We start from the raw sequence: 72,089 nt of genomic DNA on the forward strand, positions 1-72,089 counted from the left end.
CTCTCTACTTCTTCCTGGATAATGGCATTCCTTTCTGGTGCAAATTTCCTCCTTTTTTGATGGATTGGTTTGATAGACCTGTCAATGCCAAGTTTGTGAGTAATAATATCCTTAGATATACCTGTCATATCTTCATGTTTCCAAGCAAAGGTAGATTTTCTTCTTTTGAGGAAGGATATTAAGTCTTCTTTCATCTTGCCAAGGATCCCTGATCCGATATAGACTTTTAATTCAGGATCACTAGGATCCAAGAGGATTTCGTCCACATCTTGTTCCTTTGCCTCCAAGACATTCCTCGGAGGATACTGTAATTGCTATTGCTCCCTTGGCTTCGAGGTTGGCTTCATGGATGAGGTATAACAATCCTTAGCCTCCTGCTGATCACTGTCGATCTTGATTATTCCCCATGGGCTAGGGAGCTTCACACATTGATGGTAGGTAGATGGGACTGCTTTCATATCATGTATCCAAGGCCTGCCAAGGATAACGTTGCAACAAGATAAACAGTCAATAACACAAAATGTTTGGTAATTATGTAATCCTTCCACGTAGATTGGGAGTTTGATGTCCCCCAAAGTTTTCTTCGTTTCTCCACTGAATCCTACAAGCACGGAGGATCTTGGTGTGATGTCTGATTCTGGGATTCCCATTTTCTTCAGGACATCAAGCTGGATAATGTTCACTGAGCTTCCTCCATCGATAAGGATCCTGCGGACAAAATGGTTAGAGATAAAGAGAGTGATAACTAAACTATCATGGTGAGGATCTTGAATGTTAATGCGATCATCCTCATCAAATGTTATCATCTTCCCTTCTGAGACACTTGAGGTTCTAATAGGCCTTTCTCCATTATCCATTTTTGATTCTTTTGCATGTCTTTTGGCCGCCGAGAAGGATGTACCACAGATGTCTGATCCTCCGGAAATAAAGTTGATCACTTGTGCATTTGCCGGAGGTGCTGGAGCCTTCTCAGGGATCCTTTCAGGATCCTGAGTCCTTTGCTTTTTTCTTCCCAATAATTCTTTTAGGTGCCCCTTGCTTAACAGATATCCAATCTCTTTCCTTAAAGCTATGCATTCTTCAGTTAGATGCCCGAAATCCTCATGGTATGCACACCATTTTGACTTGTCTTTAGTCCCGGATGGTTTATCGTTCTTCCTGGGCCACCTAGCTTTTTCACCTAGATTCTGCATTGCAAGGATTAGTTCATGATTATCAACGGAAAAACAGTATTCTGAGATTGGAGGATAATCTTCATCATCCTCTTCTTGGTCAACAGCATGCACATTCTGGTTCTCATTTCTATGGTAGGATTTGAATTTGTTGTTCTTGAAGGAGGATCCTTGCTTCTCCTGTTTTGAGGATCCTACTTGTCTCTCCTGGATCCTCTTGTCATCCTCTAGCCGGATGAACCTGAGTGCTCGAGTTCTTACTTCATCTAGATTCCTGCATGGTGTCATAACAAGATCATCATAGAATAATGAATCCTTAAGCAGTCCCATTTTGAAGGCTTCAACAGCCGTAGCCATATCCAAGTTGGGAATGTCCAAGGATTCTTTACTAAATTTAGTTATATAATCCCTTAATGATTCATTATGATTTTGAGTTATCCTGTACAAATCACTAGTTAATTTTTCAAATTTTCTGCTACAAGAGAATTGGTTATTGAATAAATTAACTAAATTAGCAAATGAAGTAATAGAGTAGGGGGGAAGACTTAGCAGCCACTTAAGAGCTGATCCAGTAAGAGTGGATCCAAATCCTTTACATAGGCATGCTTCCTTCAACTTTTCTGGGATAGGATTGATCTCCATCCTCTCCCTGTATTGTGCTATATGCTCCTCTGGATCCGTTGTGCCATCATACAGTTTCATGGTAGGGATATGGAACCTTTTGGGTACCTCTGCATCACAAATTGGTGGTGCAAAGCGAGATACCTTGTGGCTTCCATCTGCAATCTCTGGGATAGGCTTGACTACCCCTGGAACACTTGAAATCATATCTTTTAGCTTCTGCAACTCCCTGGCCATAGCATGATTGGTACCTGTATCCTGCATGAATCCATGGTTAGTGGTAGGATAATTATTTAAAGTGTTACCTCCCATTGGGTTCAAGTTAGGGAACCCATATTGCTGGGATTCTGGAACAACGGAGGGACCAGTGGAAGCAATGGTCTGCATTGGAATGAAGTCCCCTTGATGGACATCTAGACTTCCTGTTTGCAAACTTTTTAGGGATCCTGGTATCTGGAAGGATCCTGGTGTCTGGGATGATCCTGGAACGAAGGAGGATCCTTGAACCTGGGATGATCCTGGAACAAAGGAGGATCCTTGGCCCTGGAATGATCCTGGAACAAAGGAGGATCCTTGGCCCTGGAATGATCCTGGAACAAAGTAGGATCCTTGAAACTGCTGTGCCCCCGGATAGGCTCCCGGATTCATGAAGGATCCTAAATGCTGGGGGTAGGATCCTGCCGGCTGGAAGTGTGAGCCTAATGCCTGAGTCATTGCTGTCGATCCGTGGTGCAATCCTCTTGATTCTCCCATGATTTGCACGTCTGGAATTCCTAATGGCTGAGAAGTAATCATTGGAGTATCAAAGCTCAAGGATTTGGGCATTAATGGAGAATGATCCTCTGCCGTTTTCTTCTGTCTTTTGAGATCTCCAATTTCCCTGAGGATCCTTTCATTAGTTTCATCCTGCCGCTGCATACGATCCTTCATCTGCAAAACCAAAGTAAATACATCACTAGTACTGGGAATATAAGAATTCATAGCAGAAGGAGATGGAGTTTTAGAAGTGGTAGGAGTTTGTCTCTTCTCAGCATTCTTCTGGGATCCTGCCGGTGGTGGAGGCAGAATGTTCTGGGACGAGGTGACTGCAGACATTGCCGTGGACATGTTTTTCAATGATGAAGCCATGTAATTCTTTGAAATGATTTCGAACAAAGAGGTTTTCTTATGAATGAAGCACCAATTGCCCCACGGTGGGCGCCAAACTGTTTTGGTCAAAAATCACACAAGGATAATGTAACCAAACTTTATGTAAACGGGGTATGATGCTTGGTTAATTATGAAAGTAAAGGATCACTTCTGTGGTAAAGATGCAAAGACACAATGATTTATACGAGGAAAAAGCCCTTGATCAATGTATGATCTCCGGCATAAAAAACCTCGGGTGATGGCAACTACCGATCACCAACTTCAATATAAGAACAAAATGGTTACAACTTTGGATGATAATGAGCTGAGTACAAGGATCACTATTGTTTCGAGTGTCTAAGTGTGTGAGAGTTGCGTTGTATGTCGTGTGTCTTCTTCCAAATGACGGAGAGTGGTATTTATACAAGTGTAGGTGACCTATTTTAGGTAAAAGGACTAATTATCAGCTCATTACCCCTTTAGAAATAAAAGACAATCTAGCCTAAATTGCCGCCCATAAATCAAGCCATGTTTCCATATCCTGTGCAACGTCTATCTCCGATTAAGCTCTTGCCATAATTGTGAAGACGCGTCCCTTGATCATGATGCTTAGAGCGTATCCTGCTAGATATTCCTGCAAAAATAACATTGCATTAAGCGAAGATGATCGTTAGTATGAGGATCCTATAATGTCCCATGATCCTGATCCTGAAGTCCTGCTGAGGATCACTATCTGCCAAAGAAACAAGGATCACTGGTTAGGATCACGTGTAAGGATCACCTATAATAAAAATCCAGCCCTAACAATGATTATCAACGGAAAAACAATATTCTGAGATTGGAGGATAATCTTCATCATCCTCTTCTTGGTCAACAGCATGCACATTCTGGTTCTCATTTCTATGGTAGGATTTGAATTTGTTGTTCTTGAAGGAGGATCCTTGCTTCTCCTGTTTTGAGGATCCTACTTTTCTCTCCTGGATCCTCTTGTCATCCTCTAGCCGGATGAACCTGAGTGCCCGAGTTCTTACTTCATCTAGATTCCTGCATGGTGTCATAACAAGATCATCATAGAATAATGAATCCTTAAGCAGTCCCATTTTGAAGGCTTCAACAGCCGTAGCCATATCCAAGTTGGGAATGTCCAAGGATTCTTTACTAAATTTAGTTATATAATCCCTTAATGATTCATTACGACTTTGAGTTACCCTATATAAATCACTGGTTAATCTTTCAAATTTTCTACTACAAGAGAATTGGTTATTGAATAAATTAACTAAATTAGCAAATGAAGTAATAGAGTAAGGGGGAAGACTTAGCAGCCATTTAAGAGCTGATCCAGTAAGAGTGGATCCAAATCCTTTACATAGGCATGCTTCCTTTAGCTTTTCCGGGATTGGATTGATCTCCATCCTTTCCCTGTATTGTGCTATGTGCTCCTCAGGATCCGTTGTACCATCGTACAGCTTCATAGTAGGGATATGGAACCTTTTGGGTCCCTCTGCATCACAAATTGGTGGTGCAAAGCGAGATACCTTATGGCTTCCATCTGCGATCTCTGGGATAGGCTTGACTACCCCTGGAACACTTGAGATCATATCTTTTAGCTTCTGCAACTCCCTGGCCATAGCATGATTGATACCTGTATCCTGCATGAATCCATGGTTAGTGGTAAGGTAATTATTTAAAGTGTTACCTCCTATTGGGTTCAAGTTAGTGAATCCATATTGCTGGGATTCTGGAATAACGGAGGGACCAGTGGAAGCAATGGTCTGCATTGGAATGAAGTCCCCTTGATGGACATCTAGACTTCCTGTTTGCAAACTCTTTAGGGATCCTGGCATCTAGGAGGATCCTGGTATCTGGAAGGATCCTGGTATCTGAGATGATCCTGGAACGAAGGAGGATCCTTGAACCTGGGATGATCCTGGAACGAAGGAGGATCCTTGAACCTGGGATGATCCTGGAACAAAGTAGGATCCTTGAAACTGCTGCGCTCCCGGGTAGGCTCCTGATTTCATGAAGGATCCCATATGCTGGGGATAGGATCCTGCCTGCTGAAAGTGTGAGCCTGATGTCTGAGTCATTGCTGTTGATCCGAGGTGCAATCCTCTTGATTCTCCCATAATTTGCACGTTTGGAATTTCCGATGGCTGAGAAGTGATCATTGGAGTATCAAAGCTCAAGGATTTGGGCATCAGTGGGGAATGATCCTCTGCCGTTCTCCTTTGTCTTTTGAGATCTCCAATTTCCCTGAGGATCCTTTCATTAGTTTCATCCTGCCGCTGCATACGATCCTTCATCTGCAAAATCAAAGTAAATACATCACTAGTACTGGGAATATAAGAATTCATAGCAGAAGAAGATGGGGGTTTAGAGTTAGTAGGAGTTTGTCTCTTCTCAGCATTCTTCTGGGATCCTGCCGGTGGAGGAGGCAGAGTGTTCTGAGACGAGGTGACTGCAGACATCGCCGTGGACATGTTTTTCAATGATGAAGCCATGTAATTCTTTGAAATGATTTCGAACAGAAAGTTTTCTTATGAATGAAGCACCAATTGCCCCACGGTGGGCGCCAAACTGTTTTGGTCAAAAATCACACAAGGATAATGCAACCAAACTTTATGTAAATGGGGTATGATGCTTGGTTTGTAGAAAAAGTAAAGGATCACTTCAATGTGAAATATGCAAAGACACAATGATTTATACGAGGAAAAAGCCCTTGATCAATGTATGATCTCCGGCATAAAAAACCTCAGGTGATGGCAACTACCGATCACCAAACTTCAATATAAGAAAAATAGTTACAACTTTTGGATGATAATGAGCTGAGTACAAGGATCACTATAGTTTCGAGTGTCTAAGCGTGTGCGAGTTGTGTTGTGTGTTCTTCCGAATGGGGAAGAGTGTTATATATACAAGTGTAGGTGACCTATTTTAGGTAAAAAGACTAATAATCAGCTCATTACCCCTTTAGAAATAAAAGTAAATCTAGCCTAAATTATCGCCCTGAAATCATGCCAAGTTTCCATATCCTTCACAACGTCCATCTCCGATTAAGCACATGCCATAGTTGTAAAGACGTGTCCTTTAATTGTGATGCTTAAGAGCGGATCCTGCTAGATGTCCTGCAAAACAACATTAAATTCAACGAAAGCAACTGTTAGCATGAGGATCCTATGATGGTCCGTGATCCTGATCCTGGAACTCTGCTGAGGATCACTATCTGCCAAAGAAACAAGGATCACTGGTTAGGATCACATGTGAGGATCATGTATTGTAAAAATCCAGCCCTAACAAAGAGGATAAATAAAGGATAACGAAACAAGGTAAGCCAGAAAGATTAAAGTTATTTTATTAACAAAGGATCTTAAACCCTTTCAAAAAAGTTGTCAAAATTGCCAACCCACGTTTCTACCAGCAAAACGTGGCCCGTCCACATGGGTTGGCAAAGGGTGTCCATTGTCTATGCGGTCATAGCAGGTGCAGGTAATTAAAAGCGGCAGGATCACAAAGGCTTCATCCCCCAAACAGAGGATCCCTCCACCATTTGCGATCCTACCTATGTTTCAAAGGATCCATGATCCTTAACCCTAAAAACTATTGTTTAAGTTACAGACCATAAATTGTTTCAAAACATCAACAACCACAAAAACCACTACCAAACTTAAAAAATTGGGCTCCGGCCTAGTCTCGAAATATCCATCATCGCCCAATCCTGCAGCTCAAACCTTTGCTGCTCCATCTCCACCCTGATCCTTGCCAGCCTCACCACCTTCCAGCATTGGGATCTCCTCAGCTTCGTCCTCGTCCTCCAGCTCTGCCAATCTTGCCTTCCAACCCTCCACGTCCCATGAGCTTTTATCAAAGGCAGGATCCTGAGCCTCCACAGCCATCTACAGTTGTATCTTATACATAGCTATTGCGGCAGAAACCTTGGCATCCTGGGTGATCTCCTGCTTCTCACCATCCATGTTGACCAGCATTTGAGCAGCTTCATCCTTTGTAGCCCGGAGTTCCTTCTCAAGATCAGCTATCTTGAGATCCTTCAACACGCCCATTTGTTGGAGGTCGGCGATTTGGCGATCCTGATCCTCGACGTGGCCAAGGTAGGTTTCTATTTCAGCAAGTCTCTGCAGAAAGGGAAAAAGGTAAGTTCAGGACCAGGTGATCCTCAAAGAAGCAGGATATACAGGCAGGATATCAAAGCAGGGTATTCAAGCAGGATAACTGACAGGGGCAATGATCCTTACTTCATTAACATAATCAAGAAACTGCTGGCGGAGCAGGGGAAATCCTTGAAGATCCTCAAAAGCCTTTCTCTTTTTTCCCTTACCCCTAAGAGGAGCTTTAGGGGCTGAAGCAGAGGGACTAGCAGCAAGGGTCTTCTTCCTTGTGGATTTGACATTGGCAAGCTCGTCAATACCAAACTTGGAGGCAGACTTGACAGATTTCACAGCGCCTACACAATCAAAACAAGATAAGTACCCTAACTAATTTAAAATCTTACATAGAACTGCTTTTTAAATAAAGATACTTACTTGACATAGTGGCAGATGCGGAGGATACTTCCTGTGAATCCTGGGTAGCAACTTGAAAACTTCTGGTCTTAGGATCAAGCTTTTTGAAGGCTAGAACTCTCTCTCTTGCAGCAGGAGTTAACTTGAGATGAGCAATAGATATGGCTGCACAAAAAACAGAATATTAGTAATCCTCGCCTTAAGGAACAAGTCTGATAGTGATCCTTCCAGGATCCTCTATCCTACCATGAGTAGCCCACTCCTTGGGCAGATCCTCCCCATTAGGGATGGTATCCCTCCTAACAAAGAAGAATCGCCGCTTCCAGTTCGTATCATTTTTGGTAACCTTAAGAACAGGGTGATCCTCCCCAGCTTTCCGTTTCAACAAATATCGACAGGATCCAAACGTTGTGAGATCATACATCTCAGCCAGCTCTGCCATTCCTAAATCAATCCCTTCTTGCTCAATGATCCTTTCCAGGGTATATAAAACCCTCCAGATCATTGGCATGGCTTGAATATAAGACATGCCGGTCAGAGAAAAGAAAGATTGGGTGAAAGTTGGAAAAGGATATGAATATCCTATGGTGAACGGAGTTACAGGAAAGGCCACCCATGTGTCAGAGATAAAATCGCTTAAAGCGGTGGAAGTGAATGACTTGAAGATAGCATCCGCTGGAAAACAGTGACGGATCCTATCGACGTGAGCATCGGTGAAGCAGCATCTCTCAGTAGGAGAGTCTTTAATGATCCCTTGGCTTTTCGGGGGGCTGCTCTTCTTGTGATCCTTGTGAGGGGAATTTCGGAGCAACATACTAACAGAAGAATGTAAACAGAGGAGCAGAAAAACAGAGTAAAAGAAGGAAGAAAGAAAAGAGGAGAATACCTGATCGATCTTCGGACGAGATTATAAAGGGAGTATATCTTGAATTTAAATGCAAATTGATCCTAACTCTATCTCCTATTTATAATCATGATCTGCAGGGTTGTCACTTCAATGACGTAAGGGTTGCAACGGCTAGTCCGATTATAACGGCTAGTTATCCGAGTCGCCCGTTGCAGATAAGATCAAAGCAAAATATAACTCGTTAATTTACAATAAACTCCTTATATTTTGGGGGCAATTGTTAGGGCTGGATTTTTATAATACATGATCCTTACATGTGATCCTAACCAGTGATCCTTGTTTCTTTGGCAGATAGTGATCCTCAGCAGAGTTCCAGGATCAGGATCACGGACCATCATAGGATCCTCATGCTAACAGTTGCTTTCATTAACTTTAATGTTGTTTTGCAGGAATGACTAGCAGGATCCGCTCTTAGCATCACAATCAAGGGACGCGTCTTTACAATTTTGGCACACGCTCAATCAGAGATGAACGTTGCAAAGGATATGGAAACTTGGCATGATTTAAGGGCGACAATTTAGGCTAGATTTACTTTTATTTCTAAAGGGGTAATGAGCTGATTATTAGTCTTTTTACCTAAAATAGGCCACCTACACTTGTATATATAAATACTCTTCCCCATTCGGAAGACACACAACACAATTCTCACACGCTTAGACACACATTACGGTAGTGATCCTTGTACTCAGCTCATTATCATCCGGATGTAACCATATTTTGATATATTGAAGTTGGTGATCGGTAGTTGCCATCACCCGAGGTTTTTTATGCCGGAGATCATACATTGATCAAGGGCTTTTTCCTCGTATAAATCATTGTGTCTTTGCATATTTCATACTGAAGTGATCCTTTACTTTTTCAATAAACCAAGCATCATTCCCCATTTACTTAGAGTTTGGTTGCATTATCCTTGTATGATTTTTGACCAAAACACTTACTATCCTGATCCTCAACGTGGCCAACGTAGTTCTCAATCTCAGCGAATTTCTGCAAAGAAGACAAAGGATAATTTAGGATCAGGTGATCCTCAAACAAGCAGGATCTACAAGCAGGGACAGTGATCCTTACCTTACTGAAGTAGTCAAGGAATTGTTGGCTGATCAAGGGCAGACCTTGCAGGTCCTCAGCTTCGGAGGCCTTTCTCTTCTTGCCTCCCTTTCCTTTGAGGGGTGCCTTGGGGATTGAAGCAGTCGGGCTGGCAGGAGTCTTTCTCTGGAGGATCTGACAGTGGTAAGATCAGTGACACTGAACTTTAAAGCAGATTTGGTGGATTTTCCAGCACCTACACAACCAAAACAAGATAAGTATCTTAATTTCACTTGTATTTCATTATTTATTTGAATTTTTAAGCAAAGATACTTACTTGACATCGTGACAGAACCTGAGGATACTTCCTGAGAATCTTGGGTGGTTGTCTTGAAAGATCTTGTTTCAGGATCAAGCCTCTTGAACGCGGCGAATCTCTCTTTAGCAGCAGGAGTCAGTCTAAGATGTGAAACGGAGATAGCTGCACAACAAGAAAGCAAAAGAATGTCAGTGATTCTTATATTAAAGGATAAGTTCTCTGGTGATCCTTCTCAGGATCCTCCATCCTACCATGGGTAGCCCACTTCTTGGGTAGATCCTTCCCATCAGGGATAGAATCTCTCTTGACAAAAAAGAAACGCCGCTTCCAGTTGGTATCATTTTTGGTAGCTTTGAAGATCGGGTGTTCCTCACCAGGTTTATGTTTGAACAGATAACGATGGGAACCAAAGGTAGTGAGATCATACAATTCTCCCAGTTCTGCCATGCCTAAGTCTATCCCCTCCTGCTCGATGATCCTTTCAAGGGTATACAAAACCCTCCAGATCATCGGCATGGCTTGGATATAAGATATGCCGGTTAGGGAAAAGAAAGATTGGGTGAAAGCTGGAAAGGGATATGTGTAGCCTATGGTGAACGGGGTAACAGGAAACGCAACCCAGTTATCAGAAATATGATCACTGAGGGCGTTGGGATCAAACGATTTAAACACAGTGTTCGCCGGGAAGCAGTAGCGGATCCTATCAATTTGCGGATCGGAGAAGCAACATCGTTCCTTTATGGAATCTTCGATGATTCCCTAGCTCTTTAGCGGACTGTTCTTCGTGTGATCCTTAGATGGGGAGTTTCGGGGCAACATTTGGACGGAATAATGAAAAGAGAAGGAAAACAGAGCAAAAGAAGGAAAAAGATGAATACCTGTTTATCTTCGGAATGCAGTTATAAAGGGAGTAACTCTGAAATTTAAATGCAGACGATCCTATCTATATCTTCTATTTATAATCATGATTCTGCAGGGATGTCACTTCTGTGATGTCATAGTTGCAACGGATAGTTCTACATCAACGACTATATATCCGTTAGTTAGTTACGGATAAGATCAAGACAACATAACTCGTTCATTTTACATATTACTCCTTATATTTTGGGGGCAATTGTTAGGGGAGGATTTTCTAACAATTAGTGATCCTTACTTGTTATCCTAATAGTGATCCTTACTTCTGTGACAGATGGTGATCCTCAGAAGAGCTTCAGGATCAGGATCATGGATCACCCTAAGGATCCTCATACTAACGATTGGCTGTTTATGTTTCGTATTGTTTTGCAGGAGTAATAAGCTTGACTTGGTCTTGGAAACGGTACTATGGAATATTCCACGGGTATTTCGCACACGTTTGAATGGAAATGGACGTTGTGGAGAACGTGGGAGCATGGCACAAAAGTCGGACAGTTTGTTAGCTTAGTTAGCTTTTATTTTTAAAGGGGTGATGAGCTATTTTTAGAACATTTAGCCACTTTCAGCTACATACACTCTCGTACAACTGCACTCTTGAAGCTTTCAGCAAACACTTAACAGTTTTCACACACTTTTACACAATTAACCATAGTGATCCTTGTACCTAGCTCGTCACTATCTGAAGTTGTAAACATTTATTGATTTATTTGAGCTTGGTTATCGGTAGTTTCCATCACCCGAGGTTTTTTATGCCGGAGATCATTCATTGATCAAGGGCTTTTTCCTCGTATAAATCCTTGTGTTGTTTGTGCAATTTACATCGAAGTGATCCTTATTATTGTTCTTCATTTCAAGCATCATTCCCCGTAACTAAGAGCTTGGTTGCATTATCCTCATTAGATTTTTGACCAAAACAAAGATGATTAGGGAAGTGACATTTCCCAAATGGTTATCAAATGTAGTTGTGGTGCAAAAGAAAAATGGGAAATGGAGAGTCTGTGTAGATTACACAGACTTGAACAAAGCGTGTCCAAAAGACCCATTTCCCCTACCTCATATCGACTCAATGGTGGATGCTACTGCCTGCCATGAGATGTTAACCTTCATAGATGCGTCCTCAGGATTCCAGTAGATCCAAATGGAACCTTTGGACCATGAGGATACTGCTTTCATGACACCGACAGGTATTTATTGTTATACTGCTATGCCTTTTGGTTTGAAAAATGCAGGTGCAACGTACCAAAGATTGGTGAACATGATGTTTAAAGACAAGCTGGGGGATACCATGGAGGTGTACATTGATGACATGGTAGTAAAATCTAAGAAGGCCGAGGATCACCTCCAGGATTGAGGGAGCATTTGATATCCTGGATCAATATAACATGAAGTTAAATCCTGCCAAGTGCCATTTTGGAGTGGAGGCAGGAAAGTTTTTAGGATATATGGTAACTAAAAGAGGGATAGAAGCAAGCCCAGAACAGATCAAAGCCATCTTGGATTTCAAGTCGCCTTCAAACATGAAAGATGTACAAAGATTGATGGGACGAGTAGCAGCATTAAACAGATTTATCTCAAGATCCTCGGAAAAGTGCAAGGAATTTTACGATATCCTGAAGAAAAATAAGAAATTCGAATGGGGTGAGAAGCATGAAGTAGCCTTGCAGGAATTAAAACAGTATCTCTCAACTACGCCTCTATTGATGAAGCCCGAGGACGGTGAACCATTATCCCTGTATCTCGCAGTATCAGGGAATGCGGTAAGTGCTGTCCTTATAAAGGATCATGAAGGTTAGCAATATCCTGTCTATTATGTTAGCAAAAGTTTATTAGATGCTGAAACTAGATATTCTCATTTAGAAAAATTAATATTAGCCCTGGTTATGGCATTAACAAAGCTTAGACACTATTTTGAGACACATAGGATTCATGTTAAAACTAATTATCCTGTTAAAAATGTGCTTAGGAAACCCGAGATCTCAGGTAGGATGGCTAAGTGGTCAGTAAAATTAAGTGCCTTTGATCTAGTATATGAACCTAGAAATGCCATAAAGTCTCAGGCTCTAGCTGACTTTGTATCTGATTTCAATAGTGATATCCAGAAAGAAGTAGACCTAGAAGTACAACAGCTAGGAGAAAACTTAGAATCCTGGACATTATATACTGATGGTGCATCTAATGTGAGAGGTGTAGGATTGGGTATACTACAAAATCGCCACAGGGGGACATACTACCCAGGCCATTAGGTGTGTGTTAGGGGTGGATTTACCAATGATCAGTGATCCTCAATTACTGTTGGGTTTAGTGATCCTTACTTCTGTTTCAGTTAGTGATCCTCAGAAGTATTGCAGGATCAGGATCATGGATCATAGTAAGGATCCTTATACTAACGATTGTCTACTTTGAATATGATGTTGTTTTGCAGGAGTAAGAGCTTGGACTTGGTCTTGGCGATATTCCTGGAGCATATTCCATATTTATTCCGCACGTGCATGACTGAAATGGACGTTATGGAGGTCGTGGAGGACTTGCACCAATTGCGGAATATTTCTTAGCTTAGATATTTTCTATTTTTAAAAGGGGATAGCGAGCTAAATAGAAACACTTGGCTAATTTTAGCTTAACACACACTAGTAACTGCTCTCACCAGCTCTTGACCATTCACTTGGCGATTACACACTTTTATACACGTTACACCATAGTAATCCTTGTAATTAGCTCGCTATCATCCGAAGTTGTAATACACTTCTTGTTTAATCTGAGTTGGTGATCGGTAGTTTCCATCACCCGAGGTTTTTTATGCCGGAGATCATTCATTGATTAAGGGCTTTTTCCTCATATAAATCTCTGTCTCATTTGTTCATTACATTTCAGAGTGATCCTTAATATTGTTCATTGATTCAAGCATCATACCCCATAACAGAAAGTTTGGTTGCATTATCATTGCTTGATTTTTGACCAAAACAGTTTGGCGCCCACCGTGGGGCAATTGGTGCTTCATTCCTAAGGAATCCTCGTTTTTGTGGTCATTTCGGTTCGTTACATCCAAGCAGATGGCTTCTTCAGCGAAGAACACTTCAAGTGCGATGTCTGCAGTCAATTCATCCCAGGGCATTCCACCTTTGCCTCCACCACCTTCTGGATCCTAGAAGAATGCTGAAAAGAAACCGACTCCCATTTTCTCGAAACCTCCAACTTCTTCTGCTTCTTATACTCCTACTACTAGTGACCTTTTTACTTTAATTTTGCAGATGAAGGATCACATACAACAGCAGGATAAGACCAACGAAAGGATTCTCAGAGAAATTGGAGACATCAAGAAACAGAAGAGATCGGCAGAGGACCATTCCCCATTGATGCCCAGATCTTTGAATTTCGACACTCCGGTCATAACCTCTCAACATTCGGCAGCTCCAGATGTTCAATACGTGGGAGGAACAAGAGGAATGCATTACGGATCATCAGCAATGACTCAGGCCTCAGGATCATATTTTCAACCAGCAGGATCTTTCCCTCAGCATCTAGGATCCTTCGCTAGCTCAGGAGGGTACTTGGGGACGCAGCAGGTTCAAGGATTCTGGCCAGTTCAAGGATCCTCGCAGGTTCAAGGATCCTCTTAGGTTCAAGGATCCTCGCATGTTCAAAAAATCCTCGCAGGTTCAAGGATCCTCTCAGGTTCAAGGATCCTCTCAGCTTCAAGGATCCTCTCAGGTTCAAGGATCCTCGCATGCTCAAGGATCCTCGCAGGTTCAAGGATCCTTTCAGGTTCCTGGATCCTTGAGAAGTTTGCAACCTGGAGGTTCGGATGTCCATCAAGAAGATTTCATTCCAATGCAAACCATTGCTTCTACTGGTCCTTCAGTCATTCCAGAGTCTCGACAATATGGATTCACATCCGGGATTCCAAGCTTGAATCCACCGGGAGGTAACACTTTCAACAATTCTTATACCACTAACCATGGCTTTATGCAGGATACAGGTATCAATCAAGCTATGGCTAGAGAATTTCAAAAGCTTAAGGATATGATATCCAGTGTTCCAGGGGTAGTTAAACCTATCCCCGAAATTGCAGATGGGAGCCATAAGATATCTCGTTTTGCACCACCTATTTGTGATGCTGAGATAGCCAAGAGGTTCCAGATACCAAGCATGAAGTTATATGATGGCTCCACGGATCCTGAAGAACACATAGCACAATACAGAGAAAGGATGGAGATCATCCCCATCCTAGAAAGGTTAAAGGAAGCATGTCTATGCAAGGGATTTGGATCCACACTTACAGGATCAGCTCTTAAATGGCTGCTAAGTCTTCCCCCTACTCTATTACTTCATTTGCTAATCTAGATAACCTGTTTAATAACCAATTTTCTTGTAGTAGAAAAATTGAGCGTTTACTAGTGATTTATATAGGATAACCCAAGGTCATAACGAATCACTTAGAGATTATATCACTAAGTTTAGTAAAGAGTCCTTGGATATCCCTAACCTGGATACAACAATGACTGTAGAGGCCTTTAAAATGGGACTGCTTAGGGATTCATTATTCTATGATGATCTTGTTATGACACCATGCAGGAATCTAGATGAAGTAAGAACCAGGGCCCTTAGGTTCATCCGGTTAGAGGATGACAAAAGGAACCAGGAGAGGTTAGCAGGATCCTCAAAACAGGAAAAGCAGGGATCCTCATTGAAGAACAACAAGTTCAAATCCTACAACAAATCTGATAACCAGAATGTGCATGCTGTGGAATAGGAAGAGGATGATGATGATTACCTCCAATCTCTGAATACTGTTTTTCTGTTGATAACAATGAACTGATTCTTCTAATGCAGAATTTAGGTGAAAAAGCTAGATGGCCAAGAAAAAGTGATAAACCAGCTGCTACGAAAGATAAATCAAAATGGTGTGCTTATCACGAGGATTTTGGGCATCTCACTGAAGAGTGCATTGCACTGAGAAAAGAAATTGGTTATTTGCTGAGCAAGGGGCATTTAAAGGAACTTTTGGGACGAAAGAAATCAAGAACCCAAGATCCTGAAAGGATCCCAGAAAAGGCTCCAGCTCCTCCAGCAGATGCACAAGTTATAAACTTCATATCTGTCACACCCCGGCCGCGTGTAACATGCAACCGCGGCGGAAACGCCGGGGAGTGTTGTGGACAGAATTAAATTTGTTTCATAACCATGGCATACAAGTTGTATTTTATTTATAAACAAAGGTGTTACATTGTCTTAGAAAGGGAGTACGGAAATCAAAACATAATTAAGCTAGTTCAAACTTCAGTTTTAGGCTCTAAGGCACAGGTCCGCCCTAGAATCATGATCATCGTCCTATGGAATAGCTCCTGAAAACACATGTGAAAGTAGGTACGTCAGCATAAAAATGCCTGTGAGATACATAGGTTTTGTGAAAATGGGATTCATGACTTGAGTTTTAAAGAATGTTTAATAACAGTCAGTCATGAACCTTGTAATTTGTCTTGCTTTGTAAACCATTTGAAAAACGATAACATCAAAGGATATGTATAAATAAGTGCAAGGTTAAATGAATAACCAAGTAAAATGAGTTGAATAAGATAAGTAGTTTGTGAAAATATTGTCTTGTGAAGGATATGTTATTTATGTAAAATGTAATGTGTCTAAACTGAAATGTCTTAGATAACGCCACGATATGTAATATTATACAAACATTTATATATAGGAAGTACCAGCGGCGTATCCACCATGTTTGTATCATATTACATACGCCACGTTACTTAAATCATTTACCCAAACCAATCCACCATGTAAATTGCTCATGTGTAAACCAAATGTCAAGTGTTATTGTAAACCATGTCAAATGTTTATGTTCAAATGTAAACCACCAAACGTATATGTCAATGTCGACGTGTTTATGTTCAATGTAAATCATGTAATGTGAAATCCCAAAATGTATCATGTATGGTAAGCGAAATGTATCAACTTAAACCATATGCACAAAACAAGTCGTTGAAGTAAAACGTGGTTTAAATCAACGTTATGTTCTGCGGGAAATGCATGCTCTATTGATATTAACATTTATGTGGTATTGTAAACTATGCATACATCCAAGCCTTGAGACTGCGGCGATAAACCCTTAAACAAATTAAAGGTTTATCTAAGTTATGTATATCGAATTCGGTCATTCCTTCCAGTCCTATCAAACCCAGGACTTCAGGAATGGGAGTTGTCAATTCCTATGGTACCACTACCTACTAACGAATGGCGTAGCTAGTGTTAATGAATGTATTGTCCCATGTTAAACAAACCAAATGTCATAACAAAATGAAGGCATGTGATGTAAACAATTTGCACTAAGTATGCTAAGTAAACATACGAAGCAGAAATGTTTATGTAAATCAATGTGCCCATATGCTGAGTAAACATATGCAGCAGAAATGTTCATGTAAATCAATGTGTCCATATGCTGAGTAAACATATGCAACAGAAATGTTCATGTAAATCAATGTGTCCATATGCTGAGTAAACATATGCAACAGAAATGTTTATGTAAATCAATGTGTCCATATGCTGAGTAAACATATGCAACAAAATGTTCATGTAAATCGATGTACTAAGTACGCACACAATGGGCATACATAGCATAAAATGTAATGAAATCATGTACTATAACGTACTAATGAGCATAGCAGATATATGATGTGAAAACATAGAAAGCATGAAAGTAACAAATAGGCACATGTGTTTCACCCCAAAACAGTTTGGAAAACAGTAAAAGATGGGGTTCTATGTACTCACCTGAGATTGCTTTGAGTTCCTTGTATAATAACCAGATAGTGCTAAAGATCACGGAATATCAACGGCACCTAATAGGTAGCTTATGTTAATATACCGGACCAAATCGGAAGGATCGGACAGTACGTGGGTTCGAAAACCAAACGAGTATGGAGACTCGTGTAATATGGTTTAACAAAGCCTACATACTAATATGAAACTTAACCTAAGTGCTTACGGTCCGTCACGACCCGTTTAGGTAGCTTATGCCACCTTACGCGTCGTTCGCGTAGAACGCGTCTGGAACGCCTAACATCGTGACCACAAGGTATAACCTCGGAAGGTTATAGCTATGGTCACCTAATGTGTTTGGTCAGGTCCTAATGACCGACCAAATGGGTCGGGTTCGAAAGCATAAGCGATGGTTTAGATCGCTTACCTTACGACCCTATATAAGCACTAAACTAAAAGTGACGAGCTAAGCATGTTAGAACATGCTTAACTAAGTTTAGAAACAGGTTTGACATCAAAACAAACGGCTTTAATGCCCACGAGTAGTTTGGTTACAAAATATGCAAGTATGCACATTTTGGCCGAAACTACGACTCGTCACCGAGCCTAGATAACGTGGTGATCAGTAGGTATGGTCACTACGGACCATGACCATCGTGATCACGCTCACGTTATGAAGTTCCATGAACTTCGCATCGACCATAAGCTGGTCAATGCAGAAAGTCAACAAAACGTTGACTTTCGGACTCGAAAAGCGAATAAAAGAGCGAAAGAAGACTTACGGAGGGTCCCCGAGTGCTAATCAAGACCAAATAGCTCAGGTATGAAACAATGGTTTCAACTTAGAGCTTTAGATCTGATTTTGTGGGTTTTTACTCAAATGGGGGGGGGGTATTTATAGGAAAGGTGGAACCGTTAGGATCGTTTTATCGAATATCGTGCCTTGATCTCATGCGTACATGTGTCCAGGGGTTAGATTCAGTGAACTTGACCCTTGGCCCTTCATTTGGGTGAAAAGGCATCGCCCTTTGATTGAACGAAAGGCCAGATTCTGCATTAAATGCAAAATCTTCTGTCAGACATGTTCACGCGGCCCGCCTCACATTTGGGCAAAACTCACGCGGGCCGCCTGGCCCTCTCTGATCTGCACCACTTGCAGAATTTACACTTTTGGTCCCTGTTGCGTGTTTAAGCTATTTCCAGCCCTTCTAAGACCTATAAAGCCATCTTTAAGGCCCTAAAATGATGCCTAAACATTGTGGACATGGAACATGCCCAAAAATATGTCGGATGTCGGTTCGTTTGGCCGTACGATCGCGATGTTCGCTTAATTACGACGGAATGCGCATAAGCGTGAAAGACGATCCAAATGACGCGACGAATGGATTTTTCTCATGCCAAACACTAAGGCATAATATAAGGATGCTTACATAAATTCTTGGATGTCCGGATGTATTCAGAACGTAAGTTATGCGCGAAAGTGCAAACTTATGCACTTTTTGACACTTTTAGTCCCTGAATGATCCAAAAGTTTGTTTTAGCATACCAAACCCCTCAAAGCCTATTTCTAAGCTATGTAAAGGATATTTATGGTATGTTTAACTTATGGACATGTTCCGGAATGTCCGTTACAGTTCAAATTGGCATACTTTCGCAGTTTGTCAAGTTTAGTCCCTGTAAGCGAATTAACTTGTTTTTGCTATACCAAAGCCTTCAAAACTTATTTCTAAGTTATGTAAAGGTTATTTAAGGTATGTTGAGTATATGTTGATGTTCCGGAGTATTTGTCGCATTAAACTGAGTACGTTTACGCACCAGTTTGCGTATAATGCTCCAGAAAGCGATGTAGAGTTTGAAATTGAACGAAAGTCAAAACATGAAAAATGTAAAACACAATCTAACAATCATTGGGATAAAATAACATTGTCTCATTGATAATTGAACTGTTCATGATGATTACAAGCACAAATGTTACAGTCTCCCCTACTTGTGGAAATTTCGTCCCGAAATTTATTTAGAGGAAACTGATTGAAAAAGATGCAGATATTTTGCCTTCATTTGATCCTCACGTTCCCAAGTAAACTCGGGTCCACACTTAGATTCCCAACGAACCTTGACCAAAGGAATGCGCTTGCGTTTGAGCCACTTGACTTCACGTTCCATGATTTCTACCGGTTTCTCAACAAATTTCAATGTTTTATCAACACGAATTTCATCAAGCGGTATGTGGAGGTTCTCATCGGCTAAACACCTCTTGAGATTGGATACATGAAAGGTTGGATGAACATTTCCAAGTTCAGGAGGTAACTTAAGTCTGTAGGCTACCTTACCGATTCTTTCGACGATCTTGAATGGTCCAACATATCTCGGTGCAAGTTTTCCTTTCTTTCCGAATCTGATCACACCTTTCCAAGGTGAGACCTTAAGTAATACACGATCACCGACTTGAAAATCCAAGGGTTTGCGTTTTAGGTCCGCGTAACTCTTTTGACGGCTTCTAGCTGTCTGAAGGTTATCACGAACTTTCTTTACCTTTTCTGTTGTCTCTAAATTGAGGGCAGGTCCAGTAAGCTGAGCCTCGCCAATCTCATTCCAGCAGACTGGTGAACGACATTTTCGACCGTAGAGAGCCTCGAAAGGAGCCATGTTGATGCTGGAGTGATAACTGTTGTTGTAAGAGAATTCAATCAATGGAAGATGTGAATCCCAACTACCACCAAAGTCTGTCACACAAGCTCTAAGCATATCCTCCAATGTCTGGATTGTTCTTTCAGATTGACCATCCGTTTGCGGATGATAAGCTGTGCTCAGATTAAGTTGAGACCCCATAGCAGATTGCATGGTTCTCCAAAAATGAGAAGTGAAACGAGCATCTCTGTCAGAAATGATGCTCAAAGGAACACCATGTCGAGCTACAATTTCATCTACGTAGATTTGAGCAAGTTTGTCAGCCGAAAAATCCTCACGGATTGGCAAGAAATGCGCTGACTTGGTAAGACGATCAACGATTACCCAGATGGCATCGTGACCTTTCTTTGTGCGCGGGAGTTTGGTAATAAGATCCATAGTAATGTTTTCCCATTTCCAAACTGGGATCTCTGGTTGTTCCAATAAGCCAGAAGGACGCTGGTGCTCAGCCTTAACTTTAAGACAAGTAAGGCATTTTGATACATATAAGGCAATGTCTTTCTTCATACCAGGCCACCAATACTCCTTATACATCTTATCTGAGCCAGGATGAATAGAATAACGAGACTTATGGGCTTCATCCATAAGCAAGGTACGAAGATTATCTTGGCTTGGGACCCACAAACGGTCCATGAAGTAATACGATCCATTGTCCTTCAGCTCTAGAGCAGGAGTTATGTGATAAGGAAATTCCTTATCCATTAAACCTTGTGAAACACAAGCTTGTTGAGCCTGAGAAATACGTGCTTGGATGTCGGTTTGAATAACAGATTGGACACGAACACAATGAAGCTTAGTACGTTCCTTGCGACTCAATGCATCGGCTACGGCATTCGCCTTACCAGGATGGTAGCGAATCTCGCAGTCATAGTCGTTTAGAAGTTCAACCCAACGTCTTTGCCTCATGTTGAGTTCCTTTTGATTGAAGATATGTTGAAGACTTTTGTGGTCAGTGAAAACCACACATTTTGTACCGTACAAATAGTGTCTCCAGATCTTAAGAGCGAAGACAACTGCACCCAACTCAAGATCATGAGTGGTGTAGTTTTTCTCATGTATCTTCAACTGCCTTGATGCGTATGCTATGACTTTGTTTCTTTGCATCAGGACGCAGCCAAGACCTAATTTAGATGCGTCGCAATAAACGACGAAATCATCATTGCCTTCAGGCAATGTTAGGACAGGCGCGTCGCAAAGCTTTTGTTTCAAAGTCAGAAATGCTTCCTCTTGTTTGACTCCCCAATCAAATGGCTTGTTCTTCTGAGTTAGAGCAGTTAGAGGAACTGCAATCTTTGAGAAGTTCTCAATGAAGCGGCGATAGTAACCCGCTAGACCAAGAAAAGAACGAACCTCAGTAGGGGTAGTAGGCGTATCCCAATCCTTAATCGCACTGATCTTGGAGGGATCTACATGAATACCTTGTTCGTTGACAATATGTCCTAAGAATTGAACTTCTTTAAGCCAAAATTCACACTTGGAGAATTTGGCGAAAAGTTGCTCTTTCTTTAGGAGTTCCAATGTAAGACGAAGATGTTGTTCATGATCAGCTCGCGTCTTAGAATATATCAAAATGTCATCGATGAAAACGATGATGAACTTATCTAAATAAGGCTTGCAGACCCTATTCATCAAGTCCATGAAAACAGCAGGAGCATTAGTCAAACCGAATGGCATGACTGTGAACTCATAATGTCCATAACGAGTACGGAACGCTGTCTTTGGAATATCTTCTTCATGTACACGAAGCTGATGATATCCAGATCGTAGATCAATCTTTGAAAAGTAAGATGCGCCTTGTAATTGATCGAAGAGATCATCAATGCGAGGTAGGGGATATCGATTCTTGATGGTAAGCTTGTTAAGTTCACTATAATCGATACACATCCTGAAAGATCCATCCTTCTTCTTTACAAAGAGAACGGGAGCACCCCAAGGTGAAAAGCTAGGACGGATAAAACCTTTGTCGGAGAGTTCCTGCAGCTGTTTAGACAACTCTTGCATCTCGGACGGTGCAAGACGATATGGAGCTCTGGCAACGGGATTTGCACCAGGTACGAGATCAATACGGAACTCGACTTGGCGTGCTGGAGGTAGACCAGGTAAGTCTTCAGGGAATACTTCGGAATAATCCCGAACGACAGGAATATCTGAAATAGACTTACCCTTGCCTTTATCTGCTGTAACATGTGCTAAGAAAGCCACATAGTGCTTTCGCAGATACTTCCGTGCTTTAAAACAGGACATGAGCTTGAGGCCACCGGCAGGCTTCTCGCCACGAACTTGTAGGATCTCGCCTGTCGACAGCGGTATACGAACAATCTTCTCAGAACATACTATCTCTGCGCGATGCTTAGATAACCAATCCATTCCCGCAATAACATCGAAGCTTCCAAGTTGCATTGGCGTGAGGTCAATAGGGAAAATATGGTCGTTAAGATTCAACTGGCAGTTGCGTAGAACAGAATTAGGAAAAATGGGTTCACCACTGGCAACCTCTACTGTCAAAGGTTTACCTAGTTTCGTTCTAGACACGCGAAGCATTGTCTCAAAAGACAATGACACAAAGCTCTTGTCGGCACCCGAATCAAAAAGAACAGATGCTGGCTGATTATTAATAAAGAACGTACCATTCACCACCTCGTTGTCCGCTTGTGCTTCTTGTGCATTCATGTTAAAGACTCGACCTTGAGCCGGTGCCGGATTCTGATTTGCATTCTGGTTCTGGTTGACTAGTCTTGGACACCGATTTCTGTAGTGGGTCAGATCCCCACAATTATAACATGCACCTGGTGGGTAGTTTGGTCGTGCAGCCTGACCCTGTTGTTGAGCAACCTGTTGAGCAGGGTTCTGGACTGCGTGATTCTGAGCAAATCGACAAACATCGGCAAGATGACCCGATTTCCCACAGTTAGTACAGAAACGGCACTGATATTGTGGCTGGTGGTGACTGTTGCATCGATTGCACAAAGGTGCACTTCCTGAGTAGGGTTTCTTTGCTGAAGGCTGGTTGGGAGCTGCCTGGTTTGTTTGGGCAGTGACAGCAAAATTTTGGGAAGCCTTACGCTTCCTTGACCCCCTTGAGGAATCAGAGTCCTTTCCCTTCTTGTTCTGACCTTTCTTGCTATCTTCCTTGTCAGCGACTGCTTCTTGCCCTTGTCACCCTTCCTGTGTAGTTTATTCTTTCGGATCTGCGACTCAGTCAACGTCGCCGATAACTCGATTGCCTGACGGAGTGTGGTAGGGTTGCTACCAGTAAGGATATCTTGTACTGAGTCAGGTAGGCCGTCGATGTATCTTTCGATGGCCTTATCAAGTGGGGTAACCATAGTCGGGCAAAAAAGACTCAGCTCCTCAAACCTATCTGTATAAGCCCTGTGCTCGCCACTATCTTGCTTCAACACATCAAATTCTTTCTCCAACGCTCGTTGCTCATGACGAGGACAAAACTCCCACATCATAAGAGCTCTCAGTTGAGCCCATGTCTGAGCTAGAGCAACTTCTGCACCTTGATCTCTCATAACCCCATTCCACCATGTAAGAGCCCTCTTCTGAAACACGCTCGAAGAAAACTCGACCTTGTGATTATCCGGACACTGCACATGGCGAAAAGTGTTCTCGATGCTCTCGAACCACTGAAGAAGCCCAGTTGCTCCTTCAGAACCACTAAACTTGAGTGGCTTAGCCTGGTTAAAATCCTTGTATTTGCATGTACCATTGTTGTTGTTGGCCTGGTTCCATTGAGCAAAGAGATTCGGAAATTGAGCAGCCATCTGCTGCGCAATAATCTCCGCCAGCTCGGCAGTAGCTATCTGGTTGTCGCGTCGAGGAGGCATTCTAGAAGAGAAAAACATGAAATGAAACGAGTGAGATGATTGGATGAAGAGAATGAGATGAAGCAAAAGCAATCAAAAGCAAAGATGGCGGTTATGCATCGCAAAGCAAATAAGCGACGTGAAATGTCTAGTCAAAGTAAATGGGTCAGAATTAGTGTATCGCGAAGACATGCTCGCCTATAAGTGAACACTCACCCCAAGAGTTCCCAGGTAAGAGTGACTGGTCCGATTATGTGGATTTGTACGAACACTCTAGCCTTAGACAGAAAACTCAGGGTACAGGCATTCACCCTTCCAGTTCGCACGTGTTCACACTATTAACCCAACACTTTGACGGGATTTTTGAAAATCCAAAGGGGTTCAAAACCTTATAACAGAGGGTTCAAAACCTAGTAATCAATCATCCTAGAACAGATGATTAATTTTCAAAGCGGATTCGGGACCGAAGTTCCCGTTGTGGTTATCACCTAAGGATAGGTGATGTGCATGTTTTAAACTCTAAACACAAGATAACTTGTGTTAGGGTCCTAGAAAGTTATAGTCTAGGTCAAAGCATTACTAATAACCTAATTCCCTATAACCAATGGCTCTGATACCAACTCTTCTGTCACACCCCGGCCGCGTGTAACATGCAACCGCGGCGGAAACGCCGGGGAGTGTTGTGGACAGAATTAAATTTGTTTCATAACCATGGCATACAAGTTGTATTTTATTTATAAACAAAGGTGTTACATTGTCTTAGAAAGGGAGTACGGAAATCAAAACATAATTAAGCTAGTTCAAACTTCAGTTTTAGGCTCTAAGGCACAGGTCCGCCCTAGAATCATGATCATCGTCCTATGGAATAGCTCCTGAAAACACATGTGAAAGTAGGTACGTCAGCATAAAAATGCCTGTGAGATACATAGGTTTTGTGAAAATGGGATTCATGACTTGAGTTTTAAAGAATGTTTAATAACAGTCAGTCATGAACCTTGTAATTTGTCTTGCTTTGTAAACCATTTGAAAAACGATAACATCAAAGGATATGTATAAATAAGTGCAAGGTTAAATGAATAACCAAGTAAAATGAGTTGAATAAGATAAGTAGTTTGTGAAAATATTGTCTTGTGAAGGATATGTTATTTATGTAAAATGTAATGTGTCTAAACTGAAATGTCTTAGATAACGCCACGATATGTAATATTATACAAACATTTATATATAGGAAGTACCAGCGGCGTATCCACCATGTTTGTATCATATTACATACGCCACGTTACTTAAATCATTTACCCAAACCAATCCACCATGTAAATTGCTCATGTGTAAACCAAATGTCAAGTGTTATTGTAAACCATGTCAAATGTTTATGTTCAAATGTAAACCACCAAACGTATATGTCAATGTCGACGTGTTTATGTTCAATGTAAATCATGTAATGTGAAATCCCAAAATGTATCATGTATGGTAAGCGAAATGTATCAACTTAAACCATATGCACAAAACAAGTCGTTGAAGTAAAACGTGGTTTAAATCAACGTTATGTTCTGCGGGAAATGCATGCTCTATTGATATTAACATTTATGTGGTATTGTAAACTATGCATACATCCAAGCCTTGAGACTGCGGCGATAAACCCTTAAACAAATTAAAGGTTTATCTAAGTTATGTATATCGAATTCGGTCATTCCTTCCAGTCCTATCAAACCCAGGACTTCAGGAATGGGAGTTGTCAATTCCTATGGTACCACTACCTACTAACGAACGGCGTAGCTAGTGTTAATGAATGTATTGTCCCATGTTAAACAAACCAAATGTCATAACAAAATGAAGGCATGTGATGTAAACAATTTGCACTAAGTATGCTAAGTAAACATACGAAGCAGAAATGTTTATGTAAATCAATGTGCCCATATGCTGAGTAAACATATGCAGCAGAAATGTTCATGTAAATCAATGTGTCCATATGCTGAGTAAACATATGCAACAGAAATGTTCATGTAAATCAATGTGTCCATATGCTGAGTAAACATATGCAACAGAAATGTTTATGTAAATCAATGTGTCCATATGCTGAGTAAACATATGCAACAAAATGTTCATGTAAATCGATGTACTAAGTACGCACACAATGGGCATACATAGCATAAAATGTAATGAAATCATGTACTATAACGTACTAATGAGCATAGCAGATATATGATGTGAAAACATAGAAAGCATGAAAGTAACAAATAGGCACATGTGTTTCACCCCAAAACAGTTTGGAAAACAGTAAAAGATGGGGTTCTATGTACTCACCTGAGATTGCTTTGAGTTCCTTGTATAATAACCAGATAGTGCTAAAGATCACGGAATATCAACGACACCTAATAGGTAGCTTATGTTAATATACCGGACCAAATCGGAAGGATCGGACAGTACGCGGGTTCGAAAACCAAACGAGTATGGAGACTCGTGTAATATGGTTTAACAAAGCCTACATACTAAAATGAAACTTAACCTAAGTGCTTACGGTCCGTCACGACCCGTTTAGGTAGCTTATGCCACCTTACGCGTCGTTCGCGTAGAACGCGTCTGGAACGCCTAACATCGTGACCACAAGGTATAACCTCGGAAGGTTATAGCTATGGTCACCTAATGTGTTTGGTCAGGTCCTAATGACCGACCAAATGGGTCGGGTTCGAAAGCATAAGCGATGGTTTAGATCGCTTACCTTACGACCCTATATAAGCACTAAACTAAAAGTGACGAGCTAAGCATGTTAGAACATGCTTAACTAAGTTTAGAAACAGGTTTGACATCAAAACAAACGGCTTTGATGCCCACGAGTAGTTTGGTTACAAAATATGCAAGTATGCACATTTTGGCCGAAACTACGACTCGTCACCGAGCCTAGATAACGTGGTGATCAGTAGGTATGGTCACTACGGACCATGACCATCGTGATCACGCTCACGTTATGAAGTTCCATGAACTTCGCATCGACCATAAGCTGGTCAATGCAGAAAGTCAACAAAACATTGACTTTCGGACTCGAAAAGCGAATAAAAGAGCGAAAGAAGACTTACGGAGGGTCCCCGAGTGCTAATCAAGACCAAATAGCTCAGGTATGAAACAATGGTTTCAACTTAGAGCTTTAGATCTGATTTTGTGGGTTTTTACTCAAATGGGGGGGGGGTATTTATAGGAAAGGTGGAACCGTTAGGATCGTTTTATCGAATATCGTGCCTTGATCTCATGCGTACATGTGTCCAGGGGTTAGATTCAGTGAACTTGACCCTTGGCCCTTCATTTGGGTGAAAAGGCATCGCCCTTTGATCGAACGAAAGGCCAGATTCTGCATTAAATGCAAAATCTTCTGTCAGACATGTTCACGCGGCCCGCCTCACATTTGGGCAAAACTCACGCGGGCCGCCTGGCCCTCTCTGATCTGCACCACTTGCAGAATTTACACTTTTGGTCCCTGTTGCGTGTTTAAGCTATTTCCAGCCCTTCTAAGACCTATAAAGCCATCTTTAAGGCCCTAAAATGATGCCTAAACATTGTGGACATGGAACATGCCCAAAAATATGTCGGATGTCGGTTCGTTTGGCCGTACGATCGCGATGTTCGCTTAATTACGACGGAATGCGCATAAGCGTGAAAGACGATCCAAATGACGCGACGAATGGATTTTTCTCATGCCAAACACTAAGGCATAATATAAGGATGCTTACATAAATTCTTGGATGTCCGGATGTATTCAGAACGTAAGTTATGCGCGAAAGTGCAAACTTATGCACTTTTTGACACTTTTAGTCCCTGAATGATCCAAAAGTTTGTTTTAGCATACCAAACCCCTCAAAGCCTATTTCTAAGCTATGTAAAGGATATTTATGGTATGTTTAACTTATGGACATGTTCCGGAATGTCCGTTACAGTTCAAATTGGCATACTTTCGCAGTTTGTCAAGTTTAGTCCCTGTAAGCGAATTAACTTGTTTTTGCTATACCAAAGCCTTCAAAACTTATTTCTAAGTTATGTAAAGGTTATTTAAGGTATGTTGAGTATATGTTGATGTTCCGGAGTATTTGTCGCATTAAACTGAGTACGTTTACGCACCAGTTTGCGTATAATGCTCCAGAAAGCGATGTAGAGTTTGAAATTGAACGAAAGTCAAAACATGAAAAATGTAAAACACAATCTAACAATCATTGGGATAAAATAACATTGTCTCATTGATAATTGAACTGTTCATGATGATTACAAGCACAAATGTTACAATATCTGGAGGATCACACATTTGCGATACTTCCTTTTCAGCGGCCAAAAGACATGCCAAGGAAACCAAGATGGATAACGGAGATAGACCCATTCGAACATCCAGCGTTACCGACGATAAAGTCATCACTTTTGATGAGGATGATCGTGTCGACATTCAGGATCCTCATCATGATGGCCTTGTTATTACTCTTTTTATTTCTAACCATTTTGTTCGCAGGATCCTTATAGATGGAGGAAGCTCTCTGAATATCATCCATCTTGATGTCCTAAAGAAGATGAATATTCCTGAATCCGATATTATACCAAGATCCTCAGTGCTTGTGGGATTCAGAGGAGAGACTAAGAATACTCTGGGGGATATCAAACTCCCAATTTATATCGAAGGATTACATTCTTATAAAAAATTTTGTGTTATTGATTGCTTATCCTGTTGTAATGTTATCCTTGGCAGGCCTTGGATACACGACATGAAAGTAGTCCCATCCACTTATCATCAATGTGTGAAGCTACCTAGTCCATGGGGGGTGATAAAAATTGAGAGTGATCAGCAAGAAGCTAAGAACTGTTACACTTCATCAATGAAATCAGCCTCAAGGACTAAAGAGCAATAGCAATTAAAGTATCCTTCAAGAGATGTCTTGGAGGCAAGAGAACAGGATTTGAAAGAAATCCTCATGGATCCTAATGATCCTGAATCCAAGATCTTCATAGGATCAGGGATCCTTAGCGACATTGAACAGGAGCTAATATCCTTGCTCAAAAGGAGAAAATCTACCTTTGCATGGAAACAAGAAGACATGACAGGTATATCTAAAGATATAATCACTCATAAACTTGGCATTGACAGGTCGTTCAAACCAATCCATCAAAAAAGGAGGAAGTTTGCACCAGAAAGAAATGCCATTATCCAGGAGGAGGTAGAAAAGTTGCTCCGAGCAGGTATGATACGAGAGGTTAAGTATCCAAGATGGTTAGCCAATGTGGTTGTTGTTCAAAAGAAAAATGGAAAGTGGAGCGTATGTGTGGATTTTACTGATTTAAACAAGGCATGTCCTAAGGTCCTTTCCCATTACCCCACATTGACTCCATGGTGGATGCTACCGCGGGTCATGAACTGTTAACTTTTATGGATGCTTCATCTGGATTTCAACAAATTCAGATGGAACCATCTGATCAAGAGGATACAGCCTTTATGACTCCAACTGGTATATACTGTTATATTGCTATGCCGTTTGGACTAAGAAATGCAGGTGCAACTTATCAAAGGCTAGTCAATATGATGTTCAAAGATCAAATTGGACACACTATGGAAGTTTATGTTGATGACATGGTGGTTAAGTCCAAGAAAGCTGAGGATCACCTCAAAGACTTGGAGGAAGCATTTAATATCCTTGATAAATTTAATGTAAGACCCGTTTTATAATACCCATTTTAGTAGCAAATAAGCTTTATATAATACACTAAAGGTAGTCTTGATCATCATCCTTCGCTTGAGTACCTGAAAACTAATGTTTTTAAACAGGCATTAGTGTTATTAACGATGGGAATTCACGTATTTGGATTAGGATCGAAAACTTATTCAAATCAAGAAGTAAAATTTTAGCAAAACTGGGCTCCACCGTAATTTACGGTGTCACCGTAAATTACGGTGGGTTCTGGGCATTTGGGGTACCTACCGTAAACCAGTAGATCCCCACCGTAACATTTTAATAGCCACCGTAAATTACGGTGTCACCGTAATTTACGGTGGGCCCTGCACTTGTTTTCTTGCTTTTTGACCTTGAGCATTCAAGTTCCATTTCGCAACAAAGTGACCTTGAACAGGTTTATTACCCACCCAAGGCTAGTTACCCAAATTTAGGACCATCAACCGTTATCACTTTTGCTATCACAAAAGGGGAAAACACTCCCACATCGATCTATATATGAATAAATCCAAACTTTCGTATTTGTCATCTATACGACTATTCACAATTATCAATCAAGATCACAACTCCTATATAAGGAAATTAAACTTTACAACTATCATGGCATGTCAAGTTTCGACTTACACAAAGGTTATATCCAAGCATCTAGTGATAGTGTCTAGCTTCATGTTTAATACAAGACTTGTTTGACCCGTTTAGGTGCTGAATTAAACACCATTCAGGGCATGTAAGTATCCATGTTTGTCACTCGTTTTGACCCATTTCGCTTGTTTAGGTCACTAATCATTTTCATGGCATTTTGGTAATCTTGATTATGATGTTTCAGAATTTATTACATAAGCTAACAATTAGGTATAATGCAACGAAACAATAAATTTCGTACCTTTTAGAGCGCGTCTTTTCCTCGTGAACTCCCTCCGGCTTGTCCGCTAGATGAACCGGACTCTTTGCCTAGAAAATTCAGTTTTTATAACATGTTTAGAACTCCTTTTTATGACCATAATCACATAATTACGGACCATTATCAAATCTGCGTTTTTATCCAAATTTCACATTTAAATCCCCACTTAGGCATTTCTGCAAACACCTAGCGGGTCGGATTTTCCCACCTTCATAAACAAGTTCATGACTTTATGATTTGACATCAAATATCACTATAATAGCAATTTTTGCATACATTTAGTATCAATATTACTGGAATTACTTCTTATAATGAAATTTATACTAGGATTACACTCAAAATCCTAATATTCATCATCAACATACAAAACCCATAACTTAACATCCATGGATTCATGGAATTTTCCTGAATTAGGGCATGATTTCATATATAGTTGTCTAGGTTTTAATCCTAGACACTATATCATCTTTAATCTAACTAATTACTGTCATGCATCAACAATCAAACTAAATTTCTCATGTTTCACAATTAACCTAGAATTTGTGATGTAACAAAATCACTGAATTTCACATACCTTTTGATCCTCACAACGAGGTGTTTACTAATATGTGATTAGAGCTCGATTTGGAACTGATTTAGGGCTTCAATTGAAGAGATTTTGCTTGAGTTAGGGTTTGGATATGGATATGGGGATGTCGCCCCCTGCTTGTTTCTTGATCGACCAGACTCCCAATTTGGGAGGTTTGGTTTAATTTTGTTACTATTAGTAACACAACTTTGAGTCTTGACAAGTTTAGTCCCTTTACTATGATTTTTCTTTAGTTTTAATTATTTTAACCATAACATGCATTAATTCAAGACTTGGAATTTAACTAGGTTAAATTCCTAGTTGGTAAACTCTTGTTTATCTATTCTTTGAACTTTACAATATACGGGTTTATGTTTTTGGGGTGTTACAAGTCCACCCCCCTTAAAAAGGGTTTCGTCCCCGAAACCGAATTACGTACCAAATAATGTAGGGTAGAGACGCCGCATCTCCTCTTCGGGTTCCCAAGTAGTGTCTGACCCTTTTCTGTGGTCCCATTTGACCTTGACTTGATGTATCACTTTGTTCCTCAAGCTTTTCTCTTTACGATCTAAAATCGCAATCGGTTTTACTGCATAGTTGAGACTGCTATCCACTTCGATATCATCGTAGTGGACATGAGCGGTCTCGTCGGCCAAACATTTCCGGAGATGTGATACGTGGAATGTGTTATGAATCCCACTCAACTCTTCGGGTAATTCAAGTCGATAAGCTACCTTACCAACTCGTTCAATGATTCTAAATGGCCCAATGAATCTCGGGCTTAACTTCCCCCTTTTTCTGAATCTGATAATACCCTTCCATGGGGAAACCTTTAGCATGACCATATCGCCAACCCGAAACTCAATTGGTCTATTTCTTTTATCTGCGTATGCCTTTTGCCGGTCTTGAGCCGCTTTCAAGTGTGCCCGAACTATGTCGATTTTCGCATTCATGGCTCGGATTATATCGGTTGGTGCTAGCCCTCGCGGACCCACTTCTCCCCAACACACCGGAGTCCGACACTTTCTGCCATATAATAGCTCGTACGGGGCCATTTTAATGCTCGCGTGATAGCTATTGTTATATGCGAATTCGACCAAGGGTAAATGGACATCCCAACTACCCCCAAAATCAATAATGCAAGCCCGCAGCATATCACCCAATGTTTGTATTGTTCTTTCGCTCTGCCCATCCGTTTGTGGATGATAAGCAGTGCTAAGGAACAATTTAGTTCCCATCTGTTCTTGGAATTCATGCCAGAATTTCGAAGTAAACCGAGTATCTCTGTCTGACACAATGGATATCGGTACCCCATGCCTTGCTATGATTTCATTGGTGTATACCTCCGACATTTTCTCAGATGTATAAGTTTCACGAATCGGAATAAAGTGGGCGCTTTTAGTTAACCTATCCACGACTACCCAAATAGCATCAAAACCACGACTTGTTTTAGGTAGTTTGGTCAATAGGTCCATCGTGATTTGCTCCCATATCCAAACCGGGATTTCTAACGGTTGGAGTTTACCATACGGCTTTTGGTGCTCCGCCTTGACTTGTAGGCATGTCAAACACTTTTCCACGTATTTCACAGTGTCCCGCTTCATTCCGGGCCACCAATAGTTTTGCTTTAAGTCGTGATACATTTTGGTCGCTCCCGGGTGAATAGAATAACGGGATTTATGAGCTTTATCAAGTAGAAGCTTCTTAACACCACATGTGTTAGGAACCCAGATTCTATTAAAACGAGTCTTTAGGCCGTGACTGCCCACTTCAAGGTCTTTAACTTGACCAATAATTCTTTCCTTTTTCCAGTTTTCCGCCTTTACAGCTTCATCTTGTGCTTCTCGAATTCGTTCTAGTAAACTCGAAGTCACAACCAGTTGCATTGATCGTACCCGTATCGGGGCATAATCTGTTTTGCGGCTCAGCGCATCGGCCACTACATTGGCCTTACCAGGGTGGTAATGTATTTCGCAATCGAAGTCTTTGACGGTTTCCAACCACCGTCTTTGCCGCATGTTTAATTCCTTCTGGTCGAAGAAATATTTCAAACTTTTATGGTCGGTAAAGATGGTAAACTTTACTCCGTACAAGTAATGTCTCCATATCTTTAAGGCAAACACCACCGCTGCCAATTCTAAGTCGTGAACCGGATATTTATTTTCATGAATCTTCAATTGCCTCGAGGCGTAGGCGATGACCTTGCCTCATTGCATTAACACGCATCCGAGCCCCAATTGAGAAGTGTCCGAGTAAACCACCATGTCTTCAGTCCCTTCCGGTAAGGTCAGTACCAGAGCGTGGGTCAACTTTTCCTTGAGTGTTTGGAAAGCTTCCTCTTCCTTAATGCCCCACACGAATTTTTCCTCCTTACGAGTTAATTTGGTCAATGGTAAGGCAATTTTGGAGAAATCCTGTATGAATCTCCGATAATATCCCGCCAGCCCTAAAAAGCTTCGGATTTCCGAGGGATTTCTTGGAGGGCTCCATTTCGTCACAGCTTCTATCTTTGACGGATCTACTAGTACTCCATCAGCACTAATAAGATGCCCAAGAAACTGTACTTCCCGTAACCAGAAAGCACACTTCGTGAATTTTGCATACAGCTTCTCTCGTCTGAGTGTGTCTAATATTTCCCGCAAATGACACACGTGCTCGGCTTCACTCTTTGAATATACCAGAATGTCGTCGATAAATACAATTACCGACTTATCTAGCATGGGTTTGCAAACCCGGTTCATGAGGTCCATGAAAGCCGCGGGCGCATTGGTCAATCCGAAAGGCATTACGAGGAATTCATAATGCCCGTACCTCGTATGGAAAGCCGTTTTGGGTATGTCTTCCTCCTTGACTTTCAATTGGTGATAACCGGATTGGAGATCAATTTTGGAAAACCAACTTGCTCCTTGCAGTTGGTCGAATAAATCGTCAATTCTTGGAAGTGGGTATCGATTCTTCACCGTGAGTTTGTTTAACTCCCGGTAATCGATACACATGCGCATACTGCCATCTTTCTTTTTCACGAATAAGACTGGTGCGCCCCACGGAGACACACTCGGTCGGATAAATCCCTTGTCAAGAAATTCCTGAATTTGAGACATCAATTCTTGTAACTCCGACGGTGCAAGTCGGTATGGCGCCTTGGCCACGGGTTTCGCGCCCGGAATCAACTCGATTCCGAACTCTACCTCCCGTTCTGGCGGTATCCCCGGTAGTTCTTCCGGAAACACGTCTTCATAATCTCGCACGACCGGTACATCCCCAATTTTGAGGAGTTCCTTTTCCGTTTCGCTCGCATATACCATAAAGGCCTTGCATCCATGTTTCATGAGTTTGCGAGCTTCTAGCATTGTGCATATCACCGGGTTACCTCCCTTTTCTCCATATATTGTAACTTGCTTTCCGCTAGGAGACGTTAGTTTTATTTCCTTTTGGAAACAAACCACTTTTGCGTGGTAACGGGATAGCCAATCCATTCCCACTACCACTTGGAATTCTCCCATCGACATCGGGATCAAGTCTATTGCATATTCCTCGTCATCAATATTCATCGTGCAGTTTTCACATACATCACAGACAATAAAGCTTTTATTATTACCTATCTCTACCTCTAAAGGCATAGGTAATTTTGTTAGAACAAATGAAGGGTGTCGAATAAACCCATATGAAACAAAGGATTTATTCGCACCAGTATCAAATAACACACGTGCGGGAATTGAATTTATAGTGAATATACCTGAGACCACGTCAGGTTCGACCTTTGCTTCAGCAGCGGTCAATTGAAAGGATCTTGCTTTGGCTTTTGCGGCTTCACCTTTTGAGTCTTGCCCTTCTTTCTTTCCCGCCAATTCTGGGCACTCCGATCTTTTATGACCCGTTCGGTAACAGTTGTAACAAACGGTCACTTTTTCCGGGCATGATATAGCCATATGTCCCGTTTTTCGACATATAGGACAAGGCTTATCTTTGAAGCGACATTCACTCTTATGATTCTTGCCGCAGATTTTGCAACTTGGTGTACCGCCCTTTGCATCTGATTTCTTTGACGTTTCATTCGTTCTTGCTTTCTTGGTAGGGCTTGGATTTATATCCTGTGCCCTTCGTTCACCCCGCTCTATACTCTTTTTCAACTCAATCTCCCTTTCCCGAGCAGCATTGACAATCTCGGTAAGGGTCTCATACTTTGAAGGGGTTATGAACTCCTTATATTCTGCGCTCAGCATGTTATGGTAGTAATAAACTTTTTGTTCTTCATTCGTGATCAGATCGTCACAGAACTTCATTTTGTCCATAAACACCCCCGTGATCTTGTCTATGGATTCCCCCTTGTGTCTGAGTTGCATGAACTCTTCCTTGATCTTGTTTATAACCGCTTTGGGGCTATGATGTTTAAGAAACGGCGTCTTAAACTCCTCCCACGTCATGGCCTTAACCGCTTCGTTTCCAATCTCCTTCTTTTTATTATCCCACCAATCCTTCGCTTGACCTCTTAACTGACCCGTACCATAAGCTACGTAGTCATTCTCATCACAATGTGTTGTCTCGAACACTCCCTCCATATCGCCTATCCATCGCTGACACACGATTGGATCAACTTCCCCATTATATATAGGCGGTTTACAAGCTATGAATTCCTTGTATGAACAAGGTTTTCGTTCCCCAGATTTTTCCTTTGCTAGATTTGAATTATCTTCTAGCTTCTTGATTCTCTCTTCTACCACTGATAAAACCGTATTTTGGATTTTATCAATGAAGTTCAACAAACTGTTTTCGATCGCCTTTCCAACTTCTTCGGCAATCACTATTCTCATTTGTTCGGTGACTCTTGGCACCGCATCACCGTCACCTCCGCTTGCCATCTTTGATACTGAAATGTTTACATACATTGTTAAACATTTCATTTGTAATACATGTTTTACTTGTTTTGATTTGATCAAGTTCGTAACTTGACTCAATCATTCTTGTTTCATGCTTTTCTTGTGTTTGAGTGTGTTTACACACTCTTTTCCATGCATATTTGTTCGTGAATTATTTCTATACTCCTTAAATTTTACTTAAGCAATTACTCTTACCGGATGTTGATCAAGCTTGAACCGAACACTTATTGGCAACCTTAAGCTCTGATTACCAACTTGTAAGACCCGTTTTATAATACCCATTTTAGTAGCAAATAAGCTTTATATAATACACTAAAGGTAGTCTTTACAAAAACCTTCAAAAATTCGAAACCCATTTAATAAAACATTTACATGTTCAACCTACTAACAATGTTCGAAAATAAACTACTAGAGTTTACATAACAACAAAACGAGGTTCAAGTGCGGAAGCGTAATGTTAGGTGTTCGGTCCAAATCGATTGCTTGATCATCATCCTTCGCTTGAGTACCTGAAAACTAATGTTTTTAAACAGGCATTAGTGTTATTAACGATGGGAATTCACGTATTTGGATTAGGATCAAAAACTTATTCAAATCAAGAAGTAAAATTTTAGCAAAACTGGGCTCCACCGTAATTTACGGTGTCACCGTAAATTACGGTGGGTTCTGGGCATTTGGGGTACCCACCGTAAACCAGTAGATCCCCACCGTAACATTTTAATAGCCACCGTAAATTACGGTGTCACCGTAATTTACGGTGGGCCCTGCACTTGTTTTCTTGCTTTTTGACCTTGAGCATTCAAGTTCCATTTCGCAACAAAGTGACCTTGAACAGGTTTATTACCCACCCAAGGCTAGTTACCCAAATTTAGGACCATCAACCGTTATCATTTTGCTATCACAAAAGGGGAAAACACTCCCACATCGATCTATATATGAATAAATCCAAACTTTCGTATTTGTCATCTATACGACTATTCACAATTATCAATCAAGATCACAACTCCTATATAAGGAAATTAAACTTTACAACTATCATGGCATGTCAAGTTTCGACTTACACAAAGGTTATATCCAAGCATCTAGTGATAGTGTCTAGCTTCATGTTTAATACAAGACTTGTTTGACCCGTTTAGGTGCTGAATTAAACACCATTCAGGGCATGTAAGTATCCATGTTTGTCACTCGTTTTGACCCATTTCGCTTGTTTAGGTCACTAATCATTTTCATGGCATTTTGGTAATCTTGATTATCATGTTTCAGAATTTATTACATAAGCTAACAATTAGGTATAATGCAACGAAACAATTAATTTCGTACCTTTTAGAGCGCGTCTTTTCCTCGTGAACTCCCTCCGGCTTGTCCGCTAGATGAACCTGACTCTTTGCCTAGAAAATTCAGTTTTTATAACATGTTTAGAACTCCTTTTTATGACCATAATCACATAATTACGGACCATTATCAAATCTGCGTTTTTATCCAAATTTCACATTTAAATCCCCACTTAGGCATTTCTACAAACACCTAGCGGGTCGGATTTTCCCACCTTCATAAACAAGTTCATGACTTTATGATTTGACATCAAATATCACTATAATAGCAATTTTTGCATACATTTAGTATCAATATCACTGGAATTACTTCTTATAATGAAATTTATACTAGGATTACACTCAAAATCCTAATATTCATCATCAACATACAAAACCCATAACTTAACATCCATGGATTCATGGAATTTCCCGAATTAGGGCATGATTTCATATATAGTTGTCTAGGTTTTAATCCTAGACACTATATCATCTTTAATCTAACTAATTACTGTCATGCATCAACAATCAAACTAAATTTCTCATGTTTCACAATTAACCTAGAATTTGTGATGTAACAAAATCACTGAATTTCACATACCTTTTGATCCTCACAACGAGGTGTTTACTAATATGTGATTAGAGCTCGATTTGGAACTGATTTAGGGCTTCAATTGAAGAGATTTTGCTTGAGTTAGGGTTTGGATATGGGGATGTCGCCCCCTGCTTGTTTCTTGATCGACCAGACTCCCAATTTGGGAGGTTTGGTTTAATTTTGTTACTATTAGTAACACAACTTTGAGTCTTGACAAGTTTAGTCCCTTTACTATGATTTTTCTTTAGTTTTAATTATTTTAACCATAACATGCATTAATTCAAGACTTGGAATTTAACTAGGTTAAATTCCTAGTTGGTAAACTCTTGTTTATCTATTCTTTGAACTTTACAATATACGGGTTTATGTTTTTGGGGTGTTACATTTAATATGAAACTAAATCCTTCCAAGTGTCATTTTGGTGTTAAGGCATGTAAATTCTTAGGCTATATGGTGACAAAGAGGGGCATTGAAGCAAGTCCAGAGAAAATCAAGGCTATTATGAATATAAAATCCCCTGCCAATGCTAAGGATGTGCAAAGATTGACGGGCAGGATCGCAGCCTTGAACAGGTTCATATCCAAATCCTCAGAAAAGTGCAAGGAGTTCTATGATATCCTGAGGAAGAACAAGAAATTTGAATGGACTGAGAAACATGAAAGCGCCCTTAAAGCTCTTAAGGATTACCTATCCTCAGCCCCTGCTTTGATGAAACCAGAAAAGGGGGATATATTATCCTTATACCTAGCAGTATCCTCAAAAGCAGTAAGTGCGGTCCTCGTTAAGGATCACCAAGAAAACCTGAAATGTCAGGAAGGATGGCTAAGTGGGCAGTGAAGCTCAGTGCTTATGATATAAGATATGAGCCTAGAATAGCCATCAAGTCCCAAGCCTTAGCTGACTTTGTGGCAGATTTCAGTAGTGACTTGCAAAGGGAAGCTGAATTAGAAGTCCAACAGCTAGAGGAAACTAAGGATCCTTGGATACTCTACACTGATGGATCCTCTAACGTCAAAGGAACAGGGCTTGGAATACTACTAAAATTGCCACAGGGGGACATAATACCCCACTCTATAGCTTGTGAGTTCCAAACTACTAACAATGAGGCTGAATATGAAGCCTTGATAGCTGGTTTGCAAATTGCTAAGCATATGAGGATCAGGTATCTTCAGGTACATGTAGATTCATTATTGATCACCAATCACTTTAATGGATCCTATGCTGTTAAAGGTGAAAAGCTAACCAAATATTTGGAGATAGTCAAAGAATTGGCACTCTCTTTTGTTTCCTTTAGTTTGACACAGGTACCAAGGGAAGAAAATGCAGAGGCTGATGCATTGGCTAATCTAGGATCATCTTTGAAGATCCCGGAAGATATAAGTATTCCTATTATCCATATCCTAACCCCTGCTATCGAGGATCATGTAGCTATGGAGATAGGAGAGGATCCTGCAATCATCCCTAGTGATGATACTCAATCTCATTCAGGATCATGGATCCTCCCAATCATGAGATACATACAACATGGAGAGATTCCTACAGGAGAAAACCCTAGGGCTTTCAAAATTAAGGTATCTCAATTTACAATATTGAATAATATGTTGTATAAACGATCTCTTGCAGGACCATATCTAAGATGTATTGAGGATCCTGAAATCCAAGAAGTCTTAAAGGATTTTCATGAAGGAGATTGTGGAAATTACACTTGGGGCAGGGCATTATTCTCAAGGATCCTGAGGATAGGGTACTATTGGCCAACTATGAAGAGGGATGCTGTGGAATATGCCAAGAAGTGTGATCCTTGTCAGAGACATAGTAATATCCTTCATCAACCAGCTGAACTTTTGCATCCTATATCCTCCTCTTGGCCATTTATGAGATGGGGAATGGATATAGTTGGTAAGCTTCCTAAAGCACCTGGTGGAAAAGTATTCATGCTTGCTATGACTGATTACTTCTCCAAGTGGATAGAGGCTGAAGCCTTTGCTCAAGTCAAAGAAAAGGAAGTTATATCCTTCATTAAAAGAAACATTATTACTAGATTTGGTATTCCTTCTGAAATTGTATGTGATAATGGATCCCAATTTATTGGGAGTAGAACTACTAACTTTTGTGATATATGGGGGATTAAGATGATAACATCAACACCAGTCCACCCACAAGCTAATGGTCAGGCATAATCATCTAACAAGATCATCATCATCAACAACTTGAAAAAGAAACTTGGGCCCAAGAAAGGAAAGTGGGCAGAAGAGCTACCTTATGTATTATGGGCTGATAGGATAACTCCCAAGAATGCTACTGGTCAAACTCCATTTTCTTTGGTATTTGGGGCAAAATCAGTGATCCCTACAGAGATGGTGGTTCCCACTGCAAGAACAAGTATCCGTGATCCTGAAGGAAATGCTGAAAACTTGGTTCAAGACCTGGATACTATAGAAGAACTCAGGGATTTGGCAAGGATAAGGATGGCCAGTTATCAACAAAGGATGGCTGGAGCCTACAACAAAAATGTCAGGATCAGGAAATTCCAAGTTGGTGATAAGGTATTAAGGAAAGCATTTCAGAATACCACCAATCCTGCTGATGGAAAGCTGGCACCAAAGTGGGAAGGTCCTTACTTGATTGAAGCTCAGGCAGGAAAGGGGGCATATCGATTGCTAACAATGGAAGGTGATTTGCTACCAAGAGCCTGGAATGCTGTCCATCTGAAGAAATACTTCATGTGACTAGGATCCATGATCCTCACATAACAAGTATCCTTGAAGGATCCTTACTGAACAGATGATCCTCATTTTGGTAACATTCTAATCTCAAACTATTTCATTCTTTTATTCTCTTATATAAGGATATGGATCCTGCATCCTTTATCCTCTTTTCACTTGGTTCTGAGTTTTGAAGGTTCAGGTATCCTTAACAAAGGACTGATTATCCACAGAAGTATCCAGTTATTTGGGCTTGACCCCAGTTTTTTGGGCTAGTCCCCAGTTTGGGCCTGTCCCCAGTATCGCCAGTAGCGCACGATGATCCTGGTACAGTTCATGGCAATGGGACCAGTACCCGCTTTAGGGGCTGACAATATCATTGTACTGGCTGTATTCAGGATCCTATGTATAATGGTAGACGTACCATACATCCGTTCCTAAGGTTTCTAACGTTTTCACGTTAGCTTAGGTTTTGGCATTTTCATGTCACTAAGTTTGGATAGTCGCCAGTAAGGGCCATACTCCAGTTTACACACGATCCTTTGGGCTTGTCCCCAGTTATCCTTTGGGCTTGTCCCCAATATATTGGGCTTGTCCCCAGAATTGTTGGGCTTGTCCCCAGTTGCTAACTATTATCTTATATTGGCTTAGTCCCAAGTTGTATCCTATTTCAGGTTTTTGGAGACGAACAACCCATGATCCTTGATCCTTGCCTTCGACTAAGGTTTGTCTTATGGTTATCCTGATTATAATATTAAAGGTTAGGATCCTAACTTGGATTCTCAGGTATGATCCTTAACTATTTTGATTTTATTCATTATTCATTTGAATAATCCTTATACTTTGACAACTGAACTTATGATCCTTAAAATATACTACTTTTTCGGAACTTTTCGACTATAGGATATTTGATCCTGGATCATATCCTAAAACTCTTAAACTTAATTTGTTTAACTTTTCTTATTCAAACAAGTGTAAACAATTGAAAATTAAAGGATACATAAGGATAACAACACGGGAGATAGCCAAAAAGTTAAAAGTTATTTTATTCACAAAATGTTCAACCCTTTAAGGTTGTCAAAATTACCAACCCATGTTTCTACCAGCAAATCGTGGCCCGTCCACATGGGTTGGCAAAGGGTGTCCATTGTTAACAGGTCTTAGGAGTGCAGGAAATAAAAGATGGCAGGATAACAAGTGGTTTCATCCCCCAAACAGAGGATCCCTCCACCACCTATTATCCTACCTATTGTTCAAAGGATCCATGATCCTCAATCCTAATAGCTATTGTTTAGTTATTACAAACCATCATTGTTTGAAATCAAAACACCATAACCAAAAAACCACTACCAAACTTAAAAAATGGGCTCCGGCTATGTCTAAAAGTGTCCATCATCGCCCATCCTTGCAGCTTATGCCTTCGCCACATCGCCTTCTCCAGCTCCACCTGCTTCTTCACCCTTGTCCTTGCCACTGCCTCCAGCCTCGATTGCTAAAACCTCCTCAGCCTCTTCTTCATCCTCCAGCTCAGCCAGCCTAGCCTTCCAGCCCTTAATGTCCCAGTTGCTCCTGTCGAAATCAGGATCCTGAGCTTCTTGGGCCATCTGCAGCTTAGTCTTGTACATGGCAATGGCAGCGGAGACCTTAGCACCCTCCACGAGGTCGTGCTTCTCATAGTCAGCGTCGATCAGAGCTTTGGCCGTCTGGGTTTTGGCATCCTTGAGGTCCTTTTCAAGATAAGCAATCCTGTGATCCTTGAGCACCGCAACTTGTTGAAGGTCCGAGTATTTCTTTTCCAGCTCTTCAACATCCCCAACGTAGTCCTCGATCTCAGCAAATTTCTGCAAAGAAGACAGTGTAAAGTTCAGGATCATGTGATCCTCAAGTGAGCAGGATATTTAAGCTAAGTCAGTGATCCTTACATCATTAAAGTACTCAAGGAACTGGTGACGGATCAGAGGCAAGCCTATTAGATTGTCAGCCTCAGAGGTCTTCCTTTTCTTGCCACCCTTGCCTTTAGTGGGTGCCTTGGGGATCGTGACAGTTGGACTGGCAGTAAGCTTCTTCTTTGAGGATCGGACAGTGTCAAGGTCAGTGACGCTGAATTTGGAGGCAGATCTTGAAGATTTTCCAGCACCTACACATTCAAAACAGATGAGTATCCTTATTTCATTTTAATTTAAGCATTTAATTACATATAAACATGGATACTTACTCGACATGGTGACAGAACCTGAGGATGCTTCTTGAGATTCCTGGGTGTTTGTTTTAAATGATCTTATTGCAGGATCAAGTCTTTGGAAAGCAGCAAGCCTTTCCTTTGTTGCAGGTGTTGTGATGAGATGTGCGACAGAAATAGCTGCACAAAAGAAATGGATACGTGTTAGTAATCCTGATCAGAAGCAAACTCATCTGGTGATCCTTCTAAGGATCCTCTATCCTACCATGAGTGGTCCATTTTCTAGGCAGATCCTTTCCATCAGGGATAGAATCCCTTCTGACAAAGAAGAATCGCCATTTCCAGTTGGTGTCATTCTTAGTGGCTTTGAAGATGGGATGTTCTTCACCAGGCTTGTGTTTGAGAAGATATCGATGAGACCCATGGCTAACAAGGTCGTACATCTCTGCGAGCTCCGATATTCCTAGATCACTATCCTGCTGCTCTATGATCCTTTCAAGGGTGATCAAGACCCTCCAGACCATAGGCATTGCTTGGATATAAGAGATGCAGTGAGAGTGAAGAAGGATTGGGTGAAATCTGGAAAGGGATGGTGTATCCTATGGTGAATGGTGTGACTGGAAAAGCTACCCATGTTTCAGAAACAAAATCACTTAGAACGGTGGGATCAAATGGTTTGAAAACAGTATTCGCCGAAAAGCAATGGCAGATTCTGTCTATTTGAGGATCGGTTAAGCAGCAACATTCTTTTGCAGAATCTTTTATGATCCCTTGGCTTTTCAAGGGACTGTCCTTCTTGTGATCCTTGGCCGGTGAGGATCTCAGCATCATTTTGATTACGACGATGGTGAAGAAGGAAAACAGAGTGAGAAGATGAAGAGAGAAAGGAAAGAGAAGTACCTGATCGAGTCTTCGAATGAGGATTTAAAGAGGAAACGCACGAATTTAAATGCTCTCTAACCCTTATCTCTAACTTCAATTTATAATGATGATTTTGCAGGATGGTCACTTCAGTGACGTCAGGGTTGTAACGGCTAGTCCGTCTTCAACGGCTAGTTATCCGTGAGCTTGATGCAGATAAGAACGAGAAAATACAACTCGTTATTTACATTATTACTCCTTATATTTTGGGGGCAATTGTTAGGGGTGGATTTACCAATGATCAGTGATCCTCAATTACTGTTGGGTTTAGTGATCCTTACTTCTGTTTCAGTTAGTGATCCTCAGAAGTATTGCAGGATCAGGATCATGGATCATAGTAAGGATCCTTATGCTAACGATTGTCTACTTTGAATATGATGTTGTTTTGCAGGAGTACGAGCTTGGACTTGGTCTTGGCGATATTCCTGGAGCATATTCCATATTTATTCCGCACGTGCATGACTGAAATGGACGTTATGGAGGTCGTGGAGGACTTGCACCAATTGCGGAATGTTTGTTAGCTTAGATATTTTCTATTTTTAAAAGGGGATAACGAGCTAAATAGAAACACTTGGCTAATTTTAGCTTAACACACACTAGTAACTGCTCTCACCAGCTCTTGACCATTCAATTGGCGATTACACACTTTTATACACGTTACACCATAGTAATCCTTGTAATTAGCTCACTATCATCCGAAGTTGTAATACACTTCTTGTTTAATCTGAGTTGGTGATCGGTAGTTTCCATCACCCGAGGTTTTTTATGCCGGAGATCATTTATTGATCAAGGGCTTTTTCCTCGTATAAATCTCTGTCTCATTTGTTCATTACACTTCAGAGTGATCCTTAATATTGTTCATTGATTCAAGCATCATACCCCATAACAGAAAGTTTGGTTGCATTATCATTGCTTGATTTTTGACCAAAACAGTGTGAATTTCCTGCCACTAATATTGAAGCAGAATATGAAGCCTTAATTGCAGGATTAGAGTTGGCTAAGAGCATGAATATTAAAAGTTTACAAGTATTTGTTGATTCCTTGTTAATTACTAATCATTTTAATGGGACTTATGCAGTTAAAGGTGAGAAGTTAATCGAGTATCTCGAAATTCTCAAAAAGTTAGCAGGATATTTCAATGTTTTTACACTTGAACAGGTACCAAGAGAAGATAATGCTGAAGCAGATGCCTTGGCAAATTTAGGATCATCAGTCAAGATACCGGAGGGAACCCAAATACCAATACTACATATCCTATATCCCGCAGTGGATCTTCTCAGATCTCAGGATAAGGAAGTAGTAAGTATCCAGGATCCTGATGATGAATATCCTGAGGAGGATCCTAAGACATGGACGGCTCCAATCATGAGATATCTCAAGGAAGGATACATCCCAAAGGATGAGAACCCCAAGGCCTTTAGAAGGAAGGTATCACGATTCACTATTATAAATAATATTTTGTATAAAAAATCTCTTGCAGGACCATATCTGAGGTGCCTGGAGGATTCCGAAACTAAAGAAGTGCTTCAAGATATACACGAAGGGGATTGTGGTAACCATACTGCGGGCAGGTCATTGTTCTCAAAGGTATTAAGAACAGGATACTATTCGCCAACGATGAGGAAAGATGCTGCAGAATATGCTCGAAAATGTGATGCAGGTCAAAGGCACAGTAATATACTACATCAACCTGCTGAGCCATTGTATCCTATTGCTTCCCCTTGGCCATTCATGAAGTGGGGGATGGACATAGTAGGGAAATTTCTGAAACCTCCAGGGGAAAAGTCTTTATGCTGGCAATGACTGATTATTTCTCTAAATGGGTTGAAGCCGAAGCATTTGTTCAAGTTAGAGACCAAGAAGTAGTATCCTTCATAAAAAGGAATATCCTGACCAGGTTTGGAGTACCAGCCGAGATAATTTGTGACAATGGCTCTCAGTTTATAAGTAAGAGGACTACTGACTTTTGCAAAAGTTGGGGAATCAAAATGATCACATCTACTCCAGTACATCCTCAAGCAAACGGACAAGCAGAATCCTCGAACAAGATAATTGTCAACAATTTGAAGAAAGACTTGGAGCCAAGAAAGGAAGATGGGCAGAAGAATTACCCTTTGTTTTATGGGCCGATAGGATAACAGTAAAAAGTGCAACTGGGTAGACTCCATTTTCCTTAGTATTTGGAGCAGAAGCAGTGATCCCGACAGAAATGGTAATACCTACAGCAAGATTGTAGGATCGTGTGCCGACCCAAACGAGTCAATCTGAAGAGCTCTAATCCGTTTCAGATGCGGAAAATAAGAAACGAAAGTGAAAACAGCTTGATATACTTAATTTGCCTTGTATTGATGATTTCACACATCACATGGCACTTCGGCAGCAGTTCGGTACCGGAAACAAGAGAGTTACTACTGATTTCGCTCATAAGGGTATATATAGGGACCCTGATTCTGCTCGAAAGGACACCGGAACTAATTGGAGCGAAATCAGAAACATGTTGATTTCGCTCAAAACCATTTCGGGCGGAATCACATGCATGTGCTGCTAGGAGCGAAATCAGCATCTATACAACCTAAACTTTGACATTTTCTCATACAACGTGCCCTGATCTAACATTCTAAGTCTAAGACTCGATACAAGACGAAGTCGACAGATGTATACACTAACAGACTCCCCCTCAGATGTTGACGAGTCTGACTGTGTCGAGTCTTTGCAACTTCAGTCTTGATCAGCCTCTGGGCTTTACTTTCTCATCATCATCAACAGACTCCCCTTAACAACGTGCTGGAATTCCTCTAGATCTTCAGCATCATCTGCTTCAGGATCGTAATCTGATTTCCACAGATTAAAGATCGTTAGCCTGACTCAAACTTTTTGTCTTTAGAATCCTCAGGTATCGGAACCTGGCTCTTCAAGCACAAACTTTCCTTGATCAATCAACCTGACTTTCTATCACTCAGCTATGTTCCTGCACAAGCTCTACCTCAAAGTAAATTTCATATATATACATTTCAAATACTGAGGCATGCATTAACTCAGACTCCATCTCAAAACACATGATGAACCATTTGAAAAATTTAAGTTTTAAACAATTTAGATCAAAATTATAAATTCTTTCTCACCACACAATCATCATGTCTAGCACTTGGAATTTTGAAAATCAACTTTCCAACACCAGTTGCCGAAAAATCTTTTTGTATTTTTCAAAATTTATGCTAAAACATGCTAAAAATCTTTTTGGATTTTGAAATAAACGAAATAAAATGCAGTAAAGAAATATTTACAGATAAGAATTTTGTGAGTTTGTGTAAGAGGATCATATCAGTTTTTGAGACAAGTCATCAACACCGTTAAGCTTCATTTCATTTTAAGTTCTAAACAATTCACCTAGATTGTCAGTATATTGGTCCACTTAAATTTTCACACAAATTTCAACTGATCCGAGATACAATATTAATGACTTAGGAACTTAAACTTATCTGTGTGTCCCACTACTTGAATATACTCCTGTATCCAGATCCCAATATTCAGTCTTACAGATGAGTATACCTAGATGATATCTGTAAGGGGTTAGGTGCGAGGGCCATGAGAGCTCAGGTCGATACTTCCGTATACGCAGAGAGATGACGGCTTCGACTTTTGGTGTCTCCCCTTTAGAGGATCTTTTTTACAGCAGCAATGACTATCAATTTTATTGTTTCATCAATTTGCTGAGGGCTGCGCTTTTTCAAGCATTTGCAGAAAGTATTATGCGGGGACTAGGTCATAATTTCCATTCAGCAGAAGTCCCGGGATAATACCCCAGATATCACTAAGCATAAAGACCTAGTCTCAAAATAAGGGACCTTTTAAACAAGATTTCAGGGGTTACCTATATATCCAAGAAGTTGTTCCCCACGAACTAAGCAAGTTTGAATTTTAGGTTTATATCTCGTCACAATATACTAAATGTGTAAAAACCTACTGACATATCCGCAGTGAGATTGTTTATCACATTTTAACTTTCCAATTCTTTAGCATGTTGTGACAGTCCACTGATGTACTATTATTTCCTCTTTTATACAACAAAAACTCGTTTTAGATTTTATCATGTTTTTGTCTTTTTCAAATTTTCTAATGTTTTTGGATTTTCTGTGAAATTTTTTACTCCCCCTAAAATGCAAACACATTAAAGAAAATTGAAAACAAACTATACAGAAAGTTGACAACCGATATCAAATTGTCTCAAATCGCCATCCACTTGGCATAGACAATCAGAACTCCCCCTTTCAACAAACTATTTTCTCATTATGATTTCAAAACACTTAAGTTTGTTTTAATCAAAATGATTTTTCCGGAAAATAAGTTTGTTTTTACCACTTGTAGGTTTACCATTCGATTCGGGGATATGGTTCATTATTTTATCTGTCATACCCAAATAAGAGGATTACATCAAGTTCAAACTAATGACCTTGACGAATCACTTGTACCACTTGTAAAAACAACACTAAACCAATTGTCAAAATATATCGTCTACATAAACCATTTTACCAAGTCGGATGCCTATTCCTGCTTCGCAATTACCCACTTGGAAGCTCCGGCATAGTCCTTCAACCTGTAAAATTTTAACAATTTCAATCACTTTCAAATCATCCTAATTAAACATGAAAGATGCCGATTCCTGATCCACGATTACAAACTTGGGATCTCCGGCAAGTCAGGTGTTCTAATCAAACATAATGTCCACCCAAGCCTGACCAGCCTTGGGCGACTTTGGAACACATCTGTCCCACCAACATTTTGATTTATAAAACTCTTTAGCACCCTTTACCTTTCTATCTACCATCTTTCCAAAAATATGTTTGACTTTCCCAATGAAAGCCTTTTCAACATCAAATTCTCCCTTATCAGCAAAGAATTGATTTGAGATCTCTACCTTCCCAACCTTTTTCATCAAGTTTTCCTTTGACAATGGAGGAAAATCCTCATCGTTCACCTCTGGAACGGAATTCATAACCTTTTTCTCAACCAAAGACTCCTCTGACTTTATGGAATCAGATTCATTGTCAGAACTTTTTTCAGCTTTTACAACCCATTTTTGTTTGCTTAAATCACCTCTTCTTTTGTAAAACCTTTTTGAACTTTCACCCTTTTCAAAACTAAAGTTCGTTTTAAGTTTCTCAATTGGTTGCTTCTTTACATCATCACTTGTTTTCATTTTTGAGTATGAAGAAACTCCCTGTTTTGTGTTGAACTTGTGGCAATTCCAAGCAATATGCCCAACTTCTTGGCATTTGAAGCAAGTTCTTCTATCAACTCTTTGAGCAGACTTTCTCACATTCTTCTTTACTTCAGCAAGAAACTCTTGATTCGATTGCTTCCAGAATGGTTTTTTCTGTTCATCCTCTGAACTTCCTCCTGAAACAAATTTTGTTTTTGATTTATAAATTTTCTGATTTTTATAATTTTCTTGTGAAATAAAACCAAGACCTTTCTTTTCGAGATTACCATTATGGTTTAATTTCCTTTGGAAATTATAACCACAACCGTAACCCATTTTCTTGTTTACTCTTTGTTGAATTCTTGAAGTGTAAGGTTTAGGTTTTTCAGAAAGATCTAAATCTTTTATTTCAGAAATATTAATTTCTGTTAATTTGAAAACCTTTTTGATCTCCTCTGTTTTAACACTTCTTATTGGGAATTCCTCATCCGCATATAATTTGTCTCAATCATTCAACGTATATGCTACTTTGACTGATCCATCATTCAAATTAGATTTTGATAATAGGAATTCTTTATTGTAAACCCTTTTAACCGGTGAACTCGGACTCTTCTCAGACGAACTTGAACTATCTGACTTAGACTCCGACTTTGATTCTTCATCCATATCCAACACCTGATCGACAACTCTCTTAACTAATTCATACTCATGATCAGTGTCAGACGCTGTGAATGTGACATCAATATTGTCTGGTAATTCATCAGTGATTTCAGAATTTAATTTGATGTTTAGAGCCTTGTCTACCCGTTCCTCATTTGGTTTCCTGGGGAATAACTCTCAAAGATAGGAGGCGGACATCTGTTATACTTGACACTTGGTTTCTTACCAGTATCAGTATCTTCAGTTTTTTCTTTCTTGAAAGCCTCAAGACCTGCAACAGTAGGATAAACACGATCAATCAAATAATCACAAGTAGTATAACTCAATAGTAATCGTTTAATCCTTTCACTCTCGATCTTCTCTAGTTCCAGCTCCTTCTTCAGCTTAGCACAATCTTCAATGTACTCATTGATGACACTCTGCTTTGTCATTAAAGTTGCACTCATTTTGTCATTTGCTTTTTCAATCTCTGCATTCGTTCTTTTCAAACTATCAACTGTCCTGTTGAGTACATCGTACGACTCTTTAACATACTTCACATCAGACAGTAGGTCTTCTTTAATCTTTTCTAAATCAGCAATCTTCTTATCTTTTTCTTCACAAACTTTGCAAGATTCTGAACATTTCTCACAATGTCACACCCCCAAATTACCACCTAGGGCGTGTCCCTAATGGAGGTGTGACGATTCAACAGAGAGCCACCAATCATATCAAACACAAGTAATAATGTATTGTTTGTAGATTAAACCAAAACCAAAGTATTGAGCGGAAGCATAAAGGTATAAGTGTGTAAATGTATGAAAACCAAATCAACATAATCGTTTATTATGACCATAACCACTCCAGCAGCATCAGACGGCAAGCTCCCAAGTTCCTTCAGTAATTACCTACAAGCATGTAAACAAGTGTGTCAGACTACGCTGGTGAGTTCAAGGTTTGTTAACGTGTTGTGTTACCAGATGTATGTTAATGCGATTCAATGTTGCGTTACGATATTGCTCATGTTAGATACCCTAGGGAGTGTGCCCATGTGTATCCGGGGAGTGGGTACCCCTTAACGACCGATTGCTATGTTGCCTTCGTTAGATACCCTAGGGAGTGTGCCCATATGTATCCGAGGAGTGTGCCTCTAACAACCATAGCCATACCCAGATAATTAGTTCACGCCCGTCCTTACGGCCCGGTGTGAGGTTTCCCACCTAATAGCGCTATCAACTAAATACCTCCATTGCCCTCCAGGCAATAACCAAAACCGATTAAGTTGTTTACCCAATGTTTCCCTTCCAAATGTTTACCAGTTGTCCCAAACCACCGGGACGCATGCTTGAGAAAATGCAATGAACTCACCTTTGATTTGCTCGGTAAGATTAGACAAGGAACTCGTTAATTTATTCAATACTCGTGACCTAAGAGAGTGGTTGGTGTTTATCAGTTTCACAATTCATTTTCGCGTAAGCCACATCAAGTACTATCACACAAGTCACGTATAACAGTTAAACAAGTAACGCACATAATTGCTAAATTCGCTGATGTCTTTAATATCAAATGATACGTTGAACCACACAATAATTCCCACAAGTATAGACAGTATAGTTCGGGTCCTTGCACACTTAACCCTTTCCCATTTATCACACACACATTCACATAATTAATTCATGCATCACTAGTGGGCTCGATGGCCACTCATAACCATCCCCATCCGGTTATCAGTTCAAGTGGGACGGCCCAGATTCATGGCCCGTTTCTCACATTACATGTATGCCTAATTAACAACATTATGCAGTACTATGATTTATAAAAAAAAGTTCATATTGTTTCATTAATCCCAGCCGTCCCCCCTCCCATTGGGCCTTTGTTTGGTCCACTAGATGAAGGGTCACATGCATATGATACAACATGGCAGCCGCCAACTACAGCACAAACATACAAGCCGCCAAACATTAATGTGATCTATGAGGTTTACACATAATCATTCATTTTTAAATTGTTCCATTTAGATTAACCCAATTGCCCCATTGGACCATTCTTCGGCCCAACATTTGCGTGACAACACAGCCCTCCCCCATACTTGATTCATGGATTTTACCCTTGGTGGCTGCATACGTAAGGCATGAGGATTCTTGTCACATGTGCACCAACTTCATTCAAGACACAATAAAATAACAGTGGGCGGCAACTTAAAAGAGCATGAAATTCTTATTGGTTGAACAGAACACATGGGCCGACAAGGATATTAACCACTTTACTTCTATTGGGCCGAACAATCCACTCACATATATGTATTTTAAATGTCTTGTGCCTATTAATATGATAATGTCACATGGCTGATGTTATCAAAACACATAACTACTGACAACAAGTCTACACATCCAAATCAAATGGCCGACACCCTATTTTAATACTAATATATAATTGGACCTCAATTTGTATGGCAGAAAACAATCAATTCACATTATCATTCACGTTATTTTCACATAAAATCACATATGATTATATCGGTCATTATATCACCATAAAACATCATCACACAAAGATCACATAGTTGACAAGGAGTAGAGTGATTTAACTAACCGAAACCTTTACTTGGTTCAGACGTGAATTGACTGGAAATTTGCGTCCGTGAGGGGGGGGAAGGTTGCTTCAGTCGATCGTAATTATAAAAGAGAGATAGGGAGTAGGGTTTGATTTATGATAAAACCATCCTAATATGATACGTATACGGATTAATAGTGATTTAGGCGATTTGTTTGTTAATCAACCGAACTGGGCCTAAGCCCTTCTCACTATTATTTAAAACATTAATCTGTTTTAAGTGGAGCCCAAGTTCACCAAATTTGAAGTGGATTATATAGGATTCCCAATGATAATAGAATTATATGTATATGGCCCAAATAGCAAACTATCAAATCCATAAGTCGGAGCGTGTGTGTGTGTGTGTGTCGAGACTTTATAACAGTGGTGGCGGCCCCACTCAAGTAAAGCCCGACACGTTTACGTTTAGCATTTAATCGAAGCGATCACGTGAACGAGAAGTAACGGGGAATCAGGATTATAAAACTAACCTTGGAGGTTTGGGGGTTCAGGTTGTCACATCATCCCCAACTTAAAAAGAATTTCGTCCCGAAATTGGCAAGCGTCAAGTGTGAGAGAAACGAAGTGAGAAATCAGAGTTGTTGCGGGTTTTGCTCAGTTGTGGCATCATCCCCAACTTGAAGAGAAATCTCGCCCCGAAATTTAGCAAACAGTCACTGAGGAAGCTAGTTTTGTTAAGCGTTTTCGCGGGGTGTCACATCATCCCCAACTTGAAAGAATTTTCGTCCCGAAAATTGATCTAAAACAATGGTTTGAAGTAAGTTCCGACGAACTCGATCTATAGATACTTTACAACGCCTGGGGGGCTAATCTTGTGATCAGTGGAAATCATGGTATGATGGTTAGCGTTTTGTTATGTCAGTTGCCAATCAAAGAAACAGGGAATTAATGAGGTTCGTACAAAGATTCGAGCGGAACAGGGGTCCATTAAACATCCGAAGGATTTGGCCAGCAATTTGCTGTCAAGAAGTAATTTCCAGTAGTGGTGCATGGCGGCATGGCACAACAGGGAGGTTCGTCACATTGCGGTCGCGCGAGTGTATCATTTGTCCAAAACAGAGTTTGGTGGGTAAAGGTTAGTGTTGCAAAACGACATACGCGTGTAACTGTGACTGCTTCACTTCTAGCGGCGATGACAAGTGAAAGTGATAAGGTTCGTCTACAGGGATGCGTGGGTATAGTTCTCCTAATCCCGTGTTCGTTCGGAAGTTCCATTCTAGCGACGCCTTCACATGGTTAGCTCTATTGAAACAAGGGTGCACTGAAGGCCCTTGTGATCGGTCTAATTGGTGCCTTCGGTACCGTCCGAGTAATGCCTCCCACTTAAATCCAATGACCACGGTTTCCACCGGAGGTTGTAGGTCGTGCAGTTACTCTCCGTAACATCATCATGGTATATCGCTGGATCATCGGTACCCTCGGATAGAAGTGATGCTTCGCGTGTTGTAGGGTTGGGTTTCAAAAGCTGTAAGGACGTTCTCCGATTTTATTTCTCAGGAATTCACAGCTCCCCGCTATGCTAAGGAGGTTGAAGTTGCGAAACCTTCGAAAATCCTATGATGAAGCTGTGATAGTATCTAGCAAACCTAAGGGATTTCTGTTTCCCATAAGGAATCTGAAATTGCATAAGGTCAACCTGAAATTCCGCCTAACGATGTGGAAGTAAACCAGCTCACTCTTCAGGAGGCATGTCAGAAAATTCATGGATAAGTGGAAGACACTCGATCTTCCTTTCTTAAAGCGGCAAATCGGTGACAAGAGTTAGTATGGCAGGGTAGCCCTTCCGTAGACACTTCTGGGCTTTCATGACTGTGACAATGCCAACAACGGCACCACTACGATGATCTTAAACTGATAAGGATTCCCTACTGGGGAGAGAGGGGACGCACGATTTTCGGTTTGCAGAGAATTTTCCGCTTGATACCTAGATAACCAAGTCCATGCCAACGACCATGTCAAAACTTACAAGAGTGTTGCATCAACCAATAGACACCGGGTTGTACAAAGGCCAGCGAGAGGTTTACCATAATTAAGGTAACTGTCGTAGAGTCAAAGATGTGACTCCTGTGGTGCCAGGGTAAAAAGAGGTAAGGTGACGACTCAGTACAAGAAGTATTCTTTAAACGATAAAATAAGAAACCCATTCAAATTAAACCATATAAGTCACTACATCGAATATTCGCAAAAGTTTTAATCACCATGATCGTTTATACGAAAACAACTGAAAGAAAAATAACTAGATAAACGATTGAAAGACGAGTCAGTCGTCCACGTCACCATCCCCGAGGTCACTACCATCATCATCGTCTCCGTCATTATCCGAGACCTCCTCTGGCTCTTCTTCCTCCTCTTCTGGCTCTTCCTCCTCCTCTTCGGGCTCTTCATCAGACCCTTCCGCCTCTGGTTCGGGAGGTGCCGGGACTGGGGCTGGCTCGGGTTCAGGTGCGAAGCGGGCTTCCTCCAACTGATGGACCCTCCAATCCATCATACCTATCTTTTCGGCATGCGAGTTAAGCCTTTCATGATCCACTCGAGCGTCTCTCAGTATCAGACCTTGTACCTCACGCCCTTTTAGGGCTTCTGCCTTCAAGTCAGTAGTCCTCCTAATAAGTTCCTGTATCTGCTTCTCTTGAGCTTCCAATCGCCCTCCTTGGGTATCAACCTTTCTTAGTAATTTCTGATTTTGCTCCATTAAGACTTGGTTTTGTTCTATTAGAATCTGGTTATAATCTCGGAGGGCCTTACTCACAGCCGACTCGGCCTGAGCGCTGAGGGAGTTAACTGGTAGTGCATGCGTAGGTCGGGAGGACGACTCCCCGCCCTGTGCGAGTCTCTTCCTATAAGCAGCACGCGTCTCCATCTGACGCGGGGGTGAGTGAGTATCAGCGGGTGCCTTCCCTGGCGCCCGGGATTGGTCGGAAGATGCGGACGGTGTAGACATGCCTGTCGAGTTGATGACGTAACGCAAGTTAAACGAAAGAATGCACACTCACAACGTTCCAAAAGAGGGTATTAACGCAGAAAGGAAAAAAAATATGACAGAAAGAGTAAGCACACAAGGTTTCAATCAATAGTTGCTACGTCCGTTTCCTCGTCCACTCATGTTTCTATATATGGAAATGAACTAATTTAGGGGTCGAAAACGAGGAAAGTGTTCAGGTTTATCACGTTGAGAACGATTAACTACCATGTTCATACACAAACAGGGAAGAACCCCTCTTACACTCGTTAAGCCTCATTGGGATTTGCATGCACCACGCGTTATTATTATGTGTGCAACCATGATAATAAGGCGGTTTGCATGCTCCTCTCGATGCTTCTTAACTTATGTTTGAAGTTTCTCCCACCCCAATCAACACAAAACAAGCACTACCAACAAGATTAGGATTTACTAGATGTATGTGTTACGTTACACTATCAATGTGTCATGATGCCTACCATGTCGTATCGTGCATGCTATAAATATAGTTTCTTTTACTAGGCATATAAAGCATAAGCTAATGAGGAACGAACCTTGCAGTCTGAAGCTGAGTGTCATGGTCATCGTTTGGATCAATTCGGTTATAGTCTGGTTTTATGAAAACGTTTTTAAAACCGAGTTCTCTATAACCAGAGGCTCTGATACCAAACTGTCACACCCCCAAATTACCACCTAGGGCGTGTCCCTAATGGAGGTGTGACGATTCCACAGAGAGCCACCAATCATATCAAACACAAGTAATAATGTATTGTTTGTAGATTAAACCAAAACCAAAGTATTGAGCGGAAGCATAAAGGTATAAGTGTGTAAATGTATGAAAACCAAATCAACATAATCGTTTATTATGACCATAACCACTCCAGCAGCATCAGACGGCAAGCTCCCAAGTTCCTTCAGTAATTACCTACAAGCATGTTAACAAGTGTGTCAGACTACGCTGGTGAGTTCAAGGTTTGTTAACGTGTTGTGTTACCAGATGTATGTTAATGCGATTCAATGTTGCGTTACGATATTGCTCATGTTAGATACCCTAGGAGTGTGCCCATGTGTATCCGGGGAGTGGGTACCCCTGAACGACCGATTGCTATGTTGCCTTCGTTAGATACCCTAGGGAGTGTGCCCATATGTATCCGAGGAGTGTGCCTCTAACAACCATAGCCATACCCAGATAATTAGTTCACGCCCGTCCTTACGGCCCGGTGTGAGGTTTCCCACCTAATAGCGCTATCAACTAAATACCTCCATTGCCCTCCAGGCAATAACCAAAACCGATTAAGTTGTTTACCCAATGTTTCCCTTCCAAATGTTTACCAGTTGTCCCAAACCACCGGGACGCATGCTTGAGAAAATGCAATGAACTCACCTTTGATTTGCTCGGTAAGATTAGACAAGGAACTCGTTAATTTATTCAATACTCGTGACCTAAGACAGTGGTTGGTGTTTATCAGTTTCACAATTCATTTTCGCGTAAGCCACATCAAGTACTATCACACAAGTCACGTATAACAGTTAAACAGGTAACGCACATAATTGCTAAATTCGCTGATGTCTTTAATATCAAATGATACGTTGAACCACACAATAATTCCCACAAGTATAGACAGTATAGTTCGGGTCCCTGCACACTTAACCCTTTCCCATTTATCACACACACATTCACATAATTAATTCATGCATCACTAGTGGGCTCGATGGCCACTCATAACCATCCCCATCCGGTTATCAGTTCAAGTGGGACGGCCCAGATTCATGGCCCGTTTCTCACATTACATGTATGCCTAATTAACAACATTATGCAGTACTATGATTTATAAAAAAAAGTTCATATTGTTTCATTAATCCCAGTCGTCCCCCCCTCCCATTGGGCCTTTGTTTGGTCCACTAGATGAAGGGTCACATGCATATGATACAACATGGCAGCCGCCAACTACAGCACACACATACAAGCCGCCAAACATTAATGTGATCTATGAGGTTTACACATAATCATTCATTTTTAAATTGTTCCATTTAGATTAACCCAATTGCCCCATTGGACCATTCTTCGGCCCAACATTTGCGTGACAACACAGCCCTCCCCCATACTTGATTCATGGATTTTACCCTTGGTGGCTGCATACGTAAGGCATGAGGATTCTTGTCACATGTGCACCAACTTCATTCAAGACACAATAAAATAATAGTGGGCGGCAACTTAAAAGAGCATGAAATTCTTATTGGTTGAACAGAACACATGGGCCGACAAGGATATTAACCACTTTACTTCTATTGGGCCGAACAATCCACTCACATATATGTATTTTAAATGTCTTGTGCCTATTAATATGATAATGTCACATGGCTGATGTTATCAAAACACATAACTACTGACAACAAGTCTACACATCCAAATCAAATGGCCGACACCCTATTTTAATACTAATATATAATTGGACCTCAATTTGTATGGCAGAAAACAATCAATTCACATTATCATTCACGTTATTTTCACATAAAATCACATATGATTATATCGGTCATTATATCACCATAAAACATCATCACACAAAGATCACATAGTTGACAAGGAGTAGAGTGATTTAACTAATCGAAACCTTTACTTGGTTCAGACGTGAATTGACTGGAAATTTGCGTCCGTGAGGGGGGGGAAGGTTGCTTCAGTCGATCGTAATTATAAAAGAGAGATAGGGAGTAGGGTTTGATTTATGATTAAACCATCCTAATATGATACGTATACGGATTAATAGTGATTTAGGCGATTTGTTTGTTAATCAACCGAACTGGGCCTAAGCCCTTCTCACTATTATTTAAAACATTAATCTGTTTTAAGTGGAGCCCAAGTTCACCAAATTTGAAGTGGATTATATAGGATTCCCAATGATAATAGAATTATATGTATATGGCCCAAATAGCAAACTATCAAATCCATAAGTCGGAGCGTGTGTGTGTGTGTGTGTCGAGACTTTATAACAGTGGTGGCGGCCCCACTCAAGTAAAGCCCGACACGTTTACGTTTAGCATTTAATCGAAGCGATCACGTGAACGAGAAGTAACGGGGAATCAGGATTATAAAACTAACCTTGGAGGTTTGGGGGTTCAGGTTGTCACACACAAGGCTTAGTGTCCTCAATCACTTTTTCAACTATCTTTTCCACTTCTACAGTCTTTTCAAATTCCACAAGTTTCTCGACTTCAACAATTTTTTCTATTTCAACAATCTTTTCAACAATTTTCTCAACTTCGACGATTTTCTCTACCACTTTCTCCACTTCGACAACTTTTTCTATTGCATTCTCAGTCACTGCTTCATCTTTTGTTTTTCCAGCTTCTGTCTTCGCCTTTTCATCAGCGAGTAACTTTGCTGCTTCCAGCTCTCTCTTCAACCGAGCAATCTTCTTCTGATTCAGCATCTCAACTTATCTGCATAGAAAAAATTAAGACTATCAGGATCAATGCTTTTTCAACATTTGTTAAGATACACTTCCTCATCATCAGTATTAACATCACTTCCAAGATCTGGAAAAATTGGAATTCTTTTCTGACAATCTTCACTTTTACCCAAAATTCTTGTAACAAGAGCCACATCAGATCTAGTCACACCCAGTATGTAATTGTCCCAGTTGAATCCCTCTACAACAAACTCATCACCTTGATCTATTCTTCCAAAATAAGCTTTCTTATTTGCTTCTTCGTGTAGATCCCAAAACGAATCCGGATCACAGTGGTTGGTTGTTTTAACCCATAACACCTATTGATTAGGTGTTTGAGATATGAAAAGTTAAGAAAGATCAAAGATGAAGGTGAAGCTAATGGATTAATGAATACAACAAGTGTTGTATTGAATCCAAACAATAAGATATAACAATAAAACACCTTGGATATCAGATTTGAGCACAAGAATGTAACAACACCAATATTCATTCAAGAGCCAAAAGCTTGACATGGTTACAATGCTTGGGCTATTTATAGTGTTCCTGATTAGCCAGCAAATTTATAAATTTGCTGGAATCTTATCTACACTAGGTCAGGAACCTAACTTCTAGAGAATTACAAAATAAGCCCTTGTACATTCAAAATAGCTACAAACTATGACTAAACTAATCCAGCACAAGTATCGACGATCTCAAAAGTTCTAACAATATCCCCCCTAGATCGTTGCATACTTGTCTTTTCATTCTTCAGTAGTTTCCACTGGATTCTCTGTAGCTGGCTCTTCAGGCTCTGTTGGTTTTTCTTTGCTTGTTGTCGTTTCTGGTGGTGCCTCGGTCTCGATTGGTTCAGTTTGAGTTACTTGAGTTGTTGCAGCTTCACTAATTGGTTGGTCCTCCTTAGTGGCCTCATATGTGGATGAGGCCGGAGTTGGTGATGTTGTGGTGGGTTCAGTTGTTGAAGCAGAAGTTCCTTCTTTCTTTCGTTCGTGTTTCTTCTTCTTTCTTGTTTCCTTTTTCTTTTCTTCTTTTTCTTTCCTCTTCTCAATTTTATCTACCAGATCCAGCATATCTCTTTTCAACTTCCAGGCTCGCTCTACCGCTCTCTGAAATAATGCAGCCTCTTCCAGATTAGCATTTCCAGCTCCGACATTTTTGCGGCTAGCGTTCAACACTGTTAGATCTGAGAGCCCAAACATGAAAACATCCATAGGATCCAGAATACGAATATCCACATTTTCATTGGATCTTATTACAGCTTTACCAGTCCTGCTGTCGTAAAACCATTTCTTAAAATCATTGAGGACGACAGGAACTTCTTCCGGAAGCTTGATCCTCGTGACAACTTTGGCAGGGTTGATCACCCACGTCACTTTTCCCTTTCCGGTTACTGGATCAATGGCTGTTTTTGAAACTCTGCGTCTTGGACGCTGCGGAGCATGATTGGGGAAACCCTTGTTGCTTTCTTTGGTAATTATCCGCTCGAAATCCCTCCCGATTCCTCTTTCTTCTGGGTTTAATATGTCCAGACGACCAAGTTCCCGCAGATCCCACCTGGGAAGTGTGAAAAGATCAAATCCGGTCTGGAAATACTGGATTACCCCACCACGTCTTTTCACTACAAACATCCCTTGAAGATTTTCGTACATCCAGCTAATGATCTTATCAGTAGCTTCACTCTTTTCTACTGTTATTACTTGATAAAAGTCTGGGAGTCGTTCTCTCTCTTTCTTGAACCATTCAGGGTGCTCAGGAGAGAAGGTTTTTCCATTTTCTTGTTCATAAAGAACTTCTTCTTAAAGACCCCATTCGAGAAATTTGGCCGGCATATCATCTCGATCCACTTCCTCTTCATCACTTTCGTTTCCCTCAGTTACTTTTTCGACCGATTCCAAACGCTTTTTCTTAGCTTCAGCCTCTTTTTTCCTTTCGAGCATTTTCTTCTTCTACGAACCCCTCAAAGTCGAAGATTTCTTCAAAGGAAAACATGGGTTTCACTTTCATTTGCTCACACATGTTCCTCATCATTCTATACATTTTCTCCAACCCTGCTTGCTGGAATCTGATGAACTTGGATTGCTTAGCCATGTAGGCATTCATTTCTTTGTTTTTCTTCCTCTGATCCTTTATCTTTTCCCTCAGAAAGTTCGTGTCGTTTACTTGATTCTTCAGCAGACAGATTTCTATGGCAACTGAAGGGCCTGTATCTTTGATCAGTTTGTCGTAGAGTTCTTGAAAGGGACGAACCCTTTGTGGAGGTACTGGAGGCTTTGAAACCCTTGTTGACTTCACAGGAGACACTTTGGAGGGGCCCTTGCTTGCTGAGGCTTCATCGGGGTTAACAATCATTGCATCTACAAAGTCATTCAACGATTGAACTTCCTCAGTCACAATCTCTGGAATTTCTGTGGGTGATATCTCTTTTCGCTTCAACTTCTTTTCTCTCTTCTCCTTTTCTTGCAAGGCATGAATTTCTTTCATATCTCTGATATGCTGGCGGTGTTCTTCTGACTCGGCCGCCCTTATGCTTGCACCCATAAATCGTTCAGTGCTTTCCGATGCCCTTTTCTTTTTGGGTGGTTCGTTTTCAGCCGCCTGCTTTTCTTTCCTTTTTCCTTTAGAGCGCTCTTATTTTGCAGCTGCTTCGGCTTCAGCTTGAGCAGCTTGTTGTTGTTTTTCTCGAACAACTTCCTTGTACTTTTTATAAGCTTCCTTTACTATTGGCAATCTCTCAGCTCGGTACATCCAATCGTGCAACGGCACCCATTCATTTGTCTTTATTTCAGTAAACTGACGGCTTGTGGGGACGTGAAACTTGTAAAGATTTCCATCGTTTGGAAGATCTTTGTGTTGATTATTGATTAGCATCTGTATGAATCTTGGATACATCGCCCACGTTGGTCCTCTTACGTCTTCAAGCATGTAGCTAAATATTAAGCCAGAGAGATTGAACTTCTGATTTAAGCACAGATTTAGCATAACTGCTGACCATTCCAAGTTCAATCCATCAAAACCGCACTTTCGGTGTGCCAGACTCATAGAAATAACATGAACAATGAACCTCCAGTGTCTGGTGAGTCCTCCTCTCTTGATCTCTTTCTTTTGACGGAAATCTCCAGCATAACCCATTCCTTGAAAACCATCTAGAATATCATCTTAGCTCAGGCTTAACAGATCTTGATCATTGTCTAGTAGCTTCAGAACCTGGCGAATCCGGTCTTCAGTTACCTCTACTCTTTTGTTGCGAACCGTTGATACTATCCCTCTTTTGTTGTTGATAGTTTCAGGTTTTGCGTTTTCCCAGAATTCTTGTATGTGAATCTTGTAAACCTTAACGACTGTCTCCACAGCATAACCGATTCTGCTGGAACGCACCCATCTAGCTACATCTTCAAAATCTTGAGGCACCTCATCTAGATTGATGCTTTGATTATGTTTCAACGTTTTATCCCACTCGAGGTTCTTCACCGTATTGCATATGACACGTAAAACGAGGCAAGTTAGAATGGATATTTACACAAGAAACTATGCACAAAACAGTATTTACAAAAATTAAACGAGATTATATTAGTTACTTGATTAAAAGAATTAAAAGAATTTGAAAAAAATTAAAAATAAAAAAAATTATGCTTAATTTCGCTGCCAGGTCATGGTTTGTCTTCGCTGATGCTGGTTATTGGGATTAGAGACTAGATCAATCAACGAAGATTGATCATCGCTGACTTCGCTGGCTGACCAGACACTGATTATCGGCATAATCGCTATCATCGCTAGTGTCATCGCTGAGTTCGCTCACCGACTATGCTCGTGTCATCGCTGAGCTCGCTAGTGACCCGGTTATCTATTTCGGATCATGGATATTGTTCCCGAGGTAATTTCGCTAGCGAACTTAGCGATGACAGAGTTTTGTTTCCGGGAACAGTTTACCAGCGAAGACAACATGTTAAATCGCTACACGAGCGAATTAGATGGTCTCGCTGGATGCTCGAACTCGCGTTCGAGACTTTTGATCTTCCGCGACCAGGGTTAATTTCGCTATCATCGCTGTCATCATATTAAAATCGCTGGCTTCAAAAATTTCTTATTAAACCCTTCAAAAACCCTAACAGTTAACATCCAAAAGATTAAGCATGAGATTTGTACAAATCTGAGCATGTGCAGTCACTGTAATGTCGAATTTTACTTGGTTTTATACTTGTATCATCTAACATAATCAACAGACTTGTAACATATTAAGAACAATATAGATTTAATCACAACCGAAACCCACACCATGTTTGAAACATGAACCATTAAACCGAACCGATCAAGAAGTGAAAGCAATGATTGAGTGAAGGAGATTACCTGATAATCTTGATTGAATTTGAATCTTGTGTCTAATTTATTAGAGAGTCCGGTGATAAACAAGAAAGAAGATGAAAGCCGTTTTTGACTGTTTTGAAAAGTTTGAAAGTAAATAACGGTTAAAATATATATATATATATATATATATATATATATATAGCAATGATTGAGTGAAGGAGATTACCTGATAATCTTGATTGAATTTGAATCTTGTGTCTAATTTATTAGAGAGTCCGGTGATAAACAAGAAAGAAGATGAAAGCCGTTTTTGACTGTTTTGAAAAGTTTGAAAGTAAATAACGGTTAATATATATATATATATATATATATATATATATATATATATATATATATATATATATATATATATATATATATATATATATATATATATATATATATATATATATATATATATATATATATATATGCGAATTTTGATAACCGCGAAATTATAATTTCGCTGGTATCTTAATTTCGCCGCCAAAAGTGCAATTTTAAACAATTTTACTTTCGCTCGTTGATTTCAAACTTTCTCGTAAAACGTGCCCATTTTTGTTTAAAATACTGTTTATTTTGAAATATTCACAATTTTGCTAAAATTTGGGCCATTTTGACTCCGAACTTCAAATTTCTTGCTCTGGGAGGTTCCATTTAATGCAAATTTCCTTGAAACATTTGACGATCACCGAACTTGCCTGCAGAAGATCATATTGCCAACACTTGCCAAATTCTTTATATATTATTATTATTATTTTACTAACTAGGGCATAAGAAAAACTGCCAGTATGTTTGTCCGCTTAAATCCATGCATCCTTCTTTCAACATGCCTTCGGAGAGCCCTTTTATCATATTTTTGGTAATATTGACAAGTCTTCGATGGCCCCCACACAAGCTATTGAGAATAGAATCATTACGCCCTCGTGAGTCCACATCAGGACATACCCCCGCGATCAAGGTATGCACAAAGATTCTTCATAACAGGTGAGTATATTGGTTTCATTCTCTTCAACGATAGAACGGAGATCAGGTCTGTACTTTCGTACAACAGAGATCCCAAGAGCTATCGAGGGCTAAGACAGATAGTTCGGTGAACAGGTCAGTACCACCGTACAGCAGAGTTACCAAACTAATCTGTCTAAGGATTTTGGCCAAAAATGGCGCTTATTAGAAAGGGTTTGGCCTTTTTTTAAGGCACTTATTATTTAAAGGAATATCATAGCGTCTAGGTCAGCATGTATCTGGATGCAGCAGAAGAACAACTATGATATCCTCCGAATAAAACACCAATATAAAGACCCGAAATCTCGGACTTTGGCAATCTGTCAACGCAAGATTTAAGACCATTAAGCCATATGCCGCAACGTGTTACCCACTGAGATGCGTAATGCCTGAGAAAAGCCAGAATTCTTGTGTAGACATCATGTTTTGCTTCCTAACGGCAGTTTACTCGTTGGTGTTGCTAAATCTACCGACACGTCGTTGCTTAGTATCCCGATTTCATTTTGTATTCTGTTGAAAGAAATGACAAAGTGTTAGCAATTTTCTATCACTTCCTCTAGCAGGAGTCATACATAAGCGTTCGTTTTTAGATTTTCTGAATATATCCCCCCTAAAATCTTTATTTTCATGAGTCAATTTGCCCGAAAATAAAATTTTAATGAGAAAATATTTTTTTTTGGTGGGCGACATTTTCTGATACTTGTTTTACCTTCAACAAACGTTTTTTTTTTTTCGATCACAAGATTCATTTCCAGTCAAGGAAATTGACCATTTCCAACCAGGTTACCAACTGGTTGAATCGGGTTTTATCGAAGGCTTTCGTGAAGATGTCGGCCCGCTGCTGTGTTGTATCCACTGGCACCACTTGAATATATCCCTTCTCGTAGGCATCTCGAATCGCATGAATTCGAATTTCGATGTGCTTTGTTCTTGAGTGGTGTATGGGATTCTTCACAATTCCTAGACACGCTTCATTGTCGATGAATATAGGAGTTTTCATGATGTTGATTCCATAATCCAACAACTGATTTTGTATCCAGAGAACTTGTGAACAGCAGCTGTAGGCCGCGGTGTATTCTGCTTGAGCGGTTGAGGTGGACACCGTTGTTTGCTTCTTGCTTTGCCATGAAATCAAACGGTTTCCCAAGAATTGACATCCTCCTGATACAGACCTGCGATCCACTTTACAACCTGCATGATCACTGTCAGAATATGCAATAAGATCAATATTACTATCTTTAGGATACCAAAGACCTAGTTTCGGAGTTCCTTTGAGATAGCGGAAGATGCGCTTTACAGCAGTTTCATGGGATTCCTTGGGATTTGTCTGAAATCGAGCACAAAGACAGACTACCCACATGATGTCCGGCCTACTAGCCGTCAAATACATCAGAGAACCGATCATCGAGCGATAAAAGGATTTGTTTACTGGTTTTCCTTGAGGATCTAGAGTGAGTTCCGTCTGAGAGGCGAACAGGGTGCTTGCAACTTTACAGTCGTTCATGTTGTACTTCGTGAGAATGTCCCGAATGTACTTGGCCTGATGAATGAGAATCCCATCCTCCTTTTGCTTCACTTCTAGCCCTAAAAAGAAATTCAGCTCTCCCATCATGCTCATCTCGAATTTTGCCTTCATGACGGTTTCGAATTCTCTGCACAACGCCTCGTTAGTTGACCCGAAGATAATATCGTCGACGTAGATTTGAACAAGAATTACATCCTCTCCAATCTTTTTGGTTAATAGAGTCATGTCGATCTTTCCTCTAGTGTATCCACACTCCAACAAGTATGTGGACAAAGTCTCGTACCAAGCACGTGGAGCTTGGTGGAGACCATAGAGTGCTTTGTCCAGCTTGAAGTAGCGACCTGGAAAGTGAGGATCTTCGAACCCTGGAGGCTGACATACATAAACTTCTTCCTTTATTTTCCCATAAAGGAACGCACTCTTAACATCCATTTGGAAAACTTTGAAGTTTCTATATGATGCGTATGCCAGGAAAATTCTGATTGCTTCCAGTCGTGCAACCAGAGCAAAAACTTCTTCGTAGTCGATTCCTTCTTCCTGCCGAAAACCCTATACCACCTGTCGGGCCTTGTTCTTGATTACCACTCCACGATCATCCATCTTGTTTCGAAAGACCCATTTAGTACCAATTGGAAACTTTCCTTCAGGTAAATCTACTAGTTCCCAAACTTTAAGCTTCCTGAACTGAGATAGTTCTTCTTGCATCGCCTGAACCCAACTAGAGTCTTGAATAGCGTCTTCGATGTCTCGTGGAACTGATTGTGACAGAAAAGCCGCAAATAGCCCTTTATTGATGCCTGACGACTGCCCGCGTGTACGCACTCCTTCTTCGACTGCGCCGATAACATTTTCAAGAGGATGATTTTGATTTGTCTTGTATCCGGCATTTGTCAGAGATTCAATTTGATGCGGAAGGTTGGTGAAGTGTTCGTCCACGTAAATCACTGGAGGATCATCTTCTTGAGTTGGCTCATTCACATTCGCCTGTGAAGAAGAAGCACCGTTTTCTTGGGTGTTCTCAGGCGAAGTGTCACCAGTTGCTTCATTCACAGCCAGAATAGGGTCAGCAGTTGATGGAGATAGACGGGTAGTAAATGGGGTTAAACCAATGTCTGATGAGTCAAACAGCGGTTCAACTTGAGTGTCTTCAACAGGTTCAGTGTCTGGAACTACTTCTGGGATTTCAAAGGTGTTAAAAATCACACCCACATCATAGAACTAATCAGGAGTACTTCCGATGTTGGTGTAGTTTCCTTCTTGAAAATCAACATAGTAAGATTCAATCACCATCTTCGTTCTTTTGTTGTAAACCCGGTATGCCTTCTGTGTGGATGAATACCCCATGAAGTAGCAGATATCACCCACTGCTTCAAATTTGATGAGGTTTTCTTGAGTGTTTAGAAGGGTGCACGAACAGCCAAATGGTCTGAAGAAGTCAATGAGCGGATTTCTTTTGAAGAGAAGTTCATATGATGTCTTTCCATGTGGTTTTACAATGAGTACCCTGTTTAGAACGTAGCATGCCGTATTAACTGCTTCTGCCCAGAAGATAATTGGAAGCTTTGAATCCACCAGCATGGTTCGTGCAGCTTCGATCAAAGTTCTATTTTTGCGTTCAGCGACTCCATTTTGTTGGGGAGTTTCTTGCCGCACGGTATTGGAGATGAATTCCCTTTTCTGCACAGAAGGATATGAAGGTCTGATTTTTGAACTCGGACCCGTTGTCACTTCTGATCGACTTCACTTTTAGCCTGGTCACGTTTTCAATCAGCGGGATGAACAATTTTAAAACTTCAGCCGTCTTGCTTTTTGCTTCAAGAAAATAGACCCATGAAAACCGAGAGAAATCATCTGTGATCACCAAACAGTAAGAACTTTTAGCAAGACTTTTAACACTAATTGGACCAAAGAGATCCATATGCAACAATTGAAGAGGCGCAATGATCGTATTCACTGCTTTGGATTTGTGTGGTTTCTTATGTTGCTTTCCCTGGGCGCATGCAATACATTTTTCAGAAAATGGAAATTCTTTAATCGGAAGACCTCTAACTAAGTTTAACTTAGAAAGTTTGTTCATATTTTTGAAATTTACATGCCCCATTCGCCTATGCCAAAGCAGTGATTCCGATTCTGAAGCCTTAGAGATTAAGCAGGTCAAGTTGTCATTTGTCTTGGCATTTTTCATGTTGAGCACGTATGTGTTGTTCTGTCTTGGAGCAGTGAGCATGATCATTTCAGCAGGAACAACATACCCGGGCTTGAGGAACAAGCAATCCATGTCATTGAAAAGCACCGATATTCCTTTATCACAGACTTGTGAGACACTCATTAGATTGTAGCACAGCTCCGGAACATAGTTGACATTCTCCAACGTGAGGGCTTCAGACACCACATCTCCTACTCCAACGATTTTTCCTCCTTTTTCGTCTCCAGCGAAAGACACGAAATCACCATCGATGAAGCGAAAGTTCTTCAGAAGTTCCTTCAATCCAGTCATGTGTCTTGAACATCCACTGTCTACGTGCCAGATGTACTCCATAAGCATGCGGAGCCATTTCTGGAGTTTATTCTGATATACACAAATATACAAATATACAAATTAGTTTGTTTTGGGAACCCAGATTTGCTTCATTTCGAATCTATCATGGTTTTGACCCACTTTGGCCTCCTTTTGTTTCCAAAAATAGGTAGTAGACTCAACCAGATTTTTAACAGACTTCTTAAGATAATTTAATTGATATGTGATGTTTGTAAGAAAATCATGTTCTGGTTTAGATAACTTCTTGGTTCTACAATGTTTCGCTGTATGTCCTAAATGACCACAGCAAAAGCATCTTTTATGTCTGGGTCTTTTGGTGTTAGAAGATGATGTATGTGATGAGAGTCTTGAGCTTTCTGCTTTCTTAATTTTCTTGTCCACTCTGCTTTCATCTTCTGAGTGTTCTTCATCACTGTCTGAATCGAATTAACTTTCAGACATGTTGTCCTCGCTTGAGCCTTTCTCTTCACTTGCTTCGTAACTTGACTCATTGTAGCTTCGATCTCTGTCTGAACTTTCTGAGTCCTGGTCTTTAATGGTTTCAAAACTTGAACATTCGAAGCTTTCATCGCTAGCTGTTTGTTCTTCACTTGAACTTTCTGATCCTTGCTCGTCGTCTGAGGCAGTGATGCTTGAGACCTCATTGCCTTGATCTTCAGTGACACTCTTTTCTGAATCTGTCATACCTGTTCTTGAAGGAATAAATTCGGGAATTTCCTCTGTGAGGAATTTTCCAAAACTATTCCTTTTTAATTTTGGCACAAATACAAGAGATTCGCAAGCAACTTTATCATCACAACACGCATAATTTAAATCATGACATTCAGACACACAATGTTCACGATCACGGGTCTCAAATGTAGGCACATGGCCCTTATAGTCATCCGAAGATTTAAATTTAGGCACTCGGCCATTACAGTCATCCATCCTACTTAAATTATTACATTCATCCTTAACATTGTTTTTCCTAGAACAGTTCCAGGCGAACCAGTTAACGGTGGAATAACTGTCGCCTGAATATCCGATTCCTATTTTTGACTCGCCGTAGTCTCCATCCTCATCACACACATCTTCTTTACACTCAATGGGATCTGCATTACTTTTAGAACAGTTAGCGGTTGTCTCATTTTCATAAAACTCATTTTGTTCAACAGAGGCCTTTTCATTTATGAGATCGTTTTCGGGATGAGGAGTCGGCATATGCACATAATTTTTGCTATGTTGTGGAAAGAATAGTTTTCTTTCATTACCATGCCTGTCCTTATACCCAATCCCGTCTTTCACAAACGTTGGTCGTTGGCAGTTTTTAATGTCAGTAAAGGCCTTTTGACTGACATTCCATTTATCTATTATAATTTGCAATTTATTCTTTTCGTTTAAAGCTTTTTCTAATCTTTCTGTAAGACCGTTAATGATAAAATCTTTTCTAAACACAAATTCTTTAAGAGTCTGCATTTCAGCTAAAGTTGAGTTCAACTTTCTCTGATATGCAGCCTTGTTCTGTTTAAGCTCGTTGTTAAATTTTAAAGCTTTGTCTTTTTGTCTTTCAAATTCTAGATTTAAGGATTTATAATGTGCCACGACATCAACGCATGCAGGTGTGCATAACTTTTCTTTAAAACTAAGTGGAATACTGTTTACCAAGTCCTTGTCAGCCTTCTCATTTGATGAATCTGCTTTCATGGCGGCTGCTGGGACCTTTTCCTTACCCTTCTCAAATGCCTCTTTCGAAACATGCTCCTCTGCTTGACCACACTTCTTTTCATTTTCAGGCTCCACTGAAGTCAGAATGCTTTTCAAACCTTTGTCAGCAGTATTGTCTCCTTTTGGAATTCCAGCTGTCTGCTTCTCAAATTGCCTTGATGAGGACTCACCTGAGATCTTGGCCATCAGAGCTTTGTTGACTTGCTCCTTTGCTTCAGTAATTTCTTCACTCCAATCATAGTCTTCGACGACTAAAGCTTTTGGCTTGCTAGGAGACGCGTTGTTCTTGTTCTCTTCAACTGTGATTTGCTTTACAGCAGGAGTGGTTTCACTGTTTCCTTCTTTCAACAGAGGACAATCACGCTTGAAATGTCCTAGATTCTTGCAGTTGTAGCACCTAAGTTTAGATTTGTCAAAGCCAGCTTTTCCAAGACCCAAACGCTTTCCTGTCTTGTCTTGAAATTTCTTTAGCCTCAAAGTGATCATGGCCATTTTCCATTTCAGATCCATTTCCTCCATATCATCTGGATCAACCTGATACATGTCTTCAGCAGTGAACATCTCCTTTTTCAGTTCCCCAGACATCAGGGCTTCATAGCTGCTCAGAAATGTGTTGAAGAGTGCCACGTTTTCAGTGGACACTTTCAACGCTTAAGTGTCAACAGTGATAGTCTTCTCAACAAGTTGTGGAGCTTTTGATGCGCTTGCGGAAGCGTTCGCATAGATTAAGTCAGAAGCTTGTGGAGTGATGCCCCCTGAAGCAAGAAATGCCACATTTTTCAATCCAGCGGAGGTTTGAGTTGACTTTAGTTGGTAACCAGCAGTGTTCATCTCTCTTTTGTTGACATCCATTTCAAAGGCTCTTAGGGTATTGATCAGATCGGACAAAGTGACAGGATTTGGATTGTTGAGGAAATCCTTCTTGATCATCATGCATTGAAGGCTCCATTCCTTGGGAAGTGAATCTAGCAGCTTCTTTATTGCAGCATGATTTGTGACAGGATTTCCCGCCTTCTTCATTTTGGTCATCATATTCAGAAAACGACTGATGTGGTCAGAAAGACTTTCTCCACGAACTCCACAAAACATGTCATATTGTTTCTGCACCATATCTCTCTTGCTTTCGATCAACTCTTCATTTCCTTCATAGTATTCAATCAATGCATTCCAGAGTGCATTTGCAGTTCGGTGTTCTTCAAACATGTTGCAGTCGTTGGTTGATAGTGCCATGGTTAAGGCAGCATGAGCACGACGATCACGTTGGATTAAAGCCTTGTCTTCATCAGTAAAAGTAGTTGCATCATTGTGGGGTCCAGCGGTCACAGAGAGCCACAGATTGTAGTCCGTGTACTCGAAGAACGATTGAATGCGAGTCTTCCAAGTGCTAAAGTCTTCAGCACCTTTCAACTTTGGTGGTCGAGTGGTGGTTCCAGTCTCAAGTTCCGCTTGAGCAATTGGACTTAGTTGATTCAATGACATCTTTGCTTGTTTTAGACAAAATGGGGCTGATCAGAAGTTAACTTCGCTGACAAGTCACAGGTGAACAATGACAGAGATAATTTCGCCGATGACCAAAGAGACTCGATCAAATTTGCTGACGGATCTTCGAACTTCGCTGGTGATTTAGGTAGTCCTGCACGAGCGAACACTATAATTCCGCTGACAAAAAACAACACAGACGATGGTTAGATCAATTCCGCCGATTACCGTGATAAGAACGCTGTGGTTCAGTATCACAGTTCTCGAAGTCGCCTTCGATAATTTCGCTCAAGGGTCACTGGACACTATTTCGCTGATGATCAGTAATTTCGCTCGAGTAATAATCGTCGAAATTAGTGATCCTGCGATGAGTTTCTCAACGATTTGATTAAGTTCGCTATGTTCAACGCTATGTTCGCTGTATTCAAAAATTAATTTCACTATATTCAAAAATTGTTCGCTGTCTTCAAGTTAATTTCGCTGGACAGAGGGTTTAACACGAACTAAAACCCTCTAATCACTCAAAACCAGCTCAAAAACCATGTTTTGATGTATCAAAATGTCCAAAATGACTCCCTAATCATGTAATAACAACAACCAATCGATTAAACACACCAAATCAATCCATTTTAAGTCCAAAAATTTGAAAACTTTGAAACTCTTGAAAAACCTTCAAAACAATGAAAAATCTCAACAAGAACACAACAACCAAGAGCACTAAGGCTCTGATACTAAATTGTAGATCCCAAAACGAATCCGGATCACAGTGGTTGGTTGTTTTAACCCATAACACCTATTGATTAGGTGTTTGAGATATGAAAAGTCAAGAAAGATCAAAGATGAAGGTGAAGCTAATGTATTACTGAATACAACAAGTGTTGTATTGAATCCAAACAATAAGATATAACAATAAAACACCTTGGATATCAGATTTGAGCACAAGATCAACACAAGAATGTAACAACACCAATATTCATTCAAGAGCCAAAAGCTTGACATGGTTACAATGCTTGGGCT

Source organism: Helianthus annuus, chromosome 14 (genome assembly GCF_002127325.2).
Source record: "Helianthus annuus cultivar XRQ/B chromosome 14, HanXRQr2.0-SUNRISE, whole genome shotgun sequence".
NCBI classification, from domain to species: Eukaryota; Viridiplantae; Streptophyta; class Magnoliopsida; order Asterales; family Asteraceae; genus Helianthus; species Helianthus annuus.